This window comes from Vulpes lagopus, chromosome 7, assembly GCF_018345385.1.
Source record: "Vulpes lagopus strain Blue_001 chromosome 7, ASM1834538v1, whole genome shotgun sequence".
NCBI lineage: Eukaryota > Metazoa > Chordata > Mammalia > Carnivora > Canidae > Vulpes > Vulpes lagopus.
Genome location: NC_054830.1, coordinates 125,981,392 through 126,053,480, shown reverse-complemented (window position 1 = coordinate 126,053,480; position 72,089 = coordinate 125,981,392). Strand labels below are relative to the sequence as shown.

Below are 72,089 nucleotides of genomic sequence, written 5' to 3'. Positions count from 1 at the left end.
AATCTATTGAGCTTTGGATTATGTTTTGAAGCATGACCTTTTGAAGTGGTCAACTTTTCTCTCTGCTGCCGTGCTACTCATTCTATTGTTTTCTTTCACCTATCCTCACTTGAGGATCATCTCTGATTCCTACATAAAAGGAGTTATTTTTGTATTTATTCTATGTAATTATGACTTCACTTTAAGAGTTAAAATTTAGTATTTTGTGAAATACTGGAATGTTTTTCTTCTCCACCACAACTTTGTTACTGCTGGTTTCTGGCCTCCTGGCCATGAGGTCTGGGCAGTTGCCTCAGTCTTCCTTTTCATCCCTAGCTGGCCACATCCTGAAACATCTAAATGCCCATCGCCAATCAAACATCCTAGCTTCTAAGCCCCCCGACCTCTCAATGCCAGGGATTCTCATCTATAGTCAAAAATCTATTCCCATGGGCCACATTCTGGGGCTATGTCATAACTTAGAGCTGATCTTCAACTAACACTCTACACATTAGGAATTAGCGTTTGTCAGCACTCTCTTATTCTTCCAGTTCACTCTTTTGCTCTCAGTATGTCTAATCCATGTCTGGTCCTTTGAGCCGCTTAATTTTCTTCCAATTTACCACATCCCCTTAGGTGACAACTTTGGTACATCACTGTATTTACTGACTTATCTTCATGTCCTTCTGTTTTACTGGATTCACAAAACCACAGCCCAAGAGCCATGCCATATTTTTTATCTGCTCCTACCCATAGGTGGGTGCATATGGTGGACAAGACTGTATAACAGTATAACCTGGGAACACTAGTAACTAATGATCTTCAATCACAGGGAACACTAGTAACTAATGATCTTCAATCACAATGCTGAGCTACCACTTGTGACAGTCAGCAGTCGACTTTGTACCTGACTTCATTGAGAAAATGCAAGACATTGAACAAGCATACCCTTGACTGACAACCCTTGCCACCTACAAACCTACAAATGCACCTTATCTGTATGGCCTCATCTCTTTTCATGCTATCTCAGTAAAAAAGGTGTTCTTTCTCCTAAAAAAATGGTTACTTCTCCACTGTAGTTTTTATCATATTGCATTACCCTCTCTTTCTCTTAACTCGCCTGCTTCTAGCTCATTCTTCTTTAGCAAATAGTTGCTAAACACTTGGCTCTTGCTTTGCCTATGTTCCCATCACCTCTCCTGGGGAAAAAAATCACTGCTTTGCTTGAGAAATGCTTCCTGCCCCCTATCTAACTAGATAGCTCAGCAACCCCCACGTTCTCACACAACCCTCTATTCCAGTTATAGCTGATTCTCAAGGAAAAGTTCCTAGCTCAGCACTGGGAATAAGTTCACAGTAAGATCCCGAAGACCTGGGTGTGCACTCACAGATGTCATGTCTTCGGAAAAGTAGTAACACTCTTCATGGGGTGAATTCATTTGTTGTTCTAAACAGGGGAGAGAAGAAAACCAAAAGCAGAGTGCATCGGAGAATCAGGATAAGCAAACAAGACTAAATGAGGAGAGTTGGTGAAGCCCAAATTTGGGGAAGAGGGTAGGCAGAGGGAAGAGAAGTGAGTGGAGTGGGAGGGAGGTAAAGGCTCTTTTAAGCATGAAAGCAGAAACCCATTCCTTTATCTGAAGGTGTTTGTGTTGCTGTCCTTTCACCACCAACCATCCCATCTTCCCACATATCTTCCCAAAACACTTTTCAAGCAGATTTTGTTGTTGATGTTGGGATTTAAAGAGAGGCCTGACTCTCATACCTGTGTTGCTGTGATGCAGCACAGAGACCTCTCACATGGAAGAGAGGATCTGAAGAAAGAGATCTTGAGATTGTAAAATGTGACCACCTACTCCCATTCCTGCAACTTACAGAAATTATGGAAGAGCTTTGGACTTCCATGGGACTGGGGTTCTAGTCAACCTCACCATCTACTTTTTCTAGAAGACAGGAAGACGGTCTTTCTGCGACATTGGGTTATACATTATATGCCCAAGTCCATAAATGGCAATCAACATGGAGTTACAAAACAATGATTCTGAAAATAAGGTTTGCCAAATACTAATGGGATTTGGGATTTCTCTTTGTGCAAGCCCTTTAAAAAATTATTATGGGTGAATCATGCACAATTACATAGACTTATTTTACTTTAAGTGAAGACAAAAATTAGCCAGTTAGCAGAGTTTACTGAAGACTAATACAAGACATCTAGCTGCCACTGAGCGCTCTAAGATTCCCATTGCCCTCGATACACAGAAAGAACAGAATTTCCATAATTCTCAGACTGCACTGTATTATCTGCACAATCCATGCTGACATGAGCAGGTCATGGTTTCAATTACTGCTGTTCCTAAAATAATTAATATAAATTAATGGTGTTTGACTTTTGTGGATCATTTTGTTTTTATGTAATTGTAATTTTTTAATTGCTGAAATGTTACCATTTTTATTTCAGTGTGGGCCCTCTCTAAGCCTTGGTTATCACCAAGTTCTTTTTTCCAGTGGGAGATGGGAACAGCTTGGGTAGGTAGGCTGCAATGCCTTTTGTCCTGACTATGTTGGCAAAAGTCCAAGAAATTTTAAAACTTCTGAGTTTAGAAACTTTCATTAATGTTTTTGCAAGAAGTTTTTCTTTTTTTTTAATTTTTTTAAAAATTTATTTATGATAGTCACACACACACACACAGAGAGAGAGAGAGAGAGAGAGAGAGAGGCAGAGACACAGGCAGAGGGAGAAGCAGGCTCCATGCACCGGGAGCCCGACGTGGGATTCGATCCTGAGTCTCCAGGATTGCGCCCTGGGCCAAAGGCAGGCGCTAAACTGCTATGCCACCCAGGGATCCCGAAGTTTTTCATTCTATGTTTTAAAGAAACAGATGCTAACATATAGGAAAGTTGTGCTCACTTTCCCTTTGGAAAGATGGGTTCTGATGCATCCTTTTATTTGAGTTTCTCTAGGGTCAGTAGTGATGTATCCATTTTTATTCCCAAATTTAGTAAACTGAATCTCCTCTATTCTTTTCTTGATCAGTCTAGCTAAAAATTTATCATTTTTAAAAAACTTTTCAAAGAACCAACTTCTGGCTTTATTGACTTTATTGTTCTTTTTATTCTCTATTTTGTTAATTTCTACTTTAATCTTGATCATTTCCTTCCTTCTGCTTGCTTTAGGTTTAGGTTGCTCTTGAGTCTCTTGAAGTGGAAGGTAAGGCTATTGATGAGATCTTATTTATTTTTTGATATAGGCATTGTTCTACATGGATTAATGTTTCTGTAATTTGTCCTTCATACCTGACCACCTGGACTTGCACAAATGTAAGCAGGCTAAGAAACATTAATGTGAGACTCGTGCTATGGGAATAACCTGGTTGTTAGAAATATATTATCTGGCCTCCAGTTCAGAACTGGCCCTTCTGTTCTAGATGCCAAAAGCTACAAATCTTGTCTCACATTCCCTCCTGCTCCAGTGTGGGCTGGCACTCCTGGAATGGAATCTGGGAGGGGAGGCAGACACACATAGTCCAGACTCCTCAAAAATATAAAAACATGATAATGTAGAAATGTAGTTTGATCCAAATTGCACGTAGGCAAATACATGTTTAACTTCCTATAATTTACTATGCAAATATGGCCTTTATGGGGATGGGCAGTTGGAAATCTTACTTGAGGGGAGGATGCTCCATCCAGGCCTCTCAATTGGGACTCCAGTCTGGCTATTTTATATATAAGTATAAAAAGATTACCCTATGTTGTTCCCTTTTTTCTATCATGGTTTTATATATATATATATATATATATATATATATATATATATATATAGTACCTATATAAGCTAGAAACCCAATAATACATTGTCATAATCATTACTTTAAATAATTTTATGTCTCTTTAAAAAGTTGAAAGTTTCTATTTACAGAGTTTGCTATATCATCTTTCTTACTTATCATATGTAGTTCTGTTCATTTGTTCTCATGAATTTCAGTTACCATCTGGCATTGCTATCTTACTCCAATACAGCTTTATTCCCACCTATGTCTTTTGAGCTGTTATTTTCAAATATATTGTATTTCCATAAGTTAAAATCTCAAGAATACATACATTCCCCAACCAAAATGGTATGTTTTTTACAATTGATAAAATACATCAACACATCATTATTACTTGAAGTACATGGTTTACATTAAAGTTAACTCTTGGTATTGTACACTCTATAGGTTTGCATAAATATATAACAACATGAATCCATGCTTGTGGTATCAAAACCACAGAGTATTTTTCACTGCCCTAGAAATTATTTGTGCTCCACTTACTCATCCTCTCCTGCCCCCTGCCTCATCCCTGGCAACCACTGATCTTTTTGCTGTCTCCATAGTTTGGCCTTTTCCAAACTGCCATATAGTTGGAATTAGTACATAGCCTTTGCAGATCAACCTTCTTTCATTTAGTAATATGCAATTAAGGTTCTTCCATATCTTTTCACATGAACTTTTCAAACTCATTTCTTTCTAGTGTTGAGTAATATTCCATTGTCTGGATATACCAACATTTATTTATCTATTAACCTACTGAACAATATCTCTGGTGGTTTCCAAATTTTGGCAATTATTAAAAAAGCTGCTATAAACATCTATATGCAGGTGTCTGTGTGGACATGTTTTTAGCTCCTTTAGGTAAGTGTCAAGGAGCACGGTTGCAGGATCGTATGGCATGTGTCATTTTATAAGAAACTTCCAACTGTTTTCCAAGGTGGCTTTACCATTCTGCATTTCTACCAGTAAGGTGGGAGAGCTCCTATTGCTCCACATCCTCACCAGCATTTGGTATTGTTTGTGTTCTGGATTTTGGCCACTCTAGTAGGTATGTAGTGGTTTCACCTTGTTGTTTTAATTTGTAATTCCCTGATGACATGGTGTGGAGCATCTTTTCATATGCTTATTTGCCACCTGTGTATATATCTTCCTTACTGAGGTGTCATTGGGTCTTTGACCCATTTTTAAATTGGATTGTTTTCTTGCTGTTGAGTTTTAAGAGTTCTTTGTATATTTTAGATAATAGTCTTTTATTGGTTGTGTTTTTGCAATTATTTTCTCCCAATCTATTTTCTCATTGGCATTGTCTTTTACAGAACATAAGTTTTTAATTTTAATTAAGTTCAATTTTTTTATTATTTCTTTCAAGGATGGTTCTTTTCTGTAATGTATCTAAAAAGTTATTACCATACCTGAGGTCATCTGAATTTTATATTGGATCTATTATCCATATATTCTTCTATATTATTTAATAGAATATTTTATATTATATTTGATCTATTATCCATATTTTATATATTTATCTATTATTTATATTTTCTTCTAGGAGTTTTGTAGTTTTGTACTTTAACATTTAGGTCTCCTACCCATTTGAGTTAATGTTTGTGGAGGGTATTTGGTCTGTGTCTAAATTCTTTTGTTTTTTCTGGGGTGCCTAGGTAGTACAGTTGGTTAAGCCTCTGATTGTTGGTTTTGGCTCATGATCTCATTGTTGTGAGATTGAGTCGTGTGATGGGTTCCATGCTCAGCACCAAGTCTGATTGAGATTCCCTCTCCCTCTACCCCTCCTACTCATGCTCATGCCTTCTCTCTAAAATAAATAGATCAATCTTTTAAAAAATAAAATAATTTTGTTTTGCATATGGATGTCCAGTCTTTCCAGCACCATTGGTCAAAAGGACTCTCTTTGCTCAATTGCATTAACATCCCCAGAAGAAGATATAGAATATAAAGTTAATTTGGATGGTATGCACAGAAATCTTAGTTCTACTTGAACTTTACAAATGATTTAAGGGAAAGTCTTTTTGTCTTGAAGTATCTTGATTGAGCTCCCAAGGGAATTATTTCTCCATAAGTAAAGAGTGTATGTGTCAGAGTCAGAGCTTACTGTACTGTTTTCCAGTTGTGCAGCCTTGGGCATGTTGATTAATTTTATTGAATCTCAGTTTTCTCATCTTTAAATGAGGTTAGTATTTTTCTTATAGGATTGCTGTGAAGATTAAATAAGATGCTTTTTGTAAAGTGTTTTTCACATCAGTGAATAGTCAGCAAATGAAAGCTATTGCTTTATTTATATTAGAAGAATGCTCCTTCAGGAAAGAAATATCACAAAGGAAGTTAAATATTGTTTTAGTCCCCTGGAAACTTTGAAAATTAAGAATTCCAGAGGAATCTAACACTACATTTGAGCCTAAATCTATGGGAACCACAAAGTTTCTGGAGAACTCTGGCTGGGGAATCATATTCTTTTGGAATACATGAGATATTGTGTGGAAATTAAGGGTGGCTTAGGTGCATAAAATATTTTGGTGGTACTCTCTGTACAAAATGAAAAGTGAAGAGGAATATGATGAAAAGCAAGAGGCTCGTGTTTTTGAAGTTTACTTCTGGTGTACATATCATTCTTCAATATTTTGCCTCCAACTTCCCTACCTCAGCCCTCCTGTCTGGGACTGCTTTGTCACTCTGGCACTGCTACACTACAGTCTCCTATAAAGAAGAGGCAACTGTAACTGGAGTGGAAAACTTCCACTTTTGGGGTGCTGGGGTACTCATTCAGTTAAGTTTCTATTGATTTTTGGCTCAGGTCATGATCTCGGGGTCTTGAGATTGAGCTCTGCAGTGGGCTCCACAAAGAGCATACAGCCTGCTTAAGATTCTCTCTCTCCATCTCCCCACCCTACTTATGTGTGCTATCTCTCTCTAAAAAAGAAAAGAAAAAGAAATCCTCCACTTTCTCCTTTTAATTAGGTGAAGGATATGGATCAACCCTGAAATTTATCCATACATTGAGGGGTTGGAATCTATTTAGGAGTCACTGTTTTTAAGGAAATTAATGCATCTCAATTAATTAATCAATCGAGAAGTTAATGGGGCAAGATTGTTCTGGGTACTGGAGATAAACTGGTGAACAAGATGAATAAAGAGTTCATGAGGTTTTTATGAGTTCATGTTATAAAATCATTAAAGCTGTTAGAAATAGGTTTTTTTGAAATTTCTTATTATTGTGAAAAATGTTAAACATCCAAAAGCAGGGAGAGACTGAAATATTCCTATTATTTGGTTCAACAATTATTAACACATGGCTAAACTTGTTTAATTTGTAATGTCTGTACTTAAAGACCTGTGGAAAGGTGCAGTAAAGACACTTTGATTTTGCTTTATATGACTTATTTCTCTGGTTTGGGATTTTAAAAATCAGAAAACAGCTCTTAATTCTTCCATCTTTGGCATTACGAAAATAGCTTTTCATTTTTCTCAGTAGGCCAGCCTCTCATGAGAAGCCCAGGTGTATCCAAGGCTTAGTCATCTAATTTTGCATGGAGAGCCACTAGAAAATTGAATTGGCCTTGTTCTGTGCTGCCTTGCACCTACTAAATGATAAACTAGGGGAATGAAATTAAACTTGATAACTCAACAACTTGGTATGATCCTGGCCTTCGGGCATAATTCTTGCCATACAGTTAATTCTAGACATGGGAACTTAGCCTTAAAAACTCATCATAAATAAATACATAGTCATGCCCTCCACCAACCACATTGAGCATGACCGTGGTACAAATATGAAGGATTTCACTCCCTATGGGCCTTGACTCTGCTTTCTTCTCTAGAAATTCAGCATTTTACCATTTCACTAGTTTTCAGTCCCTCCCCTGAACACAAGCCTCTCATCTTAATGGATGCAGTGGCTTAGGTCTGGACATGTCATACTTCATTTAGGACAGACACCCTTTTACCACCATGTCTCTCTGTGCCTCTGAGGAGAAGGATATCTCATCTTTATAACTCCCAGGCTCACACTTCTTTTAAGGGTTAAACTACGTATTAGATGAAACAGGTTGGAGAGGAAAAAGTTATGCAAAAAATGGCACTTTGATGTCAGCTTTTTAAAGGGAGGACAAAAAGGTAAGTGAAAAACCTAATGGAAAATACACAAGAACACTAGAATGATTTGTCCAAGGATGGTAAGATTTGGGATATTATTCTAAGTACTTCTTTACTAAGTCATATAATTTTCCACATTTTCTAAAATTAACATACATTATTTCAGCAGTGAGAAAAAAATAAGGTAAAATAGAGAATCTCTCCAACTTATAGTATTAAAATTTGTAAATAAGATTAAAATGGCATTAAACCATTTTCTAAGACTTATTGGCCAGAGACCTGTTCAAAAATCTAGTATAATAGACATTTCACTGTGAAATCATATGGTTCTAAAACACTGGACATAGACATTTTGTGAATATGACTCTACATGTGTTTTTTTCTTCTTCTGATTTTAGAGGTAATACATGCCCACTTCAGATAATTTGGAAAATAAGGAATACACTAGAATAGAATAAACATGACCCTTAGTGGATATATTGTGGCAACCACAGCTATGTGCCTCTCCAACTGTGTAAGAAGCATCCACACCCTCAGGATTCTTGGCCCCCATCCACCTGAGGCTACGCCCCCAGGTCCCTCCCAGCCAATGGCTGAGCTAATCGAAGGGTGGAGCAGGGGGCGGGGGGAGTGGGAGGGGCTAGTGACTGGTGCAAGACTCCCCTAACTGACAAGAATATTCATTAACGGTTTTGCCCCAGGGCTTTGTTAACTCTTCTGCCTTTTATCATAATACAGTCTAAGTGATCTGAGCTTTCTGGAGATCTCACAGAACATCACACTGATTCATGACATCGATGACATGCTGAATGGACAGGTTAAGCAAGAGGCAACTAATAGTCTGGAGGCCTTGGTAAGACAACTGTGCTCCATTGGGCAGGAGACAAGCCCCAGGAGACTCAGCAGCCTACTACCTAAGGAAATTTTTGAGAGGTCCTGTACTCCGGTGTTTACCAAGACATCCTGTCCAAGGTAAAAGACAAATTTCTGAATCTTGCATTCCCTACTTCAAAGATGGAAACATAACGTTTGGTGAGCCATTTTGGGTTCTGAAGGCAACACGTTACACATCTAGGAATACTTCTCTGGGTCATATACTGAGTGATATGGAAAGCCTGTCAATCACGACTGGTGTCCGGACCAAGAGTGAGCTCAGCAGGAAATCTAAGCTGCAGTGCCAGCAGCTTTTCTGCTTGGGCCATATGATTCAGGAGATCCTATGGTGTTGATGATGTCAGAAATGGAAAAAGTTGCACTGTGGCAAGCCAGTGCAACTGGCTTACCCCCAGTAAGGGAATCACAGCACAAGCCGTTGGAGTTCTGGAGCAAGGTCATGCCATCTGCAGTGGAGAATTATTTGCCCTGTTAGAGCTGGAATGCTTGACCACAGGACACCGATATGCATCCACAATTGCCCATTATGAATTGGTTTTTATGAGACCCACCAAGCCATAAAGTAAAATAGGCTCAGCAGAAATCCACAGTAAGATGGAAATGGAATGTCTGGTATTGAGGCTAAGCAAGACCAAAAGGTGTAAGTAAGCTGCATGAACAGGTAGCCTTGATACCCTTGTACTCACCCTGGTTACACTAGTGACCCTCCATCTTGCACATATGACCATCTGTGTGAGAATCTAATACAACCAGAGGAAGAACCAAGACTTTGAGATGAGCTGTCATGGTCTGTGAATGCAAGCTGAAAATGGGAAGCAGCTTCAGTACAGCCACATTCAGGGTTGACCTTGAAAGACACTGGAGACAGGAGCCTTCCCAACGTGCAAAGCTGGGAGCAGTGCATCCTGTCATTGACTGTGGAAGAAAAAGTAACTCAAAGTGAAGTATATGGATTCCTAGGTAGGTGCCAATGGACTCTCTTCTAGTCACCTGGAAGGAAAAAACAAAACAAAACAAAACTGGAGGATAAGAGTGAAGGAGGTCTGGTTGGAGTGAATATTGTGAAGATTTGTAGATCATATACTAATGTCCATCAGAAACCACCCATGGAGGAGATACTCAACAACCAACCAGGCACAAGGACTTGGCCAATTGATATTAACCAACCTTCATCATTGATCCTCCCAGAATTGGCACATTGAAGAGGCCTAGACAAGGGTAGAGATAGAAGCTGTGCATGACCTCAACAGCATGCATGCCCATTACCAAGGCTGATGTAGCTGCTGCCACTTCTGAAGTTCCAATCTGCCAGCAAAAGAGACCAAACTGAGTTCCCTAAATGGCACTATTCTTTGAAGAGGCCAACCTATCATTGTATGGCAAACTATGCTGGGCTCCTTCCATCCTGGAAGAGCCAGTGGTTCATCTTCAGAGGGAAAGATAATTATTTGGGGTATGGGTTTTTCTTGCTCACAGAGCCTCAGCCAACACTACTATCTAGGGACTTGCAGAATGCCTGATTCACAGGCATAAAATCTTACACATCATGGCAGCCAACCAGGGGACCCATTCCACAGCAAAGGAGGTGTGGTGGGCCCATGATCATGGGATCTGCTCATTATATCGTATACAGCACCACCCAAAAGAAGTGACAAGGGTAGAGACCTGGTGCCTTCCAAAGGGGCAAATGAAGTGCCATCTTGCTGTCAATACACTGCAAAATGGGGTGCCTTCCTTTGGGATGCACTATGGACACTAAATCAGAAAACTTTATATAGTGATGTGTCTTCTATAGGAAACATAGAAGCATCTGAGACCCAAAGGGTGGAAGCAAAAGAGGCCTCACTTATTACCACTCAGTGACCACTGAGGGATGAGGTGCTTCTTGGGCAACTCTGGGATCACAGAGGTTAGAGATCCTGGTATCCAATGGGGCACGCTCTTATCAGGGGACACAGCAAAGGTTCCATTGAACTAAATGTTACAACTATTTCCAGGGAACTTTGGATTCCCTATAACCATGTTCCAGCATGTAAGAAGAGTCACCAATGTGACAGGGATAATTGACCCTGACCAGCAGAAGCATGAGGTAGGACTGCCCATCTCATGCTCATAAAGAAGAGCAGGACGGAATAATGTGCAACCCAGGTAACCAATTCAGGTACGTCTTGACAGATCTTGCTCAGTGGAAATAGTGAACAGACATGTGTGGCAACCCCAACCTGACTTGGGTACAATTACCAAGGGCTCAGACCCAGTAGGAATGAGAGTTTGGGTCATAGCACCAAGTATGTCATCAAGACTTTCCCTCAGGAAGAGAGATCCACAGTTCCACATATACAGGGAGCAAAGGATATGAGCAGCACAAAGGGGTGGATTGGGACATTCATCCTCAGAGCCTCCTCGAAAACCTGCTGCAACTGTCCAAGCTGGGTCAATGCTCTCCCCAGGCTGCACTGGCCAGTGACTGGGTATGGTTGTACTAGAGACGGTCCATTTCTGCCTGATGCAGGACTCATCTAATGGGCAACCTTCTAGTCTAGAGCTGACTGACTTTCTCAGCACTGTGCCAAGATCTGAGATTCTTCCACTCCATCTTTCTTCCATGTCTCCTTAAACAGGTGTTGGGCCTGCCTCTCGCAGCCTGGAGTCTCTCCCTGCATACTGTACCTCCCTCTCCCTTTTATCCATCACAGGCACTTCCCCCCAACAAATCTCTTGAAATTCTAATTCCATCTGGCATTCGCTTCCCAGAGGACTTGAATTGATACGTGGGTGTATATGAATAAACACAATCAATACTGTGAAGTATTTGCTTTGAATCATAAAGTATTATTTATTTGGGGCCACACTATCTCCTGAATTAATGCCTATATATGAGACACGCCCAATTCTACAAGCTGTTCAGGTTAGGGTGCATAAACACCACTGGTACCATCGGCCTAGCAATCAGTCTCATATTTGCCTTAGCTCTTTTGCCAGCACCATGTAGATTTTTTTTTATACTTCTAACATTTGGGTCTCTATGATCACATTTGAGTTATTGGGCCAGAGTCTACATCCAAAGATGATCTTTCATTAAGTAATGCAGAACTGGGAATAGCAAGCCACTGTAGTCATGCGTGTGTGATATTTTACACTCTTTCCTGATTCATGATGCGAAGAAGACAGGATTCTACTTTCACCTTTTAAAGTTTTTCAAGTTGTTAAACTGGGATGTAAGACTAGTTACATTGCAGTCTAGTTACTACATTACTAGTTACAGTGCAGTCCAGGAGTAGAGGTGGAATCTGAAGAGCAAGAATGGGCAAGAATTAAAGATTCAGGGGAGGGATACAAGTAAAGAATTGAGGATGAGGATATCTATTATGCACATTATTTGGTAATTTAAATTTAAACCAAATGTTTAAGATTGACTTTTTTTTTTTTTAGTTCCAAAGCTGCTTACACAGAGCTGAGATGACACAGAGTTTATGTGAGACATACTTGACCACATCATCAATGGGCCAAGGGTTTCCATGAATATGTAAGGTTTGTATTAATAATACACTGGTAGGATTACTGATAGGTTTTACTCTTGTTCATCATTTTGTTATTTTCCCCCCATTACTGCAATAAGGCCATGTTAATTATAATCTTGGCCCTCTCTAAATGCTTTGTAATCTCCAGGTTCTTTTCTCAGTGGGAGTAGATATAGGTGACCAACGGGGCTCCCTTATCAGAACAGGGTTGATTAAGGTAAGAAAAGTATGAGAATCGCCATCCAAGAGATTTGCTGTTATGCCTCTCTAAGTATTTTTATCACTGTCTTTTAGGCAGAGTGGTACCGAAGAGGATTAGGTTGTGCTCACTGGTATTTTGGGAAGCTCCATTAGGATGCCAGCTTTCCCTCAAAGCCCTGCCCTCTTTGTGATTGGAGTCCTGTGTGATAGCCCTTGGTCACTTGGTGCTGGAGGGACCTGTGAATCATTGTTCTACAAAGCTCCCTTTTATATCCAGCTTCTAATATGAGAATGCCCTTCTGCAGTGACCCTTGTTAGAATCATCAGGAGACTGGAAATTCTCATCAGTCTTATTTTGCTGCTAGGGCTGAGACTTCTAATTGCCCAAACATTGGATTTTGACATCTGATGATCTGACATGTCCCCATCCACTCTTCAGCTCAATCTTCTTCATGCAGACACCTGGATCTCGGGAATAAGCCCCCACCCTGAACACTGTTCCTGCGTAGAAGTCATAGACCATCATTTCTTCCATCTTTGCCTACAGGCTTTTGGCTCAAAGACCTCTGGTGTCCACTTATCAAGGGTCTGGTCTTAGCCTTGCTCTTTCTTTGAATTTTTCATGCTCACAGTCATTTCCCTAGGGCACAGCTCCTACCAAGTTGTCTAGATTACAATGAGAATGGGTAGCTGCCATAAGTGTTGAGAACCCTAGTTCTATAAACTTCACTTCCCTCCTCCAATCTCTGAGGACAGAGGCACTGTCTTCCTCTCTCAGGCATTCGAGACACTGCTTCTAGGTGCAAACACAACCCAGTTAGATTATATGATTACTAAGAAGTGAAAACACAACTTGAAAAACAAATTGTATTTACAATGTAATCTACACTAGGTAAAGAAAAGGAACAGACAGAGAAAATTCCAGAAGGAAACATATCAAAATATGAACAAATGTTCCGCTTGGGTGATAGGACTGTAGGTAATATTTTTACCACCTCTTAGCAGCGTTATATACTTTCCAATTTTCTACCACAGCCACATATCCTTGATAATCAAGAAATAAAAAGAGCATAAAATGCTAGGGAACAACACAAAATGTAGTGATGCAAATCACTGTGAATCAGGCAAAGTTGTAGTGGCAGAAGGATGTGCACAGTTCCTAGAATTTGTTTGCAGCCAGATGTGGTCATGTCACTCCATTGTGGTTAATGGAATATAAAAAGAGGTGTGTACCTTCCGCAGTGGTCATCATTCAAGGGGTATGGCATGCCACTTCTCCCCAGCTCCTGATAGCTGTCAGGTGGGAGTAAGAAACAGTGAGGCTCAGAGCTAGGGGTGGGAGTCCAGGGTGGGTGAATATCAGAGAAGAGGGTGGAGCTCAGGGATGGGAGCAAGAGCAAGGTACAACTCATGAATGAGGTGAGCCCCAGAGAACAGGTGGTGCTCAGGGTAGAGAGGCTGAGACAGAAGCTGGAAGTGGTGAAGAGAGGTGTGGAAACATCTTTTCATACACTCTTTTACACACTCGCTGAGATCTGTTTTACACACAGCTTAGTCATTAGAAAACAAGCAAAGAACAGAAAAGAAACTCTGTGCTTCAGGCCCACTTTTTTTTTTTTTTTGTATATTTTTAAATTGGAGTTTGATTTGCCAACATATAGCATAACACCCAGTCCTCATCCTGTCAAGTGCCCCCCTCAGTGCCCGTCACCCAGTCACCCCCACCCCCTGCCCACCTCCCCTTCCACTACCCTTTGTTCGTTTCCCAGAGTTAGGAGTCTCTCATGTTTTGTCACCTTCTCTGATATTTCCCACTCATTTTCTCTCCCCTTTTTTTCCCTTTCACTATTTTTTATATTCCTCAAATGAATGAGACCATATAATGTTTGTCCTTTTCTGACTGACTTACTTGACTCAGCATAATATCCTCCAGTTCCATCCATGTTGAAGCAAATGGTGGGTATTTGTCATTTCTAATGGCTGAGTAATATTCCATTATATACATAAACCACATCTTCTTTATCCATTCATCTTTTGGTGGACACCAAGGCTCCTTCCACAGTTTGGCTATTGTGGACATTGCTGCTATAAACATTGGGGGGCAGGTGTCCTGCTGTTTCAGTGGATCCGTATCTTTGGGGTAAATCCCCAGCAGTGCAATTGCTGGGTCGTAGGGCAGGTCTATTTTTAACTCTTTAAGAAACCTCCACACAGTTTTCCAGAGTGGCTGCACCAGTTCACATTCCCACCAACAGTGTAAGAGGGTTCCCTTTTCTCCGCATCCTCTCCAACATTTGTGGTCTCCTGCCTTGTTAATTATCCGCATTCTCACTGGTGTGAGGTGGTATCTCACTGTGGTTTTGATTTGTATTTCCCTGATGGCAAGTGATGCAGAGCATTTTCTCATGTGCTTGTTGGTCATTGTCTATGTCTTCCTCTGTGAAATTTCTGTTCATGTCTTTTTCAGGCCCACATTTTGATAAAGCTTTCCTGGTAGTGATATCAAAATGTCATGTTCCATTCCAATTTCAATGCATTAAAACAAAATTCTTATCAGAGGACCATTGGTTGTTCAAGAGCACATCTCAGGTATCCTTTCTAGTAAGATGAGAGTGCAGCCTGGCCTGGCACAACACCAAATCCCCAGTAGGAGGTCAGTATTGGAAAAAAGGACAGTTGAACTCTCATAAGTTGAACCATTGTAAGTTGAAGACCATCTATGTAGGTGTTGAGTCCTTAGAGTCTTTTTATGTTCTTAAAATAAGTGTATGAACTAAATATTATTACCACTATTTTATAGATGAAGAATGTGAAATATAGAGAATAAGTAGCCTCAGTATGAGGTAGTACTGGTAGACATGAAAATCAAAGCCAAATCTGGCTGTCTCCAGAGCCTGGACCATTAACCTCTACAGCTATGGGACCTCTTACCTGGAACTCTTTGAGACAGCATGCCACTATGACAATCCTTATTCTTTACAAATTGTCTCATTGTTCACAATGTGCTTTCAAATCCATTGTTTTAATTGTATCATTCTTTATATGTGGGCTAGCAGGTCAGATATAATCATGTCCCTACTTTCCAGATGAGTTAACAAAAGACCAGAGAGGTCATCTGACTTTCCCAGAATTATTATTTTTTTTTTTTTTACTTTCCCAGAATTATTAACAAGAACTGCAAAGTTAAGGAAGTCCGCAAGACCACTTCCATGGCAACTGAAAGTTCAGGGGTCTTGGGTTTGATAATTCCCCAAAAGGACTCATAAAATTCACTGGACGCTGTTGTATTTGTGGTTATGGTTTGTTCCAACCAAAGGATACAGACTAGAACTAGCTAAGACAAGAGGCGGATGGCACAGAGTCCAGGAGAGGTCCACAGGTGGAGTTTCCGGTTGTCCTCTCCCAGGGAGTTGTGAATAGTGCTGATTTGTTCAGGCAACAAAGGTGCACAGCGTATTGCCAACAAAGGCAGAGCCTTGATGTCCAGAGTTTTTATTGGGACTTGGTCACATAGATACCGCTGAGTGCGAGTGGCTGACCTTTTAAGTTTTATCTTGAGATCTGAATGCCTTTGATCTAAAGAGGAAAAAAGTAGAAATCTGCTACAGCCTCAACTGACATAACTGGTTTCATCACTTATAGTCAAGACCAGAAGAGAGAGAAAAGATAAGTTGGGAATGGAGTCGGTGAAGGCCCCAGGCAGCAGCACTCCTGGAATCTGACAGCAGGCACTCAGCCCAGCCAGTAAGTAGCAAGTGGCAGGGGGCTACTTGCTTTGTCTTTTCAATCTTTTGTTTCTCTTGTCAGTGCCTTCTGAGAGAGGTCTCTCTGCAGGAGTGACTGCAGTTGCAAATAAAGAAAATAGATGAGAGAAAGGAATTTATTTTCTTCCATTCCATAAATGAGGACAAAATGGAATGATCGCGGCCATAGATGAACTTCATCTGTTTCAATCGTTGCACTTGGGATTCTGTAAACACAATGAATCCAGGGTCAAGCAGCTTGTGGCTTTTTGGAATCTGTTGAATGGATCCTTATCAGCAGCCTAGGAACAGAATCAGAATGGTGACAAGTGTGAATAACCGGACGTAGTTGGATTGAGGGAGAAGTGAACTTTGCTGTTCTCTGGGACAATCAGGAAAATGTCTGGAATTCATAAATAACAGTGGGGGTGGAGCACACACAGGCACAAAGCTGTTTTCCCTCTGCTTGGTTTTAGCAGAGTCTGCAGAATTTGTTTGAGTTATTTGAAAAAAATTCTTATGGTACTTATGATATAGTCAGGTAGAGTTTTCATAGCTCTGATTGCTTTCCAGATACTAATGACTGCTTGATGCGATGTGCACACAGGCAATTTTAAATGGGTTTTCCTTTCACATGGTCTCTGGGGGTGTTTAGAAGTGAGTACAGTGTCCAGAAGTATGCTGCCAGGAGGCACTAAATCTCCAGCCTCTTTTCTGCTCTGGAGGCACTGAGATTAATCCCCAGGCCCATTTACATCCCTGACGCCAGCCAGACCCTGAGAGAGGTTCCAGTCTTTAGTGGCATGATCACGGGTTCTCAGCTGGAGGCTGAAGAAGACACAAGAAGCCTTTGTCGTCCCAAGGACCTCTGCCTCTTTTACCCTTTGCATTCCTCAAGGGCTCTGCCCACAATTTGTTCAGTCTCTTAACAGCCTCAGAAACAGCCAGCAGAGAAAACTGGCAGAGCTTCAGCCACGTGTGGAGAAACTCAGCCAAGTACACAGCCTGGAGAGTACTAAGCATGTCTGTGTACATTCTAGAGCTCACCCATCTAGAGCTCAGGGGCCCCTGAGAACCCCTCTCCCTGAGGTTCCACACTCAGTGTCAGCTTTCATCACGGCAGAGAGGAGGTTGAACCCTGAAAACACAGCCTTCTGATCCCAGGTGTATGTATTGTCTGGGATAATGAGAAGTGGGGACATGGGCTGGTGTTTTAAATGCCATCACCGTGACAACCACTGTGACCTGGAGGCGTGGTTCTCAATCCTGGGAGCACCATCACCAACACCAAACAAAAAACTGCCAAGATCTCACTCCCAAGACTCAGATTTAATTAGTCTGGGGTGGGGTGCTGGCACTGTTAGGTTACTGAACCACATTAAGTTGCCACAGGTGATTCTTATCTACAACCAGGGCTGACAGCTTCTGATTTAGACCTAGACCACAATCAGATTTTATGATTGTAGAAGGTAATGCATTGAAGTGACATCAGTCTCTGTTTTCCCATCTGTGCTTGGGGAAAGAACGAGATAGACCTATTTGGAAGACCGTATCTGCTGGGGAGCTGTAAGGGGCTTGTACCCACCCTCTGTCCGCAGCTCTACAGGTGAGAGTTGACCGATATATTTAAATGCTTCAACATTTTTTTAATGAAAAGTTTTATTATTTAAAAAAATATTTTTTTAAAGATCTTTATTTATAAGAGACACATACTGAGAGGCAGAGACATAGGCAGAGGGAGAAGCAGCCTCCCTCCTGGGAGCCTGATGCAGGACTCAATCTCAAGACCCTGGGATCATGACCTGAGCTGAAGGCTGATGTTCAACCACTGAGCCACCTGGATTCTCTTTTCTTTTCTTCTTCTTTTTTTTAATGTTTTTAATTGAAAGTTTTACTGAGATCATTATGGGTGCCTGCCCATGTAGTTGTAAGAAATGATATAGAGCGATTCCATGAATCCTTTACCTAGTTTTCCTCCAAGATAACATCTGGCAACACTCTAGTGTATAAACTACCATCGGGATGTTGGCATTGATACAATCTACCACACTTATTCAGATGTTCCCAGTTTTGCTTGTACGGCATGTGTGTTTAGCTCTATGCAATTTTATCACATGTAAATTCATGTGTCCATGACCACAGTCAATGTGTAAAACACTTCCACCCCTGCAAGGATCCCGATGTGGCCCCCTTTCACAACCACATACACTTGTCCCAGCCCTCCCCATCTCTAACCCCTGGCAACTAGCTAGCTGGTTCTCCATTTCTAAAAGTTTACATTTCAAGATCTTCCATAAATGGAATCATGCATTTTGGGATTGACTCTTCTCACTCAGTGTAATTCCCTGGAGAGTCATCCAAGTTGTCACATGTGTCAATAGTATTCCATGGTATGTGTGCACTGCAGTACATTGAATTATTCACCCATTGAGGAATCTCTGGACGGTTTCCAGATCTTAGCTCTTATGAATGCAGCTGCTGTGAACATTCTTTTTTTTTTTTATTTTTTGTGAACATTGGTTTTCATTTATTTGGAATAAATACTCAAAAGTGCAATTGCTGGATCATGAGGTTTAATTTTATAAGACATTGCTGAATTATTTTCCAGTGTAGCTGTGCCATATTATATTCCCACCAGCAAAGGAGTTCAATTTTTCCACATCCTTGTCAGAATTGGTGTTTTCACTATTCTTTATTTTAGCCACTCTGAGAGTTGTAGTTGTCTAAGGACATTGAATTGTAGTTTTAATTTTTATTTTTCCTATATCTAATGACACTGGACACCTTTTCATGTGCTACTTGTCATGTGAATGGCAGTGAAATGTCTGTCACATCTTTTGTGCATTTTCTAATTGGAATGGTTATTGCTTGTACTGTTGAGTTCTGAGAGTTCTTTGTGCATTCTAGATACTAGTCCTTTGTCAAGTTCAAGTGACATTTAGCATGCTACTCATGAAATACATGATTACTTTTTCACTGTGAAAGTAATACAACAGAATAATATCTAGCAAAAAATAGGAAAGTTCTCCTCATACCTCTCTATCTGATCTCGTTCATGCTTCCCAGGGTAACCATTTTTCACAACTTTAACTCAGATTCTTTTTTAAGCTCCACATGCACAAAATGAGCTTGACCGCTATATACTTTTCTGTAACTTGCTTTTCTGACTTAAATTCTTGCCGTGACTGAATATACAGAATTACATTATTGTTTCTCCAATCATTCAGCTTTTCCACTCTCTTGTAATCCAGAAGAAATAACAACAACATTCCATACCTCCTGAGATCTGAAAGTTTAGAACACTGATTCCACCAGCGTTTGCAATCTTAGGTTGGAACAGAAATTGGAGAGCATTCGAAAGAGGACTGCAGAGACAGGTAATGGGAAGAAAGAGCCTTGCATCACCTGTGTTGGGACAAGGGACTCAATTTCCATTAACAGGGCTGTCATGACTAACTGGGGAATTCCTTGTCTATCAGAACAACTGCCTCTTCCCCAGTAAAACCACAAAATTAGACACAAAGCTTTCTCAGTGCTTTGCCAGCTTTAACATGTAGTCAGTCAGTTCTCCATGGGAGGAAGCAGAGTCTAGGGTCTAGTGCAGAAAATATTGATGCCTATGCTTCTTTTTTTCTACACAGCCACAAGAGAAACCAACTCTAGGATGGACAAATAAGGAACCATTTTCTCTTACTGCCTGGGATACATGTATCTCTAAGTGGAAAGAAGAAACCTAGGAAGAAAAATTTTTGTTCTCTGAGCTGCTCTGCTATTTTAGGAAATAGAGAAACATAATAGTCTTTATGTTTACTATTTATCTTTCCAAAAGGGGTAAAAAGGTTTTAATCAAAATCATTACCCTCTTAGAGAAGTGGAATAAAGAATATGTGTGTTGGGAGGGAAATCCTTACTTTGTAAAAGCTGCCATCCTCAGCAGCCTAGATTAAATACACACACATCGTTTATGATATATTTATTGACTCAACAAATATTACTAAGTGTTTCTGATGTGTCAGGAAGCCCACTTGGCAGTTAGATACAATGGTGACCAAACACAGAAGGTCCTAAAATCTTTAGCTTCAGGAAATGGTCCAAACACTGGATGTTCTTGCTCTTGGGGTTTAATGACTTCTGAAAACTTCCACCAAGGGAGAAAATCTGCAGGACAAGGTGGACTCATAAGAAAAAAGCAAGGTGTCCACAAAAGAAGGTGCTAGCAAACAGGTCAGATATTTCAAAGCTGTTTTAATGGGCTTACAGGGTGTTTAGTTACAGAAGAGCATGGAGGTGAGAGGGAAAGGCCAGCATAGCAGAGGCAAAAATGCCAAGCACCCTGGAACTAAGAGCTGGACTCTCTGGCATTCATCTCAGTATTGTCCCTTTTTCATCTAACATTTTGTCATTTGGTGAGCTGACCATTGCAGCATCCAGGACAGGCTGATCTGACCTTGACTGATAATATCTGGTTTCAGTGAGGTAATGTGGACGATGGCAAACGTCTGTCACTTACATAAATCATTTTAAAGATGATTTGAGGCAAGAGTTGCTGATGTCCTAGGAAAAATGTAAAAAGGCTCTCACTCTCATTTTTCATGTTGTTTGGTTATTAAGCTCAAAAATACTAGACACAGTGCTTAAATAGTCTTATATGATGAAAATACATTGTGTTGAGATGGCTTGGTATTTCCTCCTTCCATGTGAAGCATGCCACATTCATCTCTTGGGGAAAGTTATTGGGCAAACATCACATCTATTTTTAACTAAAGGCAAACTGCTATGGAACTCAAACCAGATGCTTGGCTGCATACCGTCTGTGTGGGTTGCAATCGCTTAATGTACAACTACTTGTAATACTCAAGTCCTCAGTACTTAACTTGTCCTGTCTGCCTGCCTCTGACTATCGGCCTGATTTTGCCTCTGTTGGATTTTCTTAGATAATTCCCAACCCAAACCCGTAAGAAGCAATCATGGGGGAAGAGAGGAAAAAATAAAACCAGATGAAATCAGAGAGGGAGACAAACCATAAGAGATTCATAATCATAGGAAACAAACTGAAGGTTGCTGGAGGGGAGGAGGGTGAGGGGATGGGGTGACTGAGTGACCGGCATTAAGGAGGTCACGTGATGTGATGAGCACTGGGTGTTATCTAACACTGATGAATCATTGACCTCTACCTCTGAAACCAATAATACATGATACGTTAATTATTGAATTTAAATAAAAATCTAAAAATAAAAACAAAAAAAAAGAAGTCAAGAGTTATTCAGTAACCAGCTATTCTGAGAAACTGATAGAGAAAAAGTTGCTCAGGGCAGTGATAGGATTTTTGTGTGAAGCAGAAGAGCATTTATTTGTTGAAAGGATTTGGGGATCGGGTGGGTGGACAGGGTGAGTGGACACAGCATATCTTGAAGAAGGGGGAGACAAGAGCTTTAAAACATCTGCTTGTTAACTGTTTGAGACACCAGCTCATTTGGAAAATTCTAGATACGGAAAAAGTACTCATATTCATGCCACCACAATTTCCAGAATATGGAATAATTTCATGCTTTTAATCTAGGGTGTACCAGTTGTGATTCCTCCGTTGGCTCAGAATAAAAGGTGGGAATGATCATGTATGGTGATTCTGAAGAACTCATTGCAGAAACACGGGGCGCCTGGATGGCTCAGGTGGTTAAGTGATTGCCTTCAACTCAGGTCATGATCCCGAGGTCCTGGGATCAAGCCCTATGTCAGGCTCCCTGCTGAGCAGGGAGTCTGCTTCTCCCTTTTCCCTCTATGCTTTTGCACAGACTCTCTCTGTCAAATAAATAAATAAAATCTTAAAATTCATCACAAAAACAGAGGAGACTTTTTGTTGCTATTGTTTCCTAGAGAGTAATTCAACAGCATTTATTAAGTATGCAGTTTGTACTTCCCACAACCTCTTCCTCATTTTCATTTGTTGAAAGCGTATCTGTTCTTTAAGACCTAGCTCAAATGCCACCCTCTTTTCTGATTCATTTCTTCCTTTCCCATGGCCCATAGATGACTTTGTGTTGTGTAGGTAATTTTTTTTTTTAATTTTGCCTGCTGCAAAGTAAGTTCTGTAAGACATCATTTGTCTCATTCACAACTATAGTCTTAGGGCATTGATTAGGTGCTCAGAAAATAATTGTTTCCCCACTTGCTGGTCTTAGGTTAGTGAGAATACCCATGGATTTCTGAATCATGAAAGCTCTGCTTAGCCAACCCAGAAAAATTTCCAAACTGCAGTGGATATACCCCAGGTGGACTCAGGATGGTCTCCTGGGGTATAGGAATGTGATGGTTAACTTTATGTGTCCGCATGGCTTGGCTATGGTGCCCAGGCATTAGGTCAAATGCCCGTCTAGATGTTGCTGGAAGGGCATTTTTTTTAATAATTTATTTTTTATTGGTGGTCAATTTGTCAACATGCAGAATAACACCCAGTGCTCATCCCATCAAGTGCCCCCCCCCTCAGTGCCCATCACCCATTCACCCCCACCCCCCGCCCTCCTCCCCTTCTACCACACCTAGTTCGTTTCCCAGAGTTAGGAGTCTTCATGTTCTGTCTCCCTTTCTGATATTTCCTACCCATTTCTTCTCCTTTCCCTGGAAGGGCATTTTTGAATGTGATTAACATTTACATCAGTAGACTGTGAATAAATCATCCTTTCCATGATGAAAGTGGGCCTTATCCAATCAGTTGAAGGCCTTAAGAAAAAAAAAAAAAAACTAAGAAAGAATTCTGCTTCCACACTGCCTCTCAACTCAAGACTGCAACATCAACTCTTCCCTGGGTCTCCAGCCTGCTAGCCTCCTGCCCTGCAAAATTCAGATCTGTCAGCCCCCTCAACTCTGTGGGCCAGAAGCTAGGGCAGGATTCCAAATATTAAATCTGGCTACATGTTGATGTGTTATTAAAATGAGGAAGTTTTTATTTTTTTATTTTTATTTTTTTTTAAACATGGGGGCGTATCTTCTTTTTTTTAAATATTTTTTATTTTTATTTATTTATTTTTATTTATTTATGATAGTCACAGAGAGAGAGAGAGAGAGAGAGAGAGAGAGAGAGGCAGAGACACAGGCGGAGGAAGAAGCAGGCTCCATGCACCGGGAGCCTGATGTGGGATTCGATCCGGGCTCCCCAGGATCGCGCCCTGGCCAAAGGCAGGCGCCAAACCGCTGCGCCACCCAGGGATCCAGAAGTTTTTATTTTTTAACTAGAAATCTAACAGTGTAGGAACTCCTCAATAGTTATATGCAAATTGTACCTCAGAAGAGGCTCTTGGAGAAAGTAGAAAAGAAAATTTTCTAGGTCGCATAGTATTTATGATTTTATTCAAGCATAAATTAGGTCAGAGAACATACTCTTTTTGAGTGTGTTCATATTTCCTGCTGAGACTCTTTCTTAAGAAACTGAGCTCCATGCATTAACTGTCAGTTTTGCCCCAAATGTATTATGCTAACATTTTAAGGAATAAGTTCTTACTCTAGAAAAATGAGCACTTATGAGAATGTGGTGTGGTGAAAAGGCTTGAGCTTTGAAGTTAGAATCAATCTGAATAGAAATTCCAGCTACCTTTTACCTGCCATGTAATCTTGGGCATGATGTCTAACCTCTGTGAATATAGGTGCCTTCATGATGATAGAACTCTCAGTCTCATTATTTTGACTAAGATAATATATGTAAAATGGCCTCCTCATTTCAACTACACCCGATCCTAACCTAGCTTTCCATGCTTCTTTATGTTTTTCTCCACTACATTGATTACTGACTTACTCGATTGTCTATTTCTTTGACTACATTGAATGTAAAATGGTGCAGCCACTTTGGAAACAACTTGGCACTTCCACAAATAGTTAAACATAGAGTTATGTTATGACACAGAAATTCTACTCCTAGGGATATGCCCAAGAGAAGTAAAAAGCTGTGTCCACACAAAAACTTGTATATGAGGGACGTATGGGTGGCTCAGTGGTTGAGCCTTTGGCTCAGGTTGTGATCCTGGGGTCCTGGGACTGAGTCTTGCATCAGGGTCACTGCAGGGAGCCTGCTTTTCTGAACTCTGCCTATGTCTCTGCCTCTTTTTCTGTGTCTCTCATGAATAAATTAATTAAATAAATAAATAAATAATCTTAAAAAAAAAAGTGTACATGAATGTTCACTGCAACATTATTTATAATAGTAAAAAAGAGTGGAAGCAACCCAAATGTCTATCAGTTGATACGTGACTAAACAAAATATTGCATATCCACCCAAGGCATCTCTCTCTCCCTCTGCCCCTCCCCTTGCTTGAGCTCTGTCTCTGGCTCTAAATGAATTATTCAGGAATATAAATGAACAATATACTGATACATCCTACAACATGGATTAACCTTGAAAGCATTATGTAATCTTTTCATTACATAACGAGTAACGTAAAATGGAAGTAGGGTAAAATTGAAAACACTGACAAGACCAAACACTGGTGAGAATGTGGAGAAATAGGAACTGTCATTTGTTTGCTGGTAGGAGTGCAAAATGAAATAAGAATATTTTCGTTTATTTACTGTCTTTGGAAGGCAAGTCATTTCTTACAAAACTAAATGTACTCTTTTCCTATGATACAGCAATCATGTTCCTTGGTATTTACCCCAAGGAGTCAAAAACATGTCCATACAGATACTTGCACATGGTTGTATATAGCAGCTTTGTTCAGAGTTGCCACCCCCCCCACTCCCTCCCACTCTCTCACTCTCTCTCAAATAAATACATAAAAAGATTGTATCATCAGTCAATAGTGCAAATCATTTTGACTTAATATTTCACTTACTGAAAACTTTTAAATATTTGTCTAAATGTTAATACCAATAGCAATTGTATTACTCTACATTGTTCCAACTTAAATATTATTTCCAAGATCCTTAGGCTTGGACTAATATTAAATTAACTGATGGAAAGTTCAGTTATCTGAAATCTTTGGACACTTCTGAAGAGATTAAAATTTATAAAGCCAGAAATTACAAAAGCTATACAAATAATTAATACATATTTGGTCTTGGTAAAGGTGTGATTAAGATGACAAACCAAAGATACAAAAAGAGAGATTCGAGGGGCTACATGCACTCCAGTGTTTATAGCAGCACTATCAACAATAGCCCAAATATCCATTGACTGATGAATGGTTAAAGAAGATGTGGTGTAGATACACAACAGAATATATACTCAGCCATAAAGAAAGAAATCTTGCCATTTGCAATAATATGGATGGAGCTAGGGACTATAATGCTCAGTGAGATAAGTCAGTAAGAGAGACAAATACCATATGATTTCATTCATATGCAGAATTTAAGAAACAAAATAGATGAACATATGGAAAGGAGGACAAGAAGAAAGGAGAGAAGGAAACAAGCCATAAAAGACTCTTTTATTTTTCTTTTAAAAATATTTTATTTATTCATGAGAGACACAGAGAGAGGCGCAGAGACATAGGCAGAGGAGAAGCAGGCTCCCCCTGAGCAGGGAGCCTGTTGCGGAACTCAATCCCAGGACTTGAGCCAAAGGCATACGCTCAACCACTGAGCCACTCAGGTGCCACCATAAGAGACTCTTGATGACAGAAAACAAATTGAGAGTTAATGGTGGGAGGTGGGGGTAATGGGGTAGATGGGGGGATGGGTATTAAGGAAGGCACTTGTGATGAGCACTACGTGTACTATGTAAGTGATGAATCGCTGACTTCTACTCCAGAGACCAATATTGCACTATATGATAACTAAAATTTAAATTTAAAAAATGACAAACATGGTGTCATACATTCACAGTCTTATATAAATCAGTGGCACAGTTAATATATCTGAACAGCAAAATTAAGGTTTAAAACCTACATCTTGTTTATATGTATTTGTGTATGTTTAAATGTGGAGCATTATACTATAAATGTGAGAACTGAGAAGTTTATGAATAGTAAAGAGAAAAAAATAATTGAGGGGGAAATGGTCCTTGAATATTAAGTCTTTCCTTAAAAAAAAAAAACTATATGTCTTATTTTGTGGCTTTTATGGAGGACGGATCTTTCTTATAGTGAGAGAACTTCCAGAGGCTCCTAAATGTTTATGGTTTTGTGCTGACTTCTTGATTCACTTTTTTTTTTCTTGATTCACTTTTTGACTACAAACTCTTATTTCTAAAAAAAAAAAAAGTTAAAAGTCTGTCAATTTTTACTTACTGATGTGATTTAATTGTTCTTTTTGATGATTTGTATGGCTAAAACTTTAATAATTTTTTCGTCTGTGGACAGCTATAACTTACATGCTAATGCTACATAATGTTTTTTGATAATTATTTTTGATGTTGATTTTCCCAAATCTTGGCTCTAAATATTACATAAAGAAAATGTTAAGATATTATTTTGTCTAAGGGTTTTTTTGTTTTTTTTTTTGTCTTTTGGGGCAGAGACAACTCCACTGTGCTAACTCATGGCATTCCGAGTTCTCATATTCTGACCTTGGAACAGATCTATATTATTATTTAAGGAATACAATGTTTTATTTAAAAAAATAGGTCTTGGTCTGGGCTCATCACTTTGGGTCTTGAATAAAGATGTTATTTTGTCTATTTGGGGGGTTTCCCAGGAGGTTTCTAGGACATGCCAAAAATTTGTTCTAGGAATTAATAAAATGAATACTACTACAAATGATTAAGAATATGTGTTATATGTGACTATGTGGATGGTGCAGAGCTATATTTGTAATTAGCTCTATATGATAGTGAGAGCCATCCTCTTGTCAATCTCATATTATGGGAGAAAAAAACTCTCAAATCAAAGACACTTGACCTCTGTAGGTTAATTTACATGCAGGTAAAATATTATGAATGTAATATTTCCATAGAGAAAACTGAGTAGATCACAGGAAACAAACAGGGTTGCTGGAGGGGAGGCGGGTGGAGAGATGGGGTAACTGCATGATGGACATTAAGGAGGGCATGTGATGTAATGAGCACTGGGTGTTATATACAACTGATGAATTCATTTCCACCTCTGAAATGAATAATACACACTGTGTTAACTGGGGAAAAAAAAGAGAGAAAGCTGACTAAAGCCATTTAAAAATCAAATCTATTAACTTGATCCCATAGGACCACCATGTTGTATAATAAGGAACCAATGTGATTGAGCCCAGACCAAGACCCTTTTTAAAAAAATTTTGAGCAACCCTGGTGGTGCAGCGGTTTAGCGCCGCCTGCAGCCTGGGGTGTGATCCTGGAAACCTGGGATCAAGTCCCATGTCCGGCTCCCTGCATGGAGCCTGCTTCTCCCTGTCTGTGTCTCTGCCTCTCTCTCTCTCTCTCTCTCTGTGTGTGTGTGTGTGTCTATGAATAAATAAATATAATCTTTTAAAAAATTGTTTTAATTTTGGGCATCTGCGTAGCTTAGTGGTTGAGCATCTGCCTTCAGCTCAGATTGTGATCCTGAGGTCCTGGAATCCAGTCCCACATTGGGCTCCTTGCAGGGAGCCTACTTCTGTCTCTGCCTCTCTCTCTATGTCTCATGAATAAATAAATAAAATCTGTTTTTTAAAAAACAAATAAAAATTAAAAATTGTAATTTTATTTTTTAATGATTTTATTTATTTATTTGAGAGAGAGGGAGAGCAAGCACAAGTTGGGGGAGGGGCAGGGGAGAGGGACAAGCAGACTCTGTGCTGAGCACAGAGATGGATGTGGGGCTCCATCCCAGGCCGCTGGGAATATGACCTCAGCTGAAGGCAGATGCTTAAAAGATTGAACTACTCAGGCATCCCAAGAACCCACCCACCCCATTTTTTTAAATAAAGCTTTTTGTTCTTTAAATGAATTATACGTATATATATTTTTTCAAGGCCAGAATGAGAACTCAGAATGCCATGAGTTAGCACAGTGGAGCTCTCTTTGCCTTAGTTGTTCAGCTTAATATCTGATCAGACAACTTCTCCGGTGATGGGTAAGGCTGTTCCATTCACCCACTAGGAACGGACCTTATTTTATGTATCACACCTGTCTTCAAATATCAAATGCTCCAGAGAAACCAAACTTTCCAAAGTCAGCAAGACAGAATTGTAAAAAAATTCATTTGTTTTAAAATCATAACCATTTATGACCACAATGTAGTTTTGTCTTCTTTGGAGACCACATCTATTTCTGCTTCCATACCAGCAACACCAAAATGAGATTTCCTCTGTTCTCAGTGGATGAAGCTTTTGCAAGTTCATATCCATGTGTTCAAAGACTTCGTATAAATAAGATTTAGAAACCTTTTCTTTCAAGAGTGTTGTGCAGTTAGTTAATTCCACTAACTGCATGAAAGAAAGGGAGCAACAGGAATTTGAATAACTTGTCCAGAAACAGTTTCAAAGACTAACAAAGGATTTCTGTCTCTCAGTTCCTCTCAGTACCCAGTGCAACAAGACTTCATTTCTAGCCTTGTTTCTGCTGTTACTTGCATTAAAAATACGTTCAGTTAAGTTTAGAAGACAATTAGTATGTCCATTTACTATGTGCCTCCCATCTATTCATTTCCACATCTTGATTTTGAAACAAAATCAGAAAAATGTTTTCTTTGCATTATCATCCCCTAGCAGTTCAGTTCTGTTGCCTTGAACGTCAATTACAGAAGTATGTGCTCTCTATTGAGAACATACTTTATGCTTCCCAAGGTGTACAAATGCTAAATTAGATATTCTACATCCTATCATAAAAAAATCACTAAATCAAATTGTTACATGACTAAAAGCAAGGTGTCCAACAATGTTTATATTGTTACATAAGTGTACATGTTGGTATGTATTTTTTTAAAAAATAGGAAAAACTCTGGAAGGTTAGAGAAGAGTTCTCAGTGGTCACCTCAAAGGAGGGTACTAAAATTTGAAACTAAAGGTAAAAGAAAATTTCTTTTTAAATTCCATAGCAAAACTAGTTGGGGGATAACTAGTTAATACTCTTCAAAAGAGTCAAGTCGTGAGTGATAACAAAAGACCAAAGTACTATTCCAAATTGAAGGAGATGGAGGAGACACGGCCACTCAATGTAACATACTAGCCTAGGCTGGATCTTGGAACAGAAAAGTGAATTAGTGTAACAAAGGTAAAATCCAAATACGGTCTATAATTTAATTAATTGCTCTAATGTTCATTTCTTAGTTTTGATTAAGTGTACCATGATTATGTAAGATGTTTGAAGCCAGATGAAGGATATAGTATGGGAATTCTCTGCAACTCTTATGGAAATATAGACTTATTTCAGGGAGCGCCTGACTGGCTAAGGTGGAAGAGCGTGCAACTCTGATCTTGGGATTGTGAGTTCCACACTGGGTATAGTGATGACTTAAACAAACAAACAAACAAAACTTATTTCAAATTAAAGACTTTCATAAAAAAGAGAAAAGGAAAAGCTTGTAAAACAAAACAAAATAGAACAACAAAAAAAAAACCCCAAACCCTTCCTGGATCCCACCTCATACTTAATGAATCTGATCAAACATAGAAATCTGCTTGTTGAATATACTTCCAGGTATTTTAATCTAATCTGCTGCATGTCAGAGTTTAAGAATCCGGATTCCAGGGGAATCCCTGGGTGGCTCAGCGGTTTGGCGCCTGCCTTTGGCCCAGGGCGCGATCCTGGAGTCCCGGGATTGAGTCCCGTGTTGGGCTCCCGTGTCTCTGCCTCTCTCTCTCTATCATAAATAAATAAAGCTTAAAAAAAAAAGAACCCCTATTCCATGTACTTTGAAAATTGTTTTAAACATCAAGAACCATGTTTGAAAAAGAAAGTAACAAGAATGTACTTATGCACTACTTGTGTAAGTAAAAAGAGTAGCAGGATAGCCTAAGTCAGTGGCTCTCAACTTTGGGTGGATGTAAAAAAACACCTGAAGAGGTTTCACAAAACTGCAATGAGGGCACATCCCAAATCAATTGTGCCAGAATCTCTGTGATGGGAGCTAGGCATGAGTGGTTTTAGAAGTTCCCCAGGTGATTCTAACAGGAAGTCAAGGATAACTATCTTTGGCTTAAACATTTAAACCCAAATAGTCAAAGGATAAAGACAAGAAAAAATAATAGGGCAGCCCCCGGTGGCCCGGTGGTTTAGTGCCGCCTCCCGCCCGGGCCTGATCCTGGAGACCCAGGATCAAGTCCCGCATTGGGTTCCCTGCATGGAGCCTGCTTTGCCCTCTGCTTCTCTCCCTCTCTCCCTGCATGTCTCTCATGAGTAAATAAAATAAAATCTTAAAAAAAAAGGAAGAAAATATAGCCCATATAGTTGGCAGAGCTTATCTTTAAGAGATGGGAGATATTTTACCGCTTATTGCACTTGAAAATTTTCCTCAATTCTGTTTCTTGTGCATTGCTTTTTATTCAGAAAAAAATGTTTTAAAAAAGAATGAGTCCTTGTTCATCACAAAAAGAAAATTCTGGGCAGCCCGGGTGGCTCAGCAATTTAGCGCTGCCTTCAGCCCAGGGCCTGATCCTGGAGTCCCGGGATCAAGTCCCATGTCAGACTTCCTGCATGGAACCTGCCTCTTCCTCTGCCTGTGTCTCTGCTGTTCTCTCTCTCTCTCTGTCTCTGTGTGTGTATGTGTCTCTCATGAATAAATAAATACAATTTTAAAAAAAAGAAAATTCTTTCATTTCCCGTAGAGCTCTCCATTCTGTTTTAGGCTAAGGACAAAGCACTACCAGCCTTCTAAATGTTGGTTGGTGGAGGTATCTGCTTGGTTCTTCCTGAAGAACAAAATTGCTCAACCCACATATGTACATATTTACATAGTTGTAGCACAAGTGAATTAACTTGATCCAACACTATACCCAGGCAGCTGACTGGACCAAGAGTTTAAGAAAACCTCCCTGGGATTTTTTGCATGTGAGAGAAAATGTAGAAATATAGAAAATATAGCTAATCTCTCTTGGATGGCCTGAACCATCAAATACTAAACTTGCTGAAACTAATTGAGTACTTTCTTTTTTCCCCAGTTATTGCTAAGTATCATAATACATCCATGTTCCCACTGGCATATGAAGATCAGAGAATTATAAAGTATGTATCACATAAATTAATTGTCAACAGAGATTCCCCTCTGGGCACAAGAGTGGAACTTGTGGGCAGAGAGAATGAATTTCTTTTTTTCACATTTAGTATATATATATTTCAATGTTGTTTAGAAAAGTTTTAAAGACATTGGATCAGTTTGTTGCCTGAATAATTAAAACTTCATGAGGGTCAGTGACTTTGACCCTTATACTTTGTGGAATTCTCTTGGAAGCTTTGAAATGCTCCCCACAAGAAGACAGTGGCCTCCATTTGTTACAGGCTGGCTGATTCACGAAATCCTCTTCTTGAATTCATTAAAATTTAGTTGTTGGAAAGAAGCTTAGAGGGAAAGGAGACATGAAAGTCGGGTGCTTTACACCTGGCTGGCTCAGCTGGAAGAGCATGTGACCTTGATCTTGGGGTTGTGAGTTCGAGCCCCACATTGAATGTAGAGATTACTAAATTAATTGATTAATTAACTTAAAAAAAATCAGTGGTGTTTCAGGCAGATTTTCTCAACCTATGGCCCAAGGATGGCTATGGATTCATGGAGGCCATAGACCTGAAAGGGGAAAAGTACCTCTTTATTTTAGAACTTTAGAGCAAAATAAAATAATTTAGCAAATAAAAGCAATAATTGTCTTTTACTCTCATTTAAAGAAAAGATATTTATAAATATGGAAAAGTTCACATGCCAAACAAGTCTTTATCATCTTGAAGAGACTTGGCACGAAGGAAACAATTTTACCAAAGTCATCTGGAGATACACCATCTTCCTAAAGCTCTAGAAAGCTCTTTTGTTTAGAAAGAGGACTTAAGCAAAAACCAATTTTGATAACAAGGATGATATTTTTCTTTTTAATCAAGCAAGCAGTATTTGACAGAGTTTTGATTTATAACAGTTATAATTTACAGCACTTATAAGCCAATCAGAGTGAAGTGATGGATACAAGTACTCAATTTAGGAGCTCAAGATTATTGCCTGGAATCACCATGTTGACATTTATGGCAATTTCATAGCTTACACCAAAGATCTGTAGAAGACAATGCCAGAGGACTCAGCAGTAAGTCATTAGCAGTCGTGTGTCAGTTCATCCTGTTGTATACTTTGGCTTTAAAAAGTTCATGGAAGGATGGCAGGGAAGGGAACAAAGGACAGCAGCATCTGGTGAGGGGATGGTAGAGGATGGGGATGGAAGAGGCAGCAGTATCATGTGATGCCCTCGGTGTCCACAGAGCACATTGTATATTTGCTTATCCCTCAGTGGGACACATGCTCTGTTTTTATGCCAAATTGCCCAATCAGAGATTTCAACATTTTGTTTTGTTTTGTTTTCACCTTATCAGTGAGGATGCTAGTTATGATGGCAAGGGCACCATGCCCCTTTGTCTGGACCTACGGGTTAGGGAAACACCACTCATTGTCCCTTCCTCTCCCTTCCTTCTCAGTGGTCTGAATTTTTGGCAAGTTGCAGGGCATCCCAGGTTACTACAGGAGGACAGGGAAATCCTGTCTGGGAACAAAAACAGAGGGGAACAGGGTGAAGGATAGTCAGGGTGCAAGTATTCAAAAGTATGGTGCCAATTGGCAGATATGCTACATGTTTTTGAGGTTTGTTTGCTTCTGACCCTCCTGGCACCAGCCGCCATATTTCTCCATAAATAAGGAGTAATCCACCGAAGATCAGAGTGTGCCCAGTGGACAGGCAGCATCATTTAGGCAATTATTAGAAATTCAGATTCTCAGGCCCCAGCCCAAATCAACTAAATGGGACTATCTGGCATTAGGGCTCAGGAATCTGTGTTTTAATAAGCCTTCCAGATGATTTTTAGGTACACCAGGGCTTTGGGAAGCCCTGGCCTAAGCAATCCTCTGTAGGAATCTCTTCTGAGTAGGGAAGATGTCACTGTGCTACTGGGTAGCAGCCTTGTGATGTGGGTGTTTATCAAGGGGCCAGAACCCTGCAACTAAGGGCACCAAGGCCATGATCTCACTGGACATAGACCAAGGGGGAAAAATCCATTAGTTTTTCTTGAACTTGCCTATACTACATTCATGCCAATGAGTTTGCAAAACATAACACACCCTCACTGTGACTAATTGTTTTGAAATTGTAGGCAAGAGGAGAGGTTGAATAGTTCAGAGAATTAAGGCAGAACAAGTTGTTTAGGAAGTCTGAAACCTTTTTCTGGTTCTTCCACTGACTTTCTAAATATGGTGAGAGTCGGGACTGGGTATTACTCATGCTTTTATTACCAGCAACTGGCTCAATGCCTTGTTTGCTATAGCTGCTCAATGAGGGCTTGAAAATGTATAAATATGCAAATAAATGAATTAATGGAATTAAATGAAGCTTCTGTCTTTAATTTTGTGTGTCAGTTTTATATTGCTACCAAAACAAATTAGTGACTTAAACAACAAAATTTATTATCTTACATTTTTCCATGTCAGAAGTCCAGCATAGGTACCACTGGGCCTGAAATCAAGGTGTCAACAAGATCTCATTTCTTTCTGGAGGCTCTAGGGGACAGTTCATTTCCTTGATCATACAGGTTGTTGGCAGAATGTAGTTCCTTTTGGTTGTAGGACTCACATCCCCACTTATTCACTGGCTGTCAGCTGAGGCCTCACCTAGGTTGTAGAGGCAGGCTGTACTCCTTGGCTCATGGCCTCCTTCTTCCATCTTCAAGCCAGCAATAGAAAGTTGAGTGCCTCTCAGGCAATGAATCCCTCCTTTTTCTTACTCTGCGCATCTCTCTGACTGACTCTTCTGCCTTCCTCTTCTGCTTTTAAAGACTTGTATGGATAGATGGGTGTTACTCAGATAAACCAGAATAATTTCCCCGTATCAAGGCTCATCGTCTTCATTATCTGCAAAGTCCCTTCTCCAATGTAAGGTAATACACTTACAAATTCCAGAAATTAGGACATGTATAACTTTTGTGGGCCATTATTCTGCCTATCACACTTTACTGGAAAAAAATATATTAAAAGCATCTGAATCCCAGGGGTTTGATGAGGAACAGGTATGATGTTCTTGCAGAATGCATTAGCACAAGATGTAAACACTTAGAATTGGCCTTTTTGTGAGATGATTTGTTTAGAGAAATATGTAGTTCTCCACCATCATATCACCATTTTAAAAACACTCCCTCCTACACTCCTTCCTTCTTCCATATAATGTCTGATGGCACCTGAGTTCCTAACCCCTCCTCCTCTTTCCTTTCCTGTGTTTCCCAAAACACAACAGGAATAGTTAATAATTACTGATTGCTTTACTTCTATGCCATTTTCACACAAATCATCTCATTGAATTATAGGATATCAATTAAGTAGTTGTATTGTCATTTTAGAGTAAGAAGAGACTTAGAAAGTTTACCCTATTCAAGATAGTAAATCTTGGAGGGGCTTAGATTCTATCACAAGTCCCTCTTTTTAATCATTACAAACCCTACCTCATTGTGACACCCCAATTTTCATGTTTCTCTCACTCCAAGAAATAAACAGCAAAGCAAATTCAAATAGCAAAGCTATGTGTTCACTAGCTGGTCTATGAAGAAGTATGTATTAGTCAGGGTTCTCCAGAGAAACAGAACCAATGGGAGTTAGATAGATATAGATACACAAGAGAAAATTTGTTATGGAGATTAGCTCATGCACTATGGAGATGTACAATATGCATGATGTGCCATCTGCAAACTGGAGAACCAGAATTGCCAGTGGTGCCATTCAGTACAAACCCAAAGACCTGAGATTCAAGGGGCTGATGACATAAATCCCAGACAGAGTCTGAAGGCCAGCACTCTGGGGGAACCAAGAACACTAATGCCTGGGGGCAGAAGAAGATGAACATCTCAGCTCAAGCAAAATGAGCAAATTTACCCTTCCTCCACCATTTTGTTCTCTTCAGGACCTCAACAGTTTGGATGAAGCCTGCCCACATTGGTGAGGGCTCTCTTTGCTCAGTCTACCAATTCAAATGCTAATCTCTTCCAGAAACACCCTCAGAGATGCACCCAGGTATAATGTTTCACCATCTGGGCAGGCTTCAGCACAGTCCAGCTGGCACATTAAACTGTGGTGACAGACACTTTCATAACAAAACCTCAAGCTGTAAAGAATCCCAATGGTGAAAATTCAGGCATCTTGTGACTGACCAGGAGAGGAAGTCAAAATATCTGGTTTTACTCCATACACAAACATTTATAAAGCGTGGCAGAGTCACAGTTTAGGAGAAAAGCATTGGAGAATTCTTTTTCATCCTTTCTGTGCCAGAAAAACAAAGCACTAGTTGTATGGAGTAGTTAGGGACAGATCTAGAAAAGGTCTCAAGAAACTGGTTATTGCTACAGATACAATAGTTGAACAAAGTCTCTGACTTCTAGATTGAAATTCTATCCCTATCAGCATTGTATCTAAACTGGTCAAAATGTACCCTCAGTGGGGGAGCCCAAAAAAGGGAATGGGAACTATTGTGTAATGAGTTGTTTTATCCCTCTTTTGAATATTTAACCATTCCTGTCTAGTTCTCTTAATTCAGTGACTCATTATTTGTAAATATAGACTATTTTGCTATGTGTAGACACCATGCTAGGAACAGAGGTAAAAAGAGAGAATACAAAGTTCAACCACAGATTGAGACACACTCTCCAGCAACCAATTACAACATGACACGATCTCATCAGGATATAGTCACATTTTTATTCTTATCCTGGATAATACCTTGACCAAGAAAGCCCAAGGAAACACAGATTAATGTCTGAAAATTTGTTTGGAGGCCACATCTTGAACTACCCCCCAACCCCCCACCCCACCCAGAGATTCATTTTTGAACCCCAATGGTCCCATGCAGGGCAGGGCATCTCACTTTCCCTTTGCTTCTTCATGTTCCTGTTCCATTCACAAAAAGGAACTATGTTCCCAGAGAACAGGGACAGACTGTAGTCCCAGTACTGGGCTCCTGCCCACTCCTGAAGGCTGTTTACCCCTAGATTCCCCACTAGCTTTCCTAAAGCAAAAGCAAGCAACTCTAACATTTCTGGTACTTATTCTTTTATTGAAGTTATAAATAAGTACTTATTGTACCCTGTGTTCCCCATGTATATAATTTGCTGTGAGTAATAATCCCACAGCTCTGGTATTTTTGATGTAATTTTCTTTTTTCTTTTTCTTTTTTTTTTTTTGCATTAGCAGCACTGATTCTGTGAAAATGATAATATAGATGAAATTTTCTTCATCTGTCTCCTCTCTTTCAGCACTGACAGACTTCTAAGATTCCAAGAGGACATAGGACGCTATCAGATGCATTTTTAAAATAAAAACCTTGTTCCTTTTCCTCCTCTCCCTGACTCGTGGTGGATGATGAGATATGCTATTTATTTCTAACATGTTCCCATTATGCCTGGATGAAGTGCTTGGATGGAAGGCCTCAAAACATGTTCTTTGTGTAAAACACACAACATCTTCTTCTCCCAACTAACCAAGTAGGGAGCGGAGAAAAACTTAGAACCTCCTCAAGTGCTGGCTTATCAAGCCAATGTTCGTGATGATACATGATCTTCAAAGAAGTGGTATTTGAACTTTGTTGAAATGCATGGGGCTATGAAAACTTTTCTCAAGAAACAGAATGTACAATGGCCAACATTTTACAAACTAATTGGGGACAGTCAGAATTCCTGGAGCTGGCTGCAAGGTCCATAGTCACCACGAGAGTTTCTCCCTTAGCTCCCCATGGGAAAGCATTTGAGATCCTGGCTCTGCTGCATTCTTTGGGTACACCTTGAGGAGAAAGACTACATAATGAGCTTAATGGACTTAAATATTAACTGGCACTTTAAGCAGAGTGTCATGCATGCAAGGGATGCTCAGGAAGGCCCAAAAGTGAGGGAGAAGACTCTGTCAGAGCTTGAAGTGAGAGCTTTTGGTGGACACAGTGATGACAAGAAGGAGGTGGAGGAAAAAGTGGAAAGAGGAAAGAACACAAAGATGGTAAGTAGGTGTCACCCTTGGGGTGTAGGCACAGGACAGAGCTATGACAATGTGGAAGTGCTATTTTTGTGCTTAAGAAACACAAGTGAGAAAAAAAAAAAAAAAAAGAAACACAAGTGAGGAAAAAGTCAAAGGAGGGAAAATGAGCCGATCTGGGACTTGAGCAGGCTATGAAACAGATTTCCATTTTGGCATTTGAGATAATCCAATTTACCCATCTCTGGCCAAGATTATATAAAACGTCACTAAAATCTGTCCTCTGAGCTGACAAAACAACCAAGTCTTTTTCTGGGCAACCCTCCTCCCCCTTTAATATTTGACCATAATCTCTCTTTTGGACAAAGACAGCAGACCTCAGGTCAGAGACTTTTGCAGGCAAAAATATACAGGCTGAACTTAATAATATTGTTTAGTCCCCATTACATTTATATTTTACACTTAAATTCTATCACCAGAGAGGTAACAAGTGTCTGTTTATCTTTTAAAATTAAGCTGTATAAAAAAATGAGTTGGGATCCCTGGGTGGCGCAATGGTTTGGCGCCTGCCTTTGGCCCAGAGAGCGATCCTGGAGACCAGGGATCAAATCCCACGTCGGGCTCCCGGTGCATGGAGCCTGCTTCTCCCTCTGCCTGTGTCTCTGCCAATCTCTCTCTCTCTCTCTCTGTCTCTGTGTGACTATCATAAATAAATTTTTAAAAATTTAAAAAAATAAAAAAAATGAGTTAAAGAAAACATTAGGGAATAATAATGGGTGATATTTGAATATGCAAAAAAATGCAGGCAAGTTGCAAGTGACTGAAATTTGGAAAATCTTATTTTATTTCATTTAATCCTTCCAATAAACCTGTAAGGTAGGTTTCATTGAACACGTTTTGTTTTGTTTTTCCATTAAATTTTTATATTACTCCAGTCACTTAACATACAGTGTTCTATTAGTTTCAGGTATATGATATAGTGATTCAACACTTCCCTACATCACCCTGTGCTCATCACAACAAGTGCACTCCTAATCCCTATCACCTGTGTCACCCATCTCCCCATCTTCCCCTCTAGTGACCATGTTTGTTATCCACAGTTAAGAATCTGTTTCTTGGTTGGTCTTTCTCTCTCTCTCTCTCTCTCTCTCTCTCTCTCTCTCTTTTTTTTTTTCCTTTGCTAGTTTGTTTGTTTGTTTTTGCTAGTTTGTTTTGTTTCTTAAATTCCACATATGAAATCATACTACTTATCTTTCTCTGACTGACTTATCTTGCTTAGCATAATATACTCTAGCTCCATTGGTTCCAGGCTTTGAAGACTTGGTTTTTTAATTCTGGACAGGAGGCCTCTGCCGTGACTATGTTACGCCAGATCATTGGTCAGACCAAGGAGCATCCAAGCTTGATCCCCTTCTTCTTATTTATTGGGGCAGGAGGTACTGGAGCAGCAATGTATGTCTTGCACTTGGCATTGTTCAATCCAGATATCAGTTGGGATAGGAAGAATGACCCAGAATTCTGGAACAAACTGGGTCCTAATGATCAATACAAATTCTATTTGGTGAATGTAGATCACAGCAAACTTAAGAAAGGAGGTCCAGACTTCTAAATGAAATGTTTCACTATAAAGTTGCTTAGAATGAAGGTCTTCCAGAAGCTATCTGCACAATTTTCCACTTATTCAGGAACTATTTCCCCTCTAAATGCATGAAATCATATTGGTGTATTGTGTTGGGGTTTACATTGAATGATAAATATCTGAAACTTGGGGGGGAAAACACTCTAGCTCCATCCAAGTGGTTAAAAATGGCAAAATTTCATTATTTTTGATGGTTGAATAATATTCCATTATACATATCATTTTATATATACACCACATCTTCTTTATCCATTCATCAATCGATGGACACTTGGGCTGCTTCCATGTCTTGGCTATATTTTGTAAATAATGCTGCTATAAGCATTGGGTACATGCATCTCTTTGAATTAATGTTCTTGTATTCTTTGGGTAAATATCTAGTATTTACCCACACCTAGTATTTAATCACACCACAGTGTGATTCCTGGACCATAAGGTAGTTCTATTTTTAACTTTTTAAAAAAATATTTTATTTTTAAGTACTGTCTATATCCAACATGGGGCTTGAACTTACAACCCTGAGATCAAAAGTCACATGTTCCACTGACTGAGCCAGCCAAATGCCTTCTATTATTAACTTTTTAAGGAACCTCCATACTGGTTTCCAGAGTGGCTGACAGCAGTTTGCATTCCCACCAAGAGTATATGAGGGTTCCTTTTTCATCCACAGCCTCACCAACACCTGTTGTTTCAGCCATTCCGACAGGTGTGCGGTGATATCTCATTGTGGTTCCGATTTGCATTTTCCTGATGGTAAATGATGATGAGCATCTTTTCATGTGTCTATTGGCCATCTGGATGTCTTCTTTGGAGAAATGTCTGTTCATGTCTTTTACCCATTTTTTCCTTTGGGTTATTTGTTTTTTGGGTGTTGAGTTGTATAAGTTCTTTATATATTTTGGATACTAACCCTTTATCGCATAAGTCATTTGCAAATGTCTTCTTCTGTTCCATAGGTTGCCTTCAAGTTTTGTTGATGAACATATGTTAATGAAGAAGAAACTGAGGCTTCAGATTTGTTCAAAATCACCCATCTTGTTATCTGTAGAACCAGAATTCACATGTTGGTATGTTTGGCTGCAAAGTTTTTGCTCTTAACTGCAAAACAATACCACTTATTCATCAGGCCCATAGCAGCTTTTTGAGTAGAAAAAGGTAAATGCTTGGAGGAAAACACTTCACATATGGGAATGTGATTAAGGAGGCTAACACAGCTTGGTAGGTGAAAAATCATTTTTTTAGTCAATCCATATACTTGTAGTGAATGTCTGCTATTTGCCAGCCAATAAACTTTGTACTACATTACAATTTTTCTGGGAGTAACCAGAGACATTAGTTCCCAGACTAGACAAACAAAAATCAAACAAAGCAAAACAGAACACAAAAACAGGGAGATTTCTTTTTCCATGGAGATCACCAAGTGCCTTGAGAATGAAATAAATATCAAGGGTTCACCAAGACCTGTCTGCAGCAAAGTGTGCTGACCTTTTCCTCTGGATCAGAATGGAAATATTAACCATCTTCTCTACAGAGGAACACTGCACCATAACTATTTTTAAGGCATGGAACTTTAAAGAGAAATGTAGGAGGTTCACTCATATCCAATCTCTGAGTTTCTGAGTGTGAGATTCTTAGTGTTGGCAACGGTTTCCCAGTAATTTTGCCAGAAAAGTCATTGCAGTCTTTTGAAGACTTTACCTAGGAGGACTGCCAAGACAGAAAATTCAAACTGCAACAGGGACCAGAATCCTGCTCACTCCTGCTTCCCCCACCCCACCCCCACCACATATTGTCATCTATTATAAAAAGAGGTGGTCTAAGAACTTAAACCTGCTGGTTCACAACTGGCCACAGGAGGATGAACAATTCCTAAACTCCCAAAGTACCAGAACAGCAGCAAGAAAAAGGGAATCAAATGCTTCTCTGCAAATTCTGGCTTTTTAGGGGGCCCTCAATTAGTAGCCATGTCCACAAGGCATCCACAGAAGTCCTGCCTTAGCAACCCAACCATGGAAAACCCCCCTCCCCACCCTTCACCGATCCTGGGAATCTTAAAGACCTTCTCCCTCATCAGCTGGATAAAAGAAATAGAGTTTCTTTTTCTTCTTGAACAGAAGCTCTCTGTGTGTGGCCATTTTGGGAGTTTCCTTTTACTTCTTTATGTGAAGGGTTCCCAACTTTTTGGGAGAGCACCTGAAAAATTTTGGTTAAATATTGCCTGAGCATCGGTCTCTATCCTGCAGTATCTTAGTACTAACTGCCACTCTTCAGGGGCAGAATCTCCTTTGCCTAAGCAAACATGATTATTTGGGTTTCTATCACACCATGCGGTCCACTCAATTGATAGATCCAGATAGTTTAGCCATAAGAAGCACTTTTTAGTATCTTCCAAAAAATGTTGGTAACCACCACATGATCACATCTATTCCCTTGATAATTGGTTGAGATAATATAGAGTGACAAAAAATATGAAATAAGGCATCATTCTAAATGAAACCCCAAAGTAACCACATACGTTTTTAAAAATAAAGTATATATGTCTGAGGCGGATCATTTATTCAGTGTGATGAACAAATAAATTCTCAGAAAAATGTCTCCCCAAGGAATCTCCAGTCTACAGACTGAAAACCATTTTATTATGTTACGAGCTCCTTGCTATGATTTGTTCAGCTTCATATAACCTGATGGCTTACCCAGTGCTAGCCCATAGCAGGTGCTTAGAGAGGAAACAGGTATTTGGGCGGAGTTTTATTTTAGCTAGCACTGGTAAGTGCTCAGTGACATTCATGTGCCAAGCACTGTTCTAAGCACTGTATACGTATTAACTCATGTCACTATCAAATGACCCTGGGGGGTAGATGTTATTACCACCCATATTTTACAGATGACAAAATGGAGGCTCAGAGATCTTCAGTAATTTATTCAAAGTGCAAAGAATTTAAAAAACCAGGATACAAAGTAAGATTTTATTATTTTCCATGCCTTTATATATAACTTCATGGAGTCCATGGCTATGGGGATTCAATGGAGCCTCGGACCCTGCTGACCAATCATGGGAAGAGAATGCTCTTTGGGCACCCCTGTTCCATAAGAGGAGCAATGAATGTCCTTTAGGAAGAAGTCTCTAGGCTACAAAGAAACAGTTTCACAAACTTGTATCACAGCATGATCTGGCCTGATGTATTTCATACAATAAGCTCTCACTTGGTGCAAGGGATTCCTAAGGGATTATAGGAATGAAAGATTGAATAGATTAATATCCATATCTGGAGGAAGACTTTAAATGACATCAATTACCTTTCGGGCCAGGAGGCTTGTGCCTACACTGTAAGCCCTTCCATGACAGAAAGGTTATGTCAGGGCTTTAGTTCTAGTGGTTGGAGAATGAGAAACCGTATGCAAAATAGACAAAAACACAAGGCAGAGAGGCAGGGAGGCAGGGACTGGCTCCATACGATCAGCCTGAGTACCATGTCCCTTCAGCTCCGTGCACATGGAGTGCAGGTACTAGGGGAGCTGCAAAAAGAAACGTGGCTGTGTCCTGCCGTCCAGGAGCTCATGATGGATTGGAACAGTTGAAACATGCACATCAGTGAGCACAATACGAGCCAAAATGTGATCTGTGCTTTAAAAAACCCAACCAAACCACCACCACCACAACAACAAAAAAAAACAAACACAGACAAAGATTTGAACTAAGTGTTCTAGGAGCACAGACCAGGGCCCAATGACTTCCAGCACAGGAAGCAGGAAATGCCGACTTCTGAACTAGCTGAATTTTGGTTAATAGAGATTAGAGGGGAAGAACTTTCTACATAAGGGAAACTCTCTCGAGATGTGGCAGGGGAGGGCAGCAGGAGGAGGACTGGCAGTTCATTCTGGCTGATTAAACAGTAGTTGCACACCGGCCAACTCCTGGCTAATCTTTATTTGGCGAGTACATGACTGCATTTAAAAACAAAGAAGGGTTACTGGAATGCTCTGAGCAAAGACATGGGCTTTGTATCAGTTGTTAGGGTCCTCCACTATCTGGCTTTTCCACCTAGTCACATATTCATGTTACCTGCTGTTTCTGCAGCTTTAGGATGGGGAACTCTGCACTGAAACAGGGGCCTGTCAGGAGACTTGGGGGTAGGCAGGCATTTTTAACCTGGAGTGAAGGCAGAGGAGGAGTGGGTAAGGGACGATGTGTGTGGAGGGAGGTTGAATTTGATAGGGGAAAAAAAATGCGCCTTTATTTTCATTGGCTTCTAACTGAAACTTAGCATCTCCTTCCATTGTGAATGTGGGCAAAGAACCATAAGACTATTAGCAGCATGCGTTACTTCCTCACCAATAAAACTCACAGAGTATTTCCTTTCACATGACATTTGCAGACATCATAAACTATCATTTTGCTCGTCAGTACTTTGAAACTATGGTAGTTATGAGATATATGTCATGAGTTAAGAAAGAACATAAATGGTTATATCACAAACTGTATAGGTATTTTGCTATAATTTCCATATAATCGGTTTCCTTTGTACTCCAATGTGTTTTGTCTTAGGTATTTAAAAACATTACTCTCAAAAGGAGTCCATGGTTTTTACCAGGCCACCAAAAGGGTCCATAACATAAAGTAGGTTAATAACCATTGCTGAAGGTAGCTTGGGGCCATAGAGAAGAGAGATTTAAATACCTACTTCAGCAGTGTGAATTTAGTCTTATAGATAAATGGGAGCCACTGAAGAGGTTTGTTTTTAGTGTCAATTATTACTTTATTGAGAAGTAATCAAAAGCTGATTATAGCATCATTATTTTTAATCAGTTGTATTGAGATATAACTAAGTGCATCCCTTTTAAGTGTAAAATCAGTGAGTTTTGAAGTGTGTATGTGTGATACACACATGTAGCTACTACTACAATCAAGACTCAATTTGAGTAGTAGAAAATAAAGTTCCAGAATTATACATCCTGTTTTCCCATCCTCAAGAGATCCTTAGTTGGGCTCACAAGTGCACCAGCACTTCACTGAGGGCCCCAGTACCTGAGTTCTGATGAGACGGAACAGTCCTCAAAGAAGTTCAGGTAGACAGAGGGCTGGCATATTGAAAATCAGGGACTTGGACACAGACGTGACACATACAAGAATAGTCAAATACCAGTCTTCAGATAGCTACTTAGGCAATAATTTATGTAACCACTATCAAGATCACAACTTTTTACTGGTTAAGGGCCAAAATCTGATTATCTATTCTTATCTACGGATGGCATGCATGGCTGCTAACCAGACTGGCACATGGAGTGATATTTGTTCTATCAGCCACAACTTAAGCTCTATCTTGCTGAAACTTCTAAAAACTACAGACACGCAAACAAAAATTTTTAAGTTTTACCCTCTGGGACTCTGAGAAATCATCCCAATTTGGTTTGTCAGGTCCTACAAATATTTACAAAGATGGCATAAGAGAAAGTCATGAAACTGTTTGCATAAGGATTTGTCACTTTAACTGCAATAGTGTGGGTCTCCACCACCCTAAAATAATTCAGGCTTTTCTCCTGTAAATACAGAGGCTAGGGGAAAAAAAATCACTCACTTTAGAACAGCCCTTCCTAACTTCTTAAAGAATTTTGAAGTTATTATTGACACCCTCCAGACATATCTTTATAGTGTGAAATAAAACCGAAAAAAGGTCATTTTCTAGGAGCATACATGCAGAGGTCTACTATACAAGTCTTCAGTCATGTGCTTCCTTGTATTCATGGAAGACAAGCAGATTACACTCAATAAATACATTTTTTTCTCATATAAGATTTCTGTGAGAGTATTCATCATTGCATAATAATGATGATGATGGAGATAAGTAATGTAACGATACAAGTGATTGTCTTCTCAATGTAGATGGTGCATCTTCTATTTCAATAATAATAGCTCACATTTATTGAATACTGGTGTGGTCCAGCAATGTGCAAGACACTATTTATTTATTTATTTATTTATTTTTAAAGATTTATTTATTCATGAGAGACACACACAGGCAGAGGGAGAAGCAGGCTCCCTGCAGGGAGCCCGACATGGGACTGGATCCCAGATTCTGGGATCAGGCCCTGAGCCAAAGGCAGATGCTCAATCGCTGAGCCACCCAGGAGTACCACGACACTGTATTTTATATGTATGTTCTCATTTAATCCACTCAATGATCAAAAGCAGTATTAATTTCCATATCTTTTACAGGCGAGACCACTGAGTTGCACAGAGCCTTAAGTGGAAGATCCTCCTTCCAAGATTGTACTCCCTCCACTTCCTTACTTGATTCAACAATGAATCACTAGTTCTCTCACCTACTAGAGTTTACTAGAGTTTCTTAATTGTGCTTCAAAATCTCCTTTTACAGCATCTGGATTAAAAGGTCTGAACTAAGAATGATGGGTTCTATTTTGCCAGGGAGAGGCCCCTGCTCTGTAACTGGTAAAGGGTAAATCCTCAAGGAGGGTTAAGATCCCACCACCAAGCTCCCCAGTATTACATGGCTCCATTCTTCCATCCAAGACCTTTTCTGTGAGCTCCTTCACTTCTTACTATAGACTGCTTGTGTCCCCCCACAACTCCTGTGTTGAAACCCTAATCCACAGTATGATTTGGAGATGGGGCCTTTGTGAGGGTGGAACCCTATGTTGGCATTAGTGAATTTTTAAGACCAGACAAATGAAAACTTCCTTCCTCTCTGCTGTCTCTGCTATGTGAGGATACAAATAGGAGACAGTCATCTATAAACCAGAAAGGATGTCCTCACCAGACACTAGATCTGCCAGTGCCTTGATCTTGGACTTCTCAGCCTCCGCAAGTGTGAGAAATAAATATTTGTTTTTTCAACCACTCTTTCGATGGTTATAGCAGCCTGAGCTAAGAAACTTCTTTAACTCTCAGGTACTATACACCACCATACAAATGTACCTAAGGCTATATTTAATAATTTTTCCCCACTCTTATGAACTATTCTCATTAGTTTCTCTTCCTAAGAGCAAGTTTTCTAGATAATTTAACAAGAATTGCAGAGACTGGTCATAGGATTACTGCAGGGTCTGCTTTAGCTCTGGTTAATTAGGACACTTAACAAGTACATTCATGAGATGTGATAAAAAAAAAAAAAAAAAAAAGGGATCCCTGGGTGGCGCAGCGGTTTGGCGCCTGCCTTTGGCCCAGGGCGCGATCCTGGAGACCCGGGATCGAATCCCACGTCAGGCTCCCGGTGCATGGAGCCTGCTTCTCCCTCTGCCTGTGTCTCTGCCTCTCTCTCTCTCTCTGTGTGTGACTATCATAAATAAATAAAAATTTAAAAAAAGTGTAAAAAAAATAAAAACCTTATTAAAAAAAACAAAACAAAACAAAAAAACTCAAGCTTTGTCTCCTAGTACCTTTAAAATGTGTTTTGTTTTCCCCTTTCCCTTAGCAAAACCCAACATGTTCTATGCTTTTTCTGCTCTTAGGAAATAGGCCATCCTAGGTCACTTCATGTCACAAAAACAGTTTTCATTTGATAATGAGAATGCTGAGTCCCATGTAATATGCAGAACTTTCTCTGCGGTTCAGTGGATCTTTTGATTCTCCTGGCAAGGGCAGGCTTCAAACATTTATTTCTCTCTCCACCTGCTAAACCAGACCCCTCGGGTTGGAGGGGAGAAGAGAAAGGAGTACAGAAAGTTCTTTCATGACTCGTGTCATTCTGAGGAGCTTTGCACTATCTGGCATGGCAGACGTCTAAAGCCGATTTTACCCTGAGGACTATGGTGGGTGCTTTAAAAGTGCCCATGATGGGTCCCTCCCACCACACTCTGCTGGACAAACCAGTTGTCCGGTGGTTCTTTGAGAGGTTTGCATTTTGATCAGCCTCATTACCCCCTTTGCTACCCGAGAGCTAGCCTATCTCAGAGCCTTAGTCCAAATCTCCTATTTAATAACCTATAACATTAATCCTTTCATAGTGTGACTCACTGTCACTTGAGTGGGTCCACAGAATGACATCCCTTTCAGCCAGCAAAACTACATTGTAAAAAGTATTGATGGACCCCTGTTGGAGTATCTGAAAATTTTCTTATGATTATTATTTTCCATTCAAAGTTTTGCTTTGACTTCAATTTGAAATGGGTTATTTGAAATTGGTCATATCATCTCTGCCACAGGCATTGCTTCTTTTTTCAATTTGTACCACATTTTGGTGCTTTTCCATAAATAGGCACTCTCACCTCTTGTCATCCTGGGCCTAGACTTGAAATCAATTTTGTCCCTCCTCGCTGATGCAAATATTCACATAAGCTCATCAGATTTTACATTTTTTTACTGCATAAAAATACAGAAGAGAGCATAAACTCCAATTCCCAATCCCCAGAGAAAATGCATTCGAATTGAAGATTATGCACTATTCTTAGCCAGTATCACCTGTGCATATTCCGGGCAATACGTTTTCAATAAGAGTAGCATGTGAGTGCATAAACTCTCCAATCCGTTTTCCTGTCTCTCACCCTGCCCTTGGAATCATGTCAGACACCACTGTGGCAAGTGAATCCCCAGGGCAGTGACTAAGGTGCGGAGGGTGTGGCATCTGGGAGACAAAGTAGAAGGAGGGACTCCCTCTGATGGTCCTGCAAGCTCCATGCCTCCATGCCCCCAGGAGGCCTCACCTTACTCTAACGAGTCCTGTCTCTGTGTATCAGACCTGCATCTATTCAATAACATTCCTGAGTACCTTCTGCAGGCCAAACACTGTTCTTGATCCTGGACATCCAGAGGTGGAGCAATTGGATCAAAGTTTCCACTCTCAATACTGGATAACAAGTAGTGCTAAAGAGAAGATAAAGCAGAGAAAAGGAACAAGGACGTACAGAGTGAGGCAGGGAGAGTCATTTAAAATAAGGTAGTCAGGGAGCACCTGGATGGCTTGCTCAGCTGAGCCTCTGACTCATGATTAATGGCTCAGGTCATGATCTCACAGGTTGATCAAGACCCACGTGGGGCTCCGTGCTCATTGGGGAGTCTGCTTGAGATTTTGTCCTCTTTGTCCCTCCCCCTACTCTCTTTCTCTCTCTCTCTCTCTTTTAAATAAATAAATAAATAAATAAATAAATAAATAAATAAATAAATAAATAAATATTTTTTTAAAAAATAGGGGAGTCAGGGAAATCCTTACTGACAAGGTGACATTTGAGCAAAGCCTTGCTCTTGAACATCTGATGAAGTGTTGAAAATATTTTGAGTTTGTTGCCTACAGTGTATGATGAATAGATTTCCTGTAAGTATCTGGCCTTTCTTTGTCAAATCCAAAGATCTTGCAACATGGAGTCACATTCCTGGATGACAAGAATTACATGGAACAAAGAGGCGCTGGCCACTTTAAGCCAAGCCAGGACCTTTATATTGGGCAAGAGCTCTGCGGTTCTCTGCATCTCCATGTGCTTGCCTTGTTCAACTGTATCACCTATCTGTCCCCTGAAAACATTTAAGATTGCAAACTTTGGCTAGAACCCTTAAGAGAGACCTCAAATGCTGCTACCCTCCCTCTAAGCAGTAACTCAGATGCTTGGTGGATGTTGCAATGAGAAGTCAGCTCACCAGACCACAGTGAAGTCATTCCTCCAGCTAAGCAAGGAAGGCCTTGATGCTAGACCCCAGAGATGAGTGCTGTTTACCTAGCTGCTTGAAGCTGAGGGACACAGATACCAGCGGGCTGTCCTCTTGCACAATGCCTGATATTCCCAGAACTGTGTTAAAACCCTACAGTCCTAATCCAGACATGTTCTAACTTCCCTCTGGTCCCTCCCCCTTTTTGGGGGGAGAGAAGAAAAAAAACAAATTTTGGGGTGTGCAAGGCATCCTTTTCTGCATCAGCAGAATTTCAAGACAACAAGCAGTCACAGGTCTTAGGGACCCCACCTATCTGTTGGCTTATGTCAAGGACAGTAACTTTTCACATGGATGAGATGCCCATATCATTCACTGAAACCACCCCCTGAGGGAGAAATCTGTGGTGGCAGCACCACGCAGAAGTGAGGTGATGACAGGGCATCATTCACTCACTACAGGCCAAGAAAAGCAAAGGCACATTGCCATAGAAATGATCTCTCCTGATTTCTACAGTTTAGATGTATTTTGGCTTCTGCAACTCTCTGTCTAAATTATAAAAAAAAAAAAAAAGATTTTAAACTAAAGCCAATTAGGTAAGAACAAGTTAAGATTTCTCAACTTTAGGGCGCCTGGGTGGCACAGACAATTAAGCCACTGACTCTTGGTTTTTGGCTCAGATTAGGCCTCACACATGGTCTCAGAGCTCAGTAACAAGTCTGCTTGAGATTCTCTCTCTCTCTCTCTCTCTATCTATCTCTCTCTCTCTCTCCCTCTGCCCCTCCCCAACTCATGCTTGCTCTCTCACTCTCTCTCTCTCTCAAATAAATAAATCTTAAAAAAGAGATTTCTCAACTTCAACTTATGTAAAGATCTCAACTATGAAATTGCACGAAAACCAGTTTTGCTGTAAAATGAACAGAACTGGGAATGCTGTGACTTTGAAGCAGATTACAGCATGAGTGCTTGACAAACAGTGTAGGAATCTGGATATATTTCCATCCACTGACTATTTGCACTGCATTTAAAAACCTCAAACCCTCCTTAGTGTAGGGAATACATTATGTGTCTGCATTATTTCATAATAAGTTGAAAGGAAAGAAAAAGAAAGATTAGAGCATATTTTCAATCTTTAAATGAGGTATTGGAAAACTGAACTTCACTGTTAGTAGAAATGAAAACTATGAATTAAAACATTACAACTATTTTTTTTTTTTTTTTTTTTTAAACAGTGATGGGGCTGAGATTTGAGGTCTACGTTTGTTCTCCTGACCAGTTCTGTGCCTTTCTGCCTTCCTGTTTGGTCTATTTTGGAGTTCCCCAGACACTCTGTCCCCTCACCCCCAGCTTACAGCTGTGCTAATTTTTGTTTGTCCTGCTTCCTTCCACCCCCAAACCATTCTCCATCCCCCTCTGCTCTGGGAAACTGGCTTCTCTGGATTCTGTTACCATGCTGCCTGACCCAGTGCCTTGCAAAGTCTTCCAACTGAGTTCAGCCCAGTTTTTTTTTTGTTTTGTTTTGTTTATGATAGTCACAGAGAGAGAGGCAGAGACACAGGCGGAGGGAGAAGCAGGCTCCATGCACCGGGAGCCTGATGTGGGATTCGATCCCGGGTCTCCAGGATCGCGCCCTGGGCCAAAGGCAGGCGCCAAACCGCTGCGCCACCCAGGGATCCCCCATTACAACTATTTTTAAAACTAGTTCATAAATAAGTAGTGGCTCATTCCTATAACTTGAATACTAAGCTCACATGACTTGAAGGGAAATTTATTTTAGGGTGACTCCTAGAAAATTTGTGAAACGGAAGAAATTTCTCTTCGGTGTGCAATATCTCCTTATTTTCTTTCATCTTTGGTAGGTTCTCCTCCCTACTGGCTCAGAATCATGCTCTCCCACACTTCCGCCTCCCTGTATCAAAATATGGGCCAACAGGAAGACACAAGAAACTTATCTTTTTTTTAAAGAAGTTCTGGTTCTAAAGATTGCTTCTGATTTTAAGAGCATGAGAGAAAGAAGGTCAAGGGAAGATAGAGTTTGTCCCCTTTGCAAATTCTTATGACCTGTTCCTCCTATTGAGCAAATGTTTCTAAGAATGCCAATCATTTTTACAATGAAAGGTTTTTGTGATTTTCTTTTGGAAATCAAAGATCAAGTAGCAGCATCCGGCTTGCAGACTGTTCTGTTAACTCATACCTTCTTGTTACACGCATTGTATCAGTATAGGAGCTTTACAAATGTGTTCTTGCGACATCCTGAACAAATGTATGCTTTAATTATATAGTAGACTTGGGCTTGCAAAAGTAAGATTTTTATTTTTAAGTAATCTCTACACCCATCGTGCGGCTTGAACTTACAACCCTGAAATCAAGAGTCACATGCTCTACCAACTGAGCTAGACTGGCACTCCAATCAGAGTTCTTTTTTTAACCTGTTATGCCTTTTTATTCTTGTTTTGTTTAATCTGAACATAGGTTTGCAAAAACATGCTTAGGAGCCCCCACTCAGAGCTTGAATACTAAAATCATATTAATTGCAGGAAAACTTAATTTTAGTGTGAACTTCTGCTTTAAGGAAGTCACATGTGAGAGAGGTTAATTTATTCTAAAATATCACTTAAGATGCAACAAAGCCATTTAATAAGAAAAATAATCTTAAGGATTGAGGAAATAATTTGGGGAAAGAGTCTCTCTGGTGCCCTTAAAATCATGACAACGACAATGGGGAATTCTGCTTTTGCTGAGGTTTACCCTGCTCACCTGTTTTCCTTCCATGAATTGTGACTAAAAGGCAACAATGTCTTAGGATGGTCCAAAGATAGATGACCCAAGCCAGCCCCTCTGCTCATGGCTGTGCATTATGTGAGAAAACAACCATCTTCTCTCCACTTTCTGTGACCACACTGTCTCCTCCTCCTCCCTCCCATCTTCCTTCCTTCGTCAGAGGGAGAAGCTTCTCTCCTCCCACTCCTGGGCCCATCCATTTCCTTCCTCCAGCTCTCTTTTGAATATCTTCTCCAACTCTTATCCCTTCCTTTCCAACCAAAAATCTGTGCCCATCTTCCCTATTCTGAAAAACTCTTCCTTATGATATGCTGTCACCTCAAGATACTACTGTCAACGTCCTGTCCCATCCATCACCTTGAACAAATAATCTGCAGCTTCTTAAATATGATCATGCATGTGAATCACCTGGGGAATGGTGTTAGAACACAGATTCTGATTCAGTAAGGGCAGAGAATCTGTGTTTCTACTGAGCACCCAGGGGTCACTGAGCTAGAGGACTCCTCTAGAGGACTCCCAGGTATCTTTACTCTGCATTGTCTACTCCTTCACTACCAGCTGATATACATTTCTTCTACCTCACTAAAATGGTTCTTAAACATCACTGTTAATATTCTTTTCCCCAAATCTAATCTTTGTCTTCAACTTCTTTAATCTCACAAAGAGATTAAAAAGTCATTTAAAAAATGACTCACAAAGTCATTCATCACCATTGGTGGCCTACCATACTCTCTTGACATTTTCTTCTCTTGGGTTCGCTGACACCACATTTTTCTGGCTCTTCCTTCACAGACAACTCCAGTAGACAACTCCAGTTTCCTTGATTGTACCTCTTCCTCCTCTTACCACCTGAAAGAACCACTTACGTGATGACCTCAAAATTCAGTATTGATTCTTTGGCTTATCTTTATCTCTGTTCTTTTCCTCAGGAACTATTCAATTTCATGGCTTCCGTATACATTATTCAAATGTTTATTTCCAAAGGGAACTTGTCTCCAATGCACATTACAACCACTATCTAGCAGTTAGTTATTTCAACCTGGACAAGCTGCTCATGCCTGGAATATAAGTTTGAAACTATACCTGAGGGATCCCTGGGTGGCGCAGCGGTTTGGCGCCTGCCTTTGGCCCAGGGCGCGATCCTGGAGACCTGGGATTGAATCCCACGTCGGGCTCCTGGTGCATGGAGCCTGCTTCTCCCTCTGCCTATGTCTCTGCCTCTCTCTCTCTGTGTGTGACTATCATAAATAAATACAAATTAAAAAAAGAAACTAAACCTGAGACCTAATTTCTACGCCTAACTTGTATTTCTATGAACAGTGTCATGATGGCTCCAGTAGGAGTGAGTCATCCTTGGTTTCTTCTGTTTCTTCCCATCCCATCACTAAACTCTGAGAAGGACAGGAAAGGGAGCTTGCAGGATCTGGCAGCAAGTGAGTTGGTAGACTGTGAGATTTGCTTACCAAATATCCAATTACAATCTAGTGACACTTTTTGTCCTGATGCTATTTTAGATGTATCTCAGCTAACCCACTAGCCAAATGCCTGCCTGTTCTTCACCTCCCCCTTCTCTTCTTCCTCTTTTAATTTTCATATGCATCTATACCCCCCATTTCATTTATTTATTTATTTATTTATTTATCTATTTATTTATTTATTTATGAGAGAGCCAAAGGGAGACCATGAGCTGGGGGAGAGGCACTTTTAAAGATTTGATTTATTTATTTGAGAGGGAGAGAGTAAGCACAAATGGGGAGAGGGGTAGAGAGAGAAGGAGGGGCAGATTCCCCACAGAGTAGGGACCCTGACGTAGGGCTTGATCCCAGGACCCTGGGATCATGACCTGAGCCAAAATCAGACACTTAACCAAGTGAGCCACCCAGGAGCCCCTACCTATCCTCTCCTCTCCAATCCATCTCTCATGTATCTATCTATCTTATATTATATCCCATTACCACACTCTATTCTTATCACCCACCTTAATCTTAAAAGAGTCCCAAGAGAACAAAGACAATTCCTATACTATTCATTATTTTATCTTGTATCTTACCCCAGGAAGGGACAAATATATACAAGACAAAGACTCTGCCCTCAAGTTGTCTGCAATTTATTAAGAGAGAAAAATGCACAAATCACTATAATATAAAGTAGGGTGTAATTGTAATTTCGTGCTTTTTAAAAAGATTTGATCTGGACAAGTAATTATAGTGTGTGATGGAATAAAACAAGTTAGTAAACAGTGTTCAGACTGTTTCTAGACTGTTCAGACTGTTCTCCTTTTCCCTGGACCCTTGTGGTTGACATTACTGAGAACAAGAGTCCTGAAATCCAAGCAAAGAAAAATCTCCAAACATCCTTTGCAGAGGCCCAAGTGAATGGAGATTCCAGTAGAGTACCTAAAATCAGATCCATGGTGCTTAGAAGCAAATCTTAAGTGCTATTTGGCAAGAGCAGAAACAGTGTCAGCCAACTTATTGTCTTTTACAAGTTGGTTCAAAGGAAGAAATTTCTCTATGGTTTAGAAGGATAGAAAGTGAGTTTTTTTAAGCCTTGAGACAACAAACAGGGTAGGTCTTATAATTTATCATTTTCAAAGGGTTTATCACAAAACAAAGAAAAACTGGGCATGATCTTCTGGCTGCTACGTGAACAGAGTATATGGGTAATGTTCTCAAAATTTTGCAGGGCTGCTAGGGTATAATAAAAATAGCAAGCAAGTATTTTGAAGGAGTTAGTGTGGAATGCAGCTCCTGGAATGCAAAACTTTAAAATAGGATAAGGGTAGCATTAGCCATAGACAGGTGGCTTCTATATGTGTTTCTTACACTTCTCTGTTGCCACCAATCTGGCACCAAAATAAGATTGCCATCAATTAGCCATTTGAAATCAGAGGTAATGATGGTGCTATGGCAACTGACTACCTATTTGCAAGATATATAAAATAAAGTTAAATCGTTGGCTTAAACTTCTAAGAAAAAGATATATCAGGTATGTTCAAACATTTAAGTAAAATATCAACCTATAAAAGTACTAGAAAAAAACATGAAATAGGTGAATAATTTTTACTCATAGGGGAAATAAAGTTCTTTATATAGCATAACACCAAAGACAGAACCACGAAGCATAAAATTATATGTAAGCAGAGTCAAAAAGGAAAAAGGAAGTACTTTTATACTGCCAAAAATAAGTGCAATAAAGCAATATCAAAATTTTTAAAAAACTGAAAAAACGTATTTAAAATATATGTGATGAAGAATTTACATTTTAACAGTCACCCAATTCAAAAAGGAGGAAATAAATCCTGGCTATAATCAACTGAAGTATAACAGTTTTTTTGAAGAGCTAAAATTCAGGGCACCTGGCTCGCTCAGTTGGCAGAGCATGCAACTCTTGATCTCAGGGTAGTGGTTAAGCTTCATGTTGGGTTTAGAATTTACTTAAAAAATAAAAATTTAGAAAATAGGTTCTCTGCTCAGAGGAGAGTCTGCTTCTCCCTCTACTCCTCCCCCTGCTTGTACTCTCTCTCTCATATAAATAAAATCTTTTAAAAAAAGATCGAAAAAATAAAAAATTCCTTAACAGACTGCTAAAACTATTTAACAATAACCTTATCCATGGACAGTAAGTATATATCTAAGAAAATGAGCCCACATACAGAAGAATAGTTGCTACCATTTTTGTGAAGGGGCTTTGGTAATTTGTAACACAAAGCCTTCAAAATGGACATACTCTATGACCCAGCAATCCTGCCTGTAGGAATTTATCCTAGAAAATTATTAGACAATTATTCATCAATATATGTGCAAAACATTTATTGTGAAAAACTGAGGGAATCTAAATGTTCCATCACAGAAGAGTCACATATATTGTGATCCAATCATATAGAATATCATACCACTATGAAAAAGTCACCATCTGGATATGTTTTTATTGCCATAGAAAGTTATTTAAGATCCACTAAGTGAAAAAAATCCCATTATACAACTTGTGCAATAACTTCTTTTTTAAAAAAGCACCATCACCCAACACAATAGGTTGTATGATAATTCTAAAATCATGTAAAATTTTGTAAAATATGTAATACATACATATCTATAATATTATACATAATATATACATACATATACATAATACATATGCATATGTATCAATACATACATATGCAGGGAAAGAGAGAGAGAGAGGGCCAAATAGTAGCTATGCTGCCCACTGGAGTTGAATGGGCTTTGGATGTGGTGACTGGTTTGATTAAAACCAACACCAAGGCCTTTGAGAGCTTGACTTCTTCCCAGAAGTTTACTTCATCTTTCCACCTGCCCTTGCAATTCTGTACCCAAGTGCACTGGTCTTGTTTCACCTCATAGAACTCCAATGTGAAACTTAATCTTTCACAAGGACTCCAGTCTGCATAAGCCTTTGTGAGTTTTTGCCGACTTTATTCAAGGCTTCAAGGGCATCATGGTGATCTCTTAGATTCCCTCAGCCTTTAACCTGACTGATTCCCTGGAAGCCTTGGTGTGAGCCCACATCTAGTCTTGTGAGGAAGGTAACAGAATAAGATGTCTTCATCATGAGATATGTGGATGCTGATGTATGTATACACATACATAATGTATATTTGCACATATATACATGTATATATAAATTTATATAATATATAGTATATTCCATACTATATGTGTTATAGTATAGATATAATATATCTTGGCTCCCTAAATACTAAAAGATCTAGGAAGATATTCTTCAGAAGTTAATAGTGGCTACCTCTACATAGTGGAAGCTCCAATGACTTTTACATTAGTCTTCACACTTTCCTAAATTTTCTGAATTTTACAAGTTTGTATGATTATTATAACAAGAAAAAAAACAAAGGTTTTTTTTTTTAATTTTAAAGGATAGAGGCATAATACTGATAACAAAGCAATATTTCTCTGGGCCTATTCACACCTGTTCTGCAGAATCTCAGCTCCTTCAAATTCATCCCATGCTGAGGAGTCTGCAGGGGGTCTCCCACATGTGCCCTAAAAGTACCATCTTGGCTACCATGTGGGTCTCCCACATGGCAAATGCCACCTCTCCTGTGGTGATGTGCCCTGCCAGGATGCCAAAGGGGAGCTCTCCTCACATGGTCCTCAGAGAGCTTGCACTACTGCTGGTGAGTGCCTGCCAGCATCTCAGCCAAAGGACTGAAGGTTTCATGAGGTTACCATCCCCTATCTTTACCCCAGCTGACCTATCATTATTGACTTTCCCTTTGCATGGAGAAGACTGTTAACTTCCAGAGCTGGCAATGGCCCCTTTTACCCTTTCTGTACCTCTGATAAGAAATAAAAAATAAACAGGGATTAATGTCCAAACCAGTCCTGCAGTGTTCCCTCCTCCTCATGTCAAAGAGAACAAAATATCCATGTTTTCCAGTCTTCCTGGAAATCTCACTAAAAGTTCCTTCAGGAGGCCACCTGTAGGAGCTAAGAGATTGGGGTGAGGGGGGGCATCCATACAGATATGAAAGAAGCTGCCTGGCTCTCAGTTGGCTTTTCTGGTGGAGTGGTAGGGGATCAAACTGAGTACCCCAGGTAAGCACTCCAAACAGACTTATGGCAACTGTCCTGACAGGTCCAGTCCATTGGAGGAGATATGCCAGGGTATCCTCTTGTCTCTAGAACCCAAGCTTTCCATGGAAGGGACAACCTCTTACAGCTGACCCCTCTTGAGGGTCCCTGGCCTGAGGAGCAATACCAAGGCCATAAGTTATGGCCTCCTATCATGGTCTCCCCATGACTTAACTTCAAAATGGTGAAGGCAGATATCTAGGCTCAAGTCTCAGGTCAGTGTAACTTAAGAACCACTGGGATACATGTGTTACCAAAAAGAAAAGCATAGAACACCAGTAGTGACCACAAAGTGGTCAGGCACAGGCTGGATTTGGCTGGCAGCTATGTTTTGTTTGAACCCCTCATTATTGGCCTGATTCGGTTTGAAATTTTTTTTTACATTAGTTACCTATATTTAAAAATCAGGAGAATTAAAGAGAAATGAGAATATAGCTCCCTGCAAAGACTTGGACATGAATATTCACAGCAGCTTTATTTGTCATTGCCAAAACCAGAAACAACTCGGATGCCCATCAACAGGTGAATGGATACACAAATTGTGGCATATTCATCCCAGAAAGCACTACTTGACAATTTTTTTTAAAAATGAATTATATATACATTATGATTGAATCTCAAGGTCATTATGCTATGTGAAAGAGGCCAGAAAACAAAAGCACATATTGCATGATTCCATTTGTATAATATTCTAGAAAATGCAAATCAGTATGTATTGACAGAGAGCAGATCAGTGGCTCAAGAATGGAGGGGTGGGAGGAAAGGACTGCAAAGCTATATAGGAAAACTTTTGAGACAATCAGAATATTCTGTTTCTTAATTGTGGTGATGGTTGTACACATACAGCAAAACTCATCAAGGAGCACCTGGCTGGCTTAGTCTGGAACATGCAAATCTTGATCTTGAGGGTATAAGTTCAAGTCCCATGTTGGGTGTAGAGAGTACTTAAAAATATAAAATCTTCCAAAAAAAAAATCCCTCATCAAATTGAACACTCATCCCATATCAAATGTACTTTATTATACATAAAATATACCTCAATAAAATAGAAATATTAAAAACTGGGAACATTTATATGCGATTTAAGATATCTAGATTTTCCTGAAAATTAAAATGTCTGGGGCAGCCCTGGTGGCGCAGCGGTTTGGCGTCACCTGCAGCCTGGGGTATGATCCTGGAGACCTGGGATCGAGTCCCACATCAGGCTCCCTGCATGGAGCCTGCTTCTCCCTCTGCCTGTGTCTCTGCCTCTTTCTCTCTGTGTCTATGAATAAATAAGAAAAGAAAGAAAAAAACCCAGAAAATTAAAATGTCTGGTATCATTTGATCTCTATTTTCATGTGCCCCAAATCACAGGAAATGGGTCATACCTGCCCTTTAGAAGGGGCACACCCTTTCTGTTCTGCTACAGACTTCCACACTTACTACTCTTTATCTAACACGTGTTTCTTATCATCCACTTAACACTTGTCTATTGAGAACCTAATAGGGGACAGTTCTCATTCTAGGAATTGGAGATAAAGTGGTGACAAAACAAGCAAAAATGCATAACCATCATGAAATTTATGTGGTTTCCATTTTAGTGGGGTTGGAGAGAGATATTAAATAACATAATAAGTAAAATATATAGTTTATTGGATGAGATATGTACTAAGTAAAAAGATTAAGTCCAGGAAGAAATCCAGAGCAATCCAGGGGTAAAGTATTAACTATGGAGCCAGGGAAGCCCTCACTCAGAGGAGACTTTTGGGAAGAAACCTGACAAGGTGAGGGAGTGAGCCATATATATATCCCGGGGAAGAGCAATTCTCACCACAGGCAACACCCCAGGAGGAGATTCCAAGCAGGAGAAACTGCCAGGTCTTTTTATCTTCAACGAAAAGCAATTATGGTTTGGAGCAAAGTACATAAAATAAGAAATCAGATACCAGGGAAGAGATAGTATAAGGTCTTATAGACTATTGACATGAATCTGTCATTTCCTGGGTGAGATGGGAAGTCTTTGACAATTATAATCAGAGTTTTGTCAATTATAATCAGGCTGGAGTTTCTGATTTTATTATGGTAGAGCTAAGAAGAAAGGGAAATATCTTTTTTTAACTGTGTCATCACCATGGCTCCCATAGCCATCTGAGTCTGAAATTCCTGGCATAGTTTATCTTATTGTAATAATACAATACAAAATACCTGACTTCCACCACCCTGATAGGCAAAGTTCGTCATATTGACTAACTTCCAGGAATATGCCACCTTTGGTGGCCTCCTTTCTCTAGCCTTTGGGGCTTCGCTCACATTACCGGTTCTCTCACATCTTATCGTACATTCTTCCCTCCCTTTCTTTGTCATCCCCTAAGCTCTTCCTTGATCCCCTTCCCAAAGCCACCACTCTGGAGACTCCTTCCAGGCACATAATCTGTGTTCTTAATCTGGAGTTGCCTTACTCTAGAATGCACATCGCTGTAGCAAGAGTTATGATCTCTTGAGAAGGAATTTACAACATTCCGAAATTTACTCAGCAAAACACACTTTACAGGTAAACTCAATGGAACCCATATTTGAAATGTGCTTTGAGATTAGAGAAAGTGGTTTTGTAGCCAGGGTCCAGGGGTGCAAGAGCACCTGGCTCCAGGGGTCCCAAAAAGACCAGGTTTGGCTACTGGCCAGTGACAAAATCCAATGGCAGAGATATAAAGTGGGTGATGAAATAAGAAATGGATTTATTTCAGTTGAAGCCAAAATCAGGAAGACAGAGGAGTAGCATCCCAAAGACCATCTCCCAAGTGCTGAAAATACTTCCAGGTTGATTTAAGGAAAATGTGGGACAAAAGTGGGTGGATATAGGCAAGTAGGCAGGGAAAGTCAAGTTGATCAGTCTTGGGGTCAGTCACAGGGGTCTTGCAGACTCAGGGTGGTCCTTATTTCCTAAGGGGCTAGTTTTCCTTCCCATCAGCAGATGCTTCGCCCTCAGGGTCTTCCACCTGAGCCAAGAGACAAGCTGGAAAAAAGAACCCAACTAGAAAGTTTGATATCAAAATGGAGGCAACTAAAGTCCTCTTTCAGTTTCACTTCTAAATCCAAAGCAAACTTTTCAGAAATTATTTCACCAATTAGGAAAAAAGTATTTGCTCACAAGGTAAGAATTTGTCTATGATGCGGGGGGGAGGGGGGAAGAAATATGGCTGAAAATAATCCGGAAGAATGCAATTTGAAAAGGCAAATTAGGGGAATCCCTGGGTGGCTCAGTGGTTTGGCACCTGCCTTTGGCTCAGGGCGCGATCCTGGAGTCCGGGGATCAAGTCCCATGTCGGGCTCCCCATCATGGAGCCTGCTTCTCTCTCCTCCTGTGTCTCTGCCTCTCTCTCTCTCTCTCACTCTCTCTCTCTCTATGTCTATCATAAATAAATAAATAGATAAATCTTTAAAAAAAAGAAAAGGCAAATTAGACCAAGGTAAGTCAGACAATATAAATTTTCTCCTAAATTAATATCCCTACTTATAATGACACCTCAACCGTATATGAATATTTGGTGGAACCAGCTGACATAGGGATCCACATGTACTGGAACTTTGTGGAGCTCAGAGTTATTTCAAAATTTTGGACCTTGTGGGTGTGGGAAATGAGTTAAAAGATTATGGCTAGAAGACAGAGTGGACACACTTCCTATTCCTTTCTCTAGGTACAGCTAGATTTCTGTGATGAAGGATAGCTGGCAGGCAGGCAGGCAGCGACAAGCCTCCCCATCCCCCCAACCTCACCCTAAGAAGAAATCACCCTTAAAAGGATTTTACACCCCTTGGAAGAAGCCCTCCCTTCACCCTCTCCCATGTAATAGGTGGGCCATGAAGCATTAATCAGATTAAAATAGCACCAGCAAGCCCATAAAAACCCCTAAACTTAGAAACTCAAGTGGCAACCCTCTTGGGTCACCTCCTTCTTTAGGAGCTTTGTACTATCACTCAATAAACTTTAGTATCACTCAATAAACTTTACTTTGCTGCCCACCACTCTTTGTCTGGTCTACCTCTTCATTCTTCAGTGGTGTGACCAAGAACTGCAGGCACCCAAGGAAAAGAAATCCTATAACACCTGTACATTGTATATAAAACAAACATAAGGGATCCCTGGGTGGCGCAGTGGTTTGGCGCTTGCCTTTGGCCCAGGGCGCGATCCTGGAGACCCGGGATCGAATCCCACGTCAGGCTCCTGGTGCATGGAGCCTGCTTCTCCCTCAGCCTATGTCTCTGCCTCTCTCTCTGTCTCTCTGTGACTATCATAAATAAATAAAAATTTTAAAAAATTAAAAAAAAAACAAACAAACATAAGAATACTTGGAAAGAAGGACACTTGGGTGGCTCAGTCAGTTAAGCATTTGCCTTCGGCTTGGATCATGATCCTGGAGTCCTGGGATCAAGCCCTGCACTGGGCTCCCTGCTCAGTGGGAAATTTGCTTTTCTCTCTGCCTCTTCCCACCCCGCCCCCCATGTTCCCTCTCTTGCTCTCTTGCATTCTCTCTCTTTCTCTCTCTCAAATAAATAATGTCTTAAAAAAGGAATACTTGGAAAGATTGAGAGAAGACGGATCAGTGACAGACCGAGAAACCTTAGAAACAACATGGAAGTCAATTATCTGGATTTTCTTTGCCTTACATATTCTGGATTCAGTGCCTGGAACCCAGAAACACCAATAGGCACAGACAGAAAGAAAAAAAGTAAAAGCCCAGAGAAATCCTCTTTTCTCTAGCCAAAGGACCAAGAAACAGCCAAGCCAGCAAGATGGAAAATTTTTTTTACAATAATCACCCAACTCCAGCCAAACACCATGGAGAAAACTGGAAACCCACCCTACTCCTGTCAGCAAAGACCTAGTGGGGAGCCTAACACTTCCACTCTCACCCAGCTGTAATGAGGTGCCTCTCCCTCTCCTGAGGATATCAAAAAAGGCTGAATTGAGAACTTAGATCTCTAACCCCACCCAGCACTTCCCCCCTTCCCCTGCTGGTGTGATGTCAGAGAAGGCCTGCCAGAGCAGAAGATTTAAATAAGATCCAGACTCTCATAATAACCAAAATGTCCAAAACACCCAATAAGAAAATGACTCTTCATACCAAAATAAGGAAAAACTTAACTTGAATTAGAAAAAGCAATAAACAGAGACCAAGACTACATGACATCAATATTGTTTGAATTATATGACAAGGATTTTAAAATAGCTATCATAAAATTGCATCAATGAGATTTACAACTCTATCTGAAATAAATGGAAAAAAGAAAAAGTCTCAGGGGAAAAAAAGGATATAAAGAAGAACCAAATGTATATTTTGTTATTTTATTTTAAGATGTTTTCATTAATTTATTTGACACAGAGAGAGAGCACAAGCAGGGAGAGCAACAGAGAGAGGGAGAGAGAGAAGCAGGCTCTTTGCTGAGCGGGAAGCCCCAGGCAGGGCTCGATCCCAGGACTCTGAGATCATGGCCTGAGATGAAGGCACTTAACTGACTGAACCACCCAGGCATCCCCTTAAAATAGATATTTTAAGTGCAAATACATAGCTAAAATAAAAAACTCAATGCATGGGCTCAACAGCACAATTAGGAGGAAAAAGGAAAGAATCAGTAAAGTTGAAGATAGAACAATAGAATTACCCAATGTTATCTACAGAAAGAAAATAAAGGGAAAATGAAAGAGAAGAATGAAACATAGAGCCTCAGGGACCTATGTAACCACAACAAAATTGCTAACTTTTGCATCACTGGAGTCCTAGAAGGAGAGGAAAGAGAGGATGGGAACAAAAAAAGCACATGAAGAAATAATGGCTGAAAATTCCCGAAATTTGGCAAGACAGATAAGCATCTACATATAGCATTAGGAACTACATGAATTCCAAATAGGATAAACCTAAGAAAACCCGAACCAGACATCATAATCAAACTTCTAAAATCTGAAGACATAGGGAAATCTTGAAATCAACCAGAAAGAAACACCTCACCAATAAACATGATTTAACTGATATGAAATTTTGCATCAGAACATGGAGGCCTGAAGAGAGTGGCTAATATTTCCCAAGTGCTAAAAGAACTGTCAACTCAGAATCCTACACTCAGAAAAATATCCTTCAGAAATGACGGGGAAATCAAGACATTCTCAGATGAAGGAAAACAAAGAGGGTTTGTTACCAGCCAAACTACCCTTAATGAATATCTACAGGAGGTTTTTTGTTTTTTCTAAAGATTTTATTAATTTATTTGAGAGACAGTGAGAGAGATCACAGAGGGAGAGGAAGAAACAGACTCACTACTGAATGGCGAGTCCAATGTGGGGCTCCATCCCAGGACCTCGAGTCCATGACCTTGGCTGAAGGCAAGTGCTTAACCAACTGCTCAACCAACTTATTTGAGAGATTTTATTAATTTATTTGAGAGAGTGAGAGAGATCACAGAGGGAGATCCCAGGTGCCCCATACGGGAGGTTCTTGACACAGAAAGGAAAAGAAGAGAAGAATCTTGGAATATCAAGAAGGAAGAAAGAACAATAGAGTACAAATATGGGTAAATACAATCGACTTTCCTTCTCTTGAGGTCCTTAATTATGTTTGACCGCTGAAGGAAAAATTATGACATTGGGTGATAATGGTTTTCACTGTTTACAGAGGAAATATACGGCAATTATATTACAAATGGAAAAAAACTAGAACTATTCCTCACCAGAATTAGTAAAATGTTGACACCAGTAGACTACTATTTATGCATCTATAATGTCAACCAGGAAAAAAAGTCTATAATAGGAATATACACTAAAAAATGCTAGATAAATCAAAATGAAATTCCAAAAAAATGTTCAAATAACCTGCAGAAAGGCAGAAAAAAGAAAACAGGGAAATGAAAAAAAAAACACGGGAAAAAACAATACACAAAAACACAATGGCTTAAGCCTAGCATACCAATACATTTTTGTAAATGTTTATGTTTAGATTGGGTACTATGCCATATTCCTCAGAATCCTATCATTTTGTGCTCTAAACTTTCATTTGTTCAAATGAAGGCTGACATTCTCTGATACACTAAGAATGGTTGAAGTCACATTTTTTCCCCATAATTTTCCATTCCTTTGCCTTATTACATGCTTGAAAATGTTTTTCAAAGCCACAGGCCTTAGAAACTAGAGCAATGGTGGATGGAACTGGAGGGTATTATGCTGAGTGAAATAAGTCAATCGGAGAAGGACAAACAGTGTATGTTCTCATTCATTTGGGGAATATAAATAATAGTGAAAGGGAATATAAAGGAAGGGAAAAGAAATGTTGGGAAATATCAGGAAGGGAGACAGAACATAAAGACTCCTAACTCTGGGAAACGAACTAGGGGTGGTGGAAGGGGAGGAGGGCGGGTGTTGGAGGGGAATGGGTGACGGGCACTGAGGTGGACACTTGACGGGATGAGCACTGGGTGTTTTTCTATATGTTGGTAAATTGAACACCAATAAAAATTAATTAAAAAAAAAAAGAAACTAGAGCAATGATTAGTCGGGTAGGGTTTACAATTAACTATAATATAATGTTCAGCACTTCCTCAAATCAAGGCTTTCCAAATATTTCAGAATTAAATCAAGGCTGTTTTTGTTTTTCTACCCCATCTTTGCCCTTCAACTAAGTGTGAGGAAGATGTTATAATGTTACCAGGAAGAGGTACATTGTGGTTGAAAAGCATTGAAAGAATCTGACCTAAATCCATCTGCAGTACAAAATTTTTCTTTCCTTTTCTTCTGTCATCCCTGAGGTTTGTGAGCTAATTCCTGAAGACTTGTTTCACATAAAGGGGAATTATGTCTATCTTGAGGATTAAACAAGTTTGGTAAATGTGAATGCATCTAACAAAGCAAAGTAAACAGTGGGTATTAATATTAGTTTGCCTTCTGGGGCACCTGGGTGATGCAGTCAGTTAAGCATCCGACTCTTGGTTTTGGCTCAGGTCATGCTGTCAGGGTCTTGAAATTAAACCTCATATTGTGCTCCATGCTCAGCAGAGTCAGTTTGAGAGGCTTTCTCTCTCCATTTGCCCCTCTCCCCTGCTCTCTCCTGCTCTCTCTCAAATAAGTAAACAAATCTGTTTTTTTTAAAAATTATTTTGCCTTCTCCCATCTCAGTTTTCTATTGAGCAGACAAATCAAGAAATATTTAGAATGAAACATGGCTATATATTTTTTAACATTTTTTTTGTAAGCCTGAGTATAATCCTATCTCATAGATCACTTGGAAAAGAAACTAGTATATACTGTTTAGTCAGGCTGATGCTGTCACTCATCTGTAAGGTGACCATTTAATCTATGATCCTGTCTGGAACAATTTTGAGAATGAAGGAGGACACTATTGATATACTTCTCCAGGACATCAGGATGTCATGGAAATATCAGGATGTATAGGCACACATCAGAAATTGAGCTGTTACCCAAGAGCTAAATCACAAAGGCATCAGAGTAGCTGAAACCAAGAGCCCCAAATGAAGACTCCCCAGATTCACTCAAGGTCATGCATTTACAGGAAAACTATTATTTTTCAGCAGAACCCATTTACTCTTTGGAATGTGATTTATTTTGAATAATTAAAAGATCATTTTAAATACAATATATTTACCATGAAAAATAGTCATGCATAATACTGGGATCTGAGGAAAGTCCAAGATGCCCTTCTTCTCCTTGAGTTTTGAAATAAGATTATAACAACCACCACCAGATGTGAGATTTTTTTTTTCAGATGTGAGATCTTAGCATCACCTTTGTCATTGATGAAACTGATCCTGGAGAAAGGGGCTTGTATCTGTGGAGAAGCAAGCTTCCTGATGTTAGAACCAGGGTTAGCCCCTATCCACAGCCCTGGATAGGGCTGTCCTCTGTACATGGAAGGTGCATGTTCTCTCTTGGCACATCGCTCTCAGCAGGAAGGGAAAATGCATAGTCTACACTATCCATGCCCATTTTCTCCTTCCAAGTTCATGGGTCTGATAAGTGAGAGTGGAGAGTTATCTAATAGAATATCCTTCACAGAGAAGGAAACATCAGGAATGTTTCTCAAATGTATTCTCTGCTTTTGTGTTCTATTACCATTAATGCTGGGGTAACCACCCCTTTTAGGGGAAAATATCTGCATTCTACCTGTAAAGTCCTATGAGTGGTAAATAAGTGCTTCAATACCAAAGGGGATGCCCTTTGAATAGCATGCTGGAACCACCTACGGGCAGTTTTGATTTAGCCTCCAGAAGGCTCATCAATGCATTAGAACAATACAATAGGTAGGGCATATTGGTGGCTCAGTGGTTGAGCATCTGCCTTTGGCTCAGGTTGTGATCCCAGGGTCCTGGGATCAAGTCCCACATCTGGCTCCTCGCAGGAAGCCTGCTTCTCCCTCTGCCTATTTCTCTGCCTCTGTGTGTATGTGTGTCTGTCATGAATAAATAAATAAAATCTTAAAAGAAAGGAATAATACATTAGATAGATTAAGGCAGAGGCCACTTTCCATCATATTATACCAGTTAACTCCCTGTTTTGTTCCCCACCACAATTTCTGAGCAGCCTCGTTGTCCAACATAGTTTGTTAGCAGTCCCCAATGACAGCAAATGACCACATTAGCATAGTCCAACAGAAAGTGGTAAAAATAATAATATGTATATAAACTCCCTTCCATTAACAGTTCTCAAGGAGCAAGTGAGGTCTACAAACCAAGCTGTGCTTGCAAGGGAAATAGAAAGCCACTGCTTCAAAGGAATTAAAAGTCCAGAATCAATTTTCTTTGCCTTTCAGTGTTAAAGTTCAAAGACATTAATGTACACAGTGCATCCCTCTCAATTTCTTATTTTTTTCAGTTTTGATAGAGTGATTTTCCATCTTGGGTAAAGTTAGGATGCTTCCAGTGGCTAAGTTTTGGCTGTTTCCTACCATAAATAGGAATGTAGTTTGTAAGAAGTGGTACCACTTAGTGCTAAATCTTTCACAAACCACCCTTGAAAAAGGTCCAGAGTAAATTATTAGCAGGATGTATAAGATTACCATAGCATTGGCCCCACATCTACCAAATTTAGAAAATGACTCAATTCTCCAGTCCTTAGGGCTGCCATTAGCCCAGAGCCAAATTATATTCTTCAAACTCAGTAACTCAGTGCTTAGCTTAAACCAAAGAGGGTTGGCAAGGATCACTGTAGAAATTCAGGGGACTTGAAAGAAAAAGGAGTATAGCTCCTCGGGTTGAGCTCCAACAGTGTGCCAAATTTTGTCCACCTATCCGAAAGCTGTGCTCTGTGACCCTCGCATCGATTGGGAAATATCTCTTGGCAAGAGATCATTTTTGCAACTGCAAATTTTCTAGATTGGGAGAAAAATCTGCTTATCCAAAATGTCTTCTGTCAGAGAAGAACACTTGAGATATTGCTGCTTTGAGTAAAGTCTAGAAATTTGACCGTGTGGCACTGCCAGTTTTATTTAAGCTACCTTTCTTCCCCATCCCATCTATTAAAAACCTAACTTGTCATTTCTCCTGTGAACTCCATGTTTCTAGTGTTAAGAGATATTTTGAAAAGAAGCAAAATCCTGACTGACATACAGATATAAGATGAACAGGTCTTAAAGATTTTATTTAACTCCCAGATTAAATGGAAGAGCCAGGCAATGGATTCAAATGAGAAGAAGTCAAGGAAATACAAATTTTTATGGAGTAGGGAATGCTGAAAGGAACGTACAAATGGATACAAAACTGGCTTTTGCACAGGATAGGGGGTAAGGGTGATTATTTCCATTACTGTAGACAAGAACTGTTGCGTAGTTTTCATAGTTTGAAGCATACATTTTCCTTCACTAGAATGTCAATATTGAATTGAAGGTTGGCCCCATCCCAGTTCCACGGCATTCACATTCCTATCTGAGCAGAGCTTTTCTGCTCATATACATAAGAGGCTGTTTGTACTACCTCTTGCTGCTGGTTCACCATTCCTAAGACCTTGCCTTCTAATTCTGATCTGAGTCACAGTAATATCACATGGCAGCAAGGAGTGGTCCTTAAATCTGTGCACAAGGGCTGTGAATCTGAGGTTGGCTTCCTCACAGACGCCTCCTTGGTCCTGGAGGCAGAATGGAGTTGAGGCAGCTCAGCTAGCACTCCCTGCAAGGTTCTGGCACACTCAGGACCCTCTGCAGCACAAAAGCATGCATTTGTGTGACTTAGCTGCATTACACTTTGGCAAGAGAATGTTACTTTAAAAGCATGGCCAAAGAATCTTTTTTCCTAAAATTGGATGACTGCCTTGCCAACTCCAGCTATTAATCCCTCTGAGACCTACTGAAATTTCGAGAAGCCCAGGAAGCCAGAACATGTATGCTTCTGTAATCTCAACACCAGCTGCAGCCTGCGCAGTGGAGCCTCCATCTGGGGACAGTGCCCTCGCTGAGCACAACAGGGCAGGTGTCTTGCTGCTCACCAGGCCCCATACATTTGTCTGCTGAGGCCAACTGTAGGCCCCATGCATTTGTTGAGCTCCCTTCTGTAAAAGACAATCACTGGTCTGTGAGTAGAGCCTCAAGTTCAGCAGTAACCTGCAAGTTCACACAACACACAAGGGAAGGAGATGCTGACCTGGATGCAGCAGTTAAAAGTTGATTGTTCAGTTGTTTCAGATGCACAGCATCAAACCACCATGGTCCAAAACTTGTGTGATCTGGCTTCACCTAAAGCTTTTATCGAAGGCTGCCACTTGGCTACCCAAATTAGTTCTGCTTCTTATCTATTATTCCAGGTCTGCTGCCAACACTATCTGCATTCAACTCGCCCTCTCCAAACTGCAGTCCCATGAGGACCAGGCAAGAAAGAAGTCTCTGCAACCCAGCTGGTGCCATACTCTGTAGTGGGGGAGGCACTCTGCTCCTGGGAGGCTAGATGATCAGGGCTAAATGCTTCAAATCCTTCATGAGAAATACAAGGATTGGAAAGAACTATTTGCCCAACACCAAGTGATAACATCAGCTAATGATGCATTTCTGTTTTGTGTATCGCTAAAATTAAAAAAAAAAAAAAGCAGTCAAGTAAGCCATGCATGTTATCAAGTGGAAGATATGTCTTAATTAGACAGAAGTTATAAATTAGAAAGAGAAAAAATAGTGAGTCTTAGAATCAATGAAAGATAAAGTAATAATAGCTGTAAGATTTGAGGGTGCCAGGCACTGTTTACACTCTTATATTATCTTGTTTAATCCTCATAAGAGCCTCAGGGAGGCAGACACTATTGGTGCTGTTATCCCCATTTAACAGAAGGAAATGAAGTAGAGTGGGATTAGTAACTTGCCCAAGGCCACCTGGGCATTAGATAGTGGAGCCAACTGTCTGAGTCTAAATCCCCTGCTCTTGAGGATGCCTGGGTGGCTCAGTTGGTCAAGCATCTGCCTTTGGCTCAGGTATGATCTCAGGGTTCTGGGATCAAGCCCCACATCATGCTTCCTGTTCTGAGGGGTGTCTGCTTCTCCCTCTCCTCTCCGTTCGTGCTCTCTCTCGCTATCTCCCTTTCTCTCTCTCTTAAATAAATAGAATCTAAAAAGAGAAAAAATAATAAATCTCTGCTCTGAGTCATTACAGCTCATTTGGAAAACACAGAAAATATAAAGAAGCAGGAAAAAGAAATCACTAGTCATCCTACCACTTAAAAACAATCACAGATTTGATGCTATTTCTTCCAGTAATAATGGCAATAAATTTTCTATGAAATTTTTAATCAACAGTATTTTTGAAGCAATGGTTTTTATAGGAAACAAATGGAACTATTAATAGATATAACTCTAAAATTTCTGTCCAACATTTTATTTGTGTATTTTCTTAAAGATTTTATTTATTTATTTGAGAGCAAGAGAGAGTAAGCAGGGTGAGGGCCAGAGGAAGAAGCAGGCTCCCCACAGAGCAGGGAGCCTGATGTAAGGCTCCATCCCAGGACTCCAGGATCATGACCTGAACCAAAGGCAGACGCTTAACCAACTGAGCCACCAGGTGCCCCTCTGTCCCACATTTTAGAATAGTCCTACAATGAGTCTTTTGAACCACCAAGTTTTGGTTGGGAATCCCAGCCATTTTTTTCTTTGCTTTGCCCCTTACTGAATGAATCCATGCCTTCATCCCCATAGTTTGCCCCATTTCCATATGCTTCAGAAGGCCATCCATTCATGTCTTTCTGACGTCAGTACAGTACGGAGTGTCTCTCTTTAGACCATGGACTCTGTAACATGATTCTGCAGAATTCTTGAAGGAAAGGATCTCAGACCCATCGTGACACATGTGCCATGCAACCTCTTGTCATCACAAAATCAGATTTCTGGGCAGCCAGTAGTCTCTGAGGACAAAGCTATCCTAAGGCCTTGGAGCTCTTGTAACACTGGTAACTGACAGAATGGGTATCTCCATGTGACAGAGTCCACCCCAGAGGGTGACTGACACTTGAAAATGGAAGTGTGGCTTGAAACCTCATGCAAAAGAAAGATTAAGACCTTGCCTGTCGCTATGACATCAGGCTCCCTCATACCTAGCAAACCCAGACAATGGAATGCAGACTACCTATATTTTACAGGAATAAATTGAAAGCATTGTGCTGGGTTTTTTTCCCCTTAAGTCCACATACAAGTAAATAGGTGTGGTGCCTTGCTCTGTCAGGAAAAATTGGAGATTTTTGTATGGAAATAACCTTGCGGTTTGTATAAGTTTCCTGAAACTAGGAGGTGGTAAGAGGGACTTAATTGTATTCTTAAAGGCTTGGGAGTTTAAATGTTCAGTTTCTGCTTGTATAAGTTTCCTGAAACTAGGAGGTGGTAAGAGGGACTTAATTGTATTCTTAAAGGCTTGGAAGTTTAAATGTTCAGTTTCTGCTTTAAAGATGGATTAAAAAATCATCTTACTGGTTATAAAGAGATAATCCATTTGTAGTGATAATTCACATCTGAAAAACTATTTTTGTAGAAGACTTTTGTCCCTTTTTTCATCTTCTCTTACTTTTTTTCTTTTTTCGTTTTGTTTCTTAGATTCCATACACAAGTCAAATCATATGGTAATTGTCTTTCTCTGACTGGCTTATTTCTCTTAGTATTATACTCTCTACTTCTATCTGTGTTATTGCAAATGGCAAGATTTCATTTTTTATGGCTGAATAATATTCTCTTGTGTATATGTACTACCTCTTCTTTATTCATTCATCAGTTAATAGACATTTGGCCTGCTGCCATAATTTGGCAATTGTAAACAATGCTGCAATAAATATAGTGGTGCATACATCTTTTCTAATTAGTGTTTTTGTGTTCTTTGGTTAAACACTCAATAATGTGATTATTGGATAGTAGGGTAGTTCTATTTTTAGCTTTTTGAGGAGCCTCCATACTGTTTTCCACAGTAGCTGTGTCTGTTTGCACCAACAGTGCATGAGGGTTCCTTTCTATCTATATCCTTGCCAACACTTGTTTCTTAAGTTTTTGATTTTAGCTATTCTGACAGGTGTGAGGTGCTATCTCAATGTAGTTTTGATTTGCATTCCCATGATTATGAATGAGGTTGAGCATTTTCTTGTGTCTGTAGGCCATCTGTAATTCTTCTTTGGATAAATGTCTGTTTGTGTCTTCTGCACATTTTTAGTTGAATTATCTGTAGGCCTTGGGGTGCTGAGTTAAGTTCTTTTTCTAAAAAAAAGGTTTTGTTTATTTATTTGGGAGAGAGAGAGAGTAAGCACAAGGCAGGAGAAAGGCAGAGGGAGAAGCAGACTCCCCACTGAGCAGAGACCCCCCCCCCCCCCAATGTGGGACTCCATCTCAGGACTCTGGGATCATGACCTGAGCTGAAGGCAGATCCTTAACCAACTGAGTCACCCAGGCGCCCCATATAAGTTCTTTATATATCTTGGATACTCATGACTTTTATTTCTTAAAGTAGTGTTTCTCCCACTGAAATAAATGGGGCATATTCTTGGGATCTTATGAGCAATTTTTTCCTCTTGAAAAGGTTAATATAATTCTTCAATTTGAGAAACATCAGTCTCATATATTAAAAACATTTTTTAAAATTATAATATCTAATGATAATTTGGGATGAGTCTCTCTTTATCTCAGTGTCTCCACTAAATCAGTGGGATCTCATCCTCTTAAATGAGATATAAAATCAGGTGAAGTTAATAGGCTATTGCTCTTTCAGTG

The 72,089-nt window shown here is 40.0% G+C and overlaps 1 protein-coding gene and 2 long non-coding RNA genes across 3 annotated transcripts; all 3 read left to right on the top strand.

Annotated features, from left to right (window-relative positions):
- The first annotated feature begins 16,172 nt into the window (after nucleotides 1-16,172).
- Nucleotides 16,173-22,019, top strand: LOC121496300. The gene is made up of 3 exons (XR_005989141.1): nucleotides 16,173-16,255; nucleotides 19,482-19,631; nucleotides 21,815-22,019. It is a non-coding gene; the product is annotated as an uncharacterized LOC121496300 (long non-coding RNA).
- A 15,158-nt stretch (nucleotides 22,020-37,177) lies between these two features.
- On the top strand, nucleotides 37,178-46,113 carry LOC121494306. The gene is made up of 3 exons (XR_005988786.1): nucleotides 37,178-37,295; nucleotides 39,867-39,977; nucleotides 45,125-46,113. It is a non-coding gene; the product is annotated as an uncharacterized LOC121494306 (long non-coding RNA).
- Nucleotides 37,963-39,446, top strand: LOC121494305 (cytochrome c oxidase subunit NDUFA4-like). Its single transcript, XM_041760577.1, has one exon. The coding sequence runs from the start codon at nucleotides 38,632-38,634 to the stop codon at nucleotides 38,878-38,880; it is 249 nt and encodes an 82-aa protein (XP_041616511.1). The 5' UTR covers nucleotides 37,963-38,631; the 3' UTR covers nucleotides 38,881-39,446.
- Nucleotides 46,114-72,089: the final 25,976 nt, after the last annotated feature.

Coding starts and splice junctions, on each gene's coding strand:
- LOC121494305 (XM_041760577.1), top strand. CDS start 38,632: ATGTTACGCCAGATCATTGGTCAGACCAAGGAGCATCCAAGCTTGATC.